At 41.3% G+C, this 72,089-nt stretch overlaps 1 protein-coding gene across 1 annotated transcript; it reads right to left on the bottom strand.

Annotated features, from left to right (window-relative positions):
• Positions 1-23,652: 23,652 nt before the first annotated feature.
• On the bottom strand, positions 23,653-60,604 carry LOC126092860 (facilitated trehalose transporter Tret1-2 homolog). Its single transcript, XM_049908590.1, has 5 exons — positions 60,421-60,604; positions 47,818-48,106; positions 38,768-39,047; positions 29,575-29,868; positions 23,653-24,156 (listed from the first exon to the last, which is right to left on the bottom strand). The coding sequence occupies exons 1-5, from the start codon at positions 60,602-60,604 to the stop codon at positions 23,653-23,655; spliced, it is 1,551 nt and encodes a 516-aa protein (XP_049764547.1).
• Between the last annotated feature and the right edge of the window lie 11,485 nt (positions 60,605-72,089).

Here is a 72,089-nt window from a genome sequence, read left to right as displayed (position 1 = left end):
TGTGAATAGAGATGCTTAGTGAAAACTTGCATTATGATTTGTAATAAGCTTGCCTGGTATTTTATTCCATCCTTTTAAGACATTTTCAGCTATTTAAATATTATTCGTGGTGCAGAGCTGCGCTACGAACGAAAGAGCCGCTTCCGCGGCGCATTCAAACTGCTTTAAATGAAACCAATCATACCGCAAAGAAGCGGACAGGTAATAGTGAAATAAAATTATTTCTTTCAGCTTTCGGGATTTCAAGGCAGAGCAGCAGATTTTATGATGTGTTTTACAGGTGGAAGGGGGTTTACAGTGCAAAAAGATAATTTACCTTCATGACATAAAAGAAATCTTGCTGTGCGTAGTTCTGGACTCGCAAACATTATGGTAAAAACAATTTTTGCTCTGATAATAGTCTCACGTTCTCGTGTTAGTCGTGGTACTTACTGGTGTTTTACTGTTCACAAAAATCCATTGCAAAATTTTGATGTTGAACGAACATTGCGTACTGTAACATCAGTACTGATAACGAAATAATTTTCAGTAACCTTTTCAGTAACTGTAAAGTAAGGAAGATATGTTGAACTTTATAGCAAGTTACAGTAACGAAACAATGTTCCTTTTATAGAAAGCCAGATCCAGAATAATTGTTGAAAATTAATGACCCAAAGAAAGTCACAGCACAGCATCCTTAAAAAGTATATCAGGGCTCTCTTCGTAGCAATATATGTTATCAAAAAATGGTTCAAATGGCTCTGAGCACTATGGGACTTAACATCTATGGTCATCAGTCCCCTGGAAGTACTTAAACCTAACTAACCTAAGGACAGCACACAACACCCAGCAATATATGTTATCTCATCCATTTATCAATATATTAGTTGTTACGTGATCAATAACAAGAAGAGAGCGAAAAATGTTATGTGTCTGAGGGGAGGAGAATGTGTGTTCGGTCAGCGGAACTTTTCTTTTGCGTAGACTAACAGGCGCTTTGTGAAAGCGTCTGAAAATTTTCGGATGCCACCTCTTTGTGATATAAAAATTGTGTTGGGTACTTTAGACTTTTAGCAATACTTCGCAATAATTTGGTGGATTCTAAATATGAACTGCTGAGCGTTGCTCAAGATTTGGAAGTTTCGAAGGAGTGACATACGCGTAGGACTAGGTTCGCAGACAGAATATTTTTCAGTGTGTATATAGCGGTCTTTGCATTTGAACCACTAAGGTCTCTGTCGCTCTTACAATTATTTTGTGGTTTACCACCAGTTGTCTCAAATTTGATTTATTATACAAAGTAAGGAATCTTTAACTTGAGTGACTTGTTTATAAGCAGAAAGGTTGTTGACCTGCCGTCACAAGCGTGTTTAAGAAGCGATTATGTGTGAAAAATTTTAACAATAACGTTTTTTTCGCTTTATTGAGTTTAGATTCCACCCAAAGGGGATGGGCTGGCAGCAGTTTAGTGCGCCACTCTTCAACCTACAAAATTTGTTTTAAAAAATGAAGATAATAAATAATAAAAGCAGGCGATAAAATCGGTGACTGAAATGGTAAAATGGCGGAAAACTGTGGAACTTAAAGACATAAAACAAAGGGTTGGAGATGCTAATAAAATACACAGGAGGCAGAGAGGTAAAATAATAGACAGACAATTAAATAACACGGCGACAGTCTGGTTTCTGTTCGCAAGAGATATAAAAGTCACACGCAGCGACAGCATGGTTTCTGTTTGCAACACTTTGGAAAGACGCACAACACTGAACACTCACTTGAACACTGCACTAAAAAGTTGGCGCAAATTTGACACATCACAGCCGAGGGGAACCTGGACGGATGATGGGAAAGAAAAGGGGCTAAGGAGCCGATGGAGGACTAGGACTCATAGGAGCTGGGGGGGGGGGGCGGCTGACAGACGCGAGAGGGAGTAGGGAAAGGAGGGGAATGCAAAAGGTCTTGGGGGGAGGGGAGAAGGGAGGCAGAGAGAGGATAGATGGGGAAAAAACAGGATGGATGGGGGGGAAGAGGGAGCCCAGGGAAAGGACAGAGGAAAGAAGGGGTAGATGAGGATCGGAGTTGATAGGAGGGATAAATGGAGGGAGGGAGAGCATCATCTAGGAGGAAATAACGTTTCGAGGACACAGATTTTTCTACATTCTTATGCCAAGTGCAAGAACAGTCGCAAGCTCTCGGAATTGCTCTAAGAGTTCCTCATTGATGGAGAAAAGAGGAATTGGTTACTTGCTGTTGGCAGACAAATTAAGACCCTTTTTACGATTAGTTTTACTAAATGTTCTCTCATCCTCTCGTTACTTTCATTCGTTCTAAGGTGATTTCTCCTTTGTTCCAGGTGAGCTCCGCCCGGTGCTAAGAGATTGCACTAGCGTGTCGCCACTGCCCCTGCAGTAGAGCAGTGCACTTTCTTGCCTCCTCATATCAGCGAACTGTGGACACCTTTCGCGGAGTAACGGGCACACAGGAAGCTGACAAAAGCCGTCGCTGCAGAGACACTGACGGAGGTGACGGCCTGTAGAGCAGGAAGGCACCAACAGGTGGGTGTCCAGGGAGCCGCACTTCCAGAGTACCGGGCGGCAACTTCGCTCGCCGTCTCGAGCCCGCACCACAGAGCACATAACAGAGGCAGGGCAGGAAGTGGCAGATTTTCATTTGTCTTGCAGCTGCTGACAGAAGCATGTTACACTGAGAAGACCTCTGTTACGCGGTCATTCTTATTTCTATTATAAACTGCATTATGTGCAGTATTAACGTGTCCTGTTGTGCCGTACACTAGCCGGAAGGACGCTGGGTTCTTCGGTTTGCTCCGAGAGGAGACTGAGCTGTAACATATAACATGATGAAGTAATCTCTTCAGGCCTGAAGATAACGAGCAGGAAACTTGTCGAAACGTCACAGAACGACCCCTTGACTCGGCTTTCAATCCGAGAAAACTTCATCAATTTTGTATGAGACATGATAATCGAAATTCATCGAGCATGCCTGCATTTCCATATAACATATACATTTTAGTTCACTTTATTACAGTGTAGATGTGAAGATTTACTTAAGTTCGTACAATCCATTTCAACAAGAATATTGTGTGGATTTGCAACTGTCTCTGACAAAGTATCGCTTGACGTTGACAAATTAACAGGACTACTCACTTGAAGAACAACAGACGTAATGCTCACAGTAATTCCTGCCTAAGATATTTAATACTCAAGTGGCCTCTGTAAGACGATGCTGTCGTCTTGATGTTGATGTGAACTGGGCAGAGCCTTCCTTTGATCAGCCGTAAGTAGACAACTGACTGCCGCGCGGGATTAGCCGAGGGGTCTCAGGCGTTGCAGTCATGGACTGTGTGGCTGGTCCCGGAGGAGGTCCGAGTCCTCCCTCGGGCATGGGTGTGTGTTTGTCCTTAGGATAATTTAGGTTAAGTAGTGTGTAAGCTTAGGGACTGATGACCTTAGCAGTTACGTCCTATAAGATTTCACACACACAGACAGACCATCGATTGCGGTGGAGGAGCAACACTGTAGGGACCGTGTCTACATCGGCGTTTCTCGGTCGTCGGTGTGACATGCAGCGACTACACTCTTCTGTGGTTTCGGTGCGAGGGGCCAACCTTACTTTTGCACCCTTTCCTTCGGAAGACACGACAGCTGCTGCTGAATCTGAATACCAATATGTTTTTATAGACGCGGGTAGAATGGGGAGATTTAGGACGCAGTTTTTTCAAATTCAGTATTAAGGAAAAAGCTCACTGATGGGGCTCTAAATACCCTGGAAGGTAAACCACATCCTGGACAACAGACTGGAACACCTAACGTTTTCATAGATTATGAGCCATTTCCGTTATTAACCAACTTTATATGACGCAAATGTAAAGTCACTGATAATGAGCCGGCCGAAGTGGCCGCGCGGTTCTGGCGCTGCAGTCTGGAACCGCGAGACCGCTACGGTCGCAGGTTCGAATCCTGCCTCGGGCATGGATGTGTGTGATGTCCTTAGGTTAGTTAGGTTTAACTAGTTCTAAGTTCTAGGGGACTAATGACCTCAGCAGTTGAGTCCCATAGTGCTCAGAGCCATTTTGAACTGATAATGAGACAAATAGAGCTTCAACTACGAACTTACTAGTGCCCGTCAGAAGTGGAGCGCGCATTTCGTATATTGAGCTCCATCTTTCGTATGTTCAGAAGCCTCTCTGAATGTATGCTGGAAACTGTGGCTACAAAGGTACCGTAGAATTATTTCAGAATTCAAAATAATACGTCAATACGTCATCTCTTTGAGGCATACTAGATCACTGACTGTATCAACCAGGTTGCCTCCCTTTGTTGTTTTTTTTTTTTTCAAGAGAAAAATTAAAGGATTGTTTTAGTACAGCGGAAAGTTCTGTTGAGCAGCTGCGAGCAGCTTTAAAAAGAGACTGGTACTAATGTGATGAACAAATTACATGGTTTCTGTTCAACAATGTTTATTCCGAAGAGTCACTTGATAAAATAAATAATAATTAATATAATTTGTTTAGCGCAGTTCCTTAACTGTATTCGTCCATATTTCTTCCGTTAACTTATTCCTCATGCAATCCGGTGACTCGTAAGATAAAGCACTGTGTTATCCCGAACTGAGTGAACCAGGTATTCCATCATTAAATGATTTTTTATGTTAGCAACCGAAATTAACTGTTGCGTTAGACGCACATGGTGCCACGGTAAGCTCTGTAGACGAAAAGCGCAGCCTGATGTAAATAGGGTTGCCAGGTCCAAAAATAGAAAAGTCAAACATGGCTTTACATTTAGCCGCAATTTTGCCCTAAACCCGAACTACGTAGTTTAAAGAGAAGTAGTCAATTGGGTATTTTCCATCGTTTATTAATAATCAGTTACAGTAACTTTGTGTAGTCAGCCTTAAACGTGCTTATATAAAATATTAATTAGTAAATAGATTAAATTAGGCAATTATCACAGCATCTAAGTGCTCAATCTTCTTAATTGTTCAGTCTTATTCTTAACTCAGTTTAATGTCAAAACAAACTAAAATTTCTTCAGTAAACAAAATAAACAATTATCAGCTTTTCAGGGCAATAACATCAAAAGATGTTCAATGATGTTGGTTAATTCATTTAGACGTATAAAAAAATAATAGTAATCTGCAGTTAAGTATTAATATCTCCCATTTTAACTCATTTTATAAGTAACGTTATTTTTCTTGGAAATAATTTTGTTGAATTGCTGACAGAATAATTATAAATTACACAGTACGAACAATAGCATCATCTTTCTGTTTCTAATTTACTGCGCTCCTTTGCCTGTTGGGTGTTTATAAAACAGTACACACTCCACGTTGTAATTATGGCCTGGAACTATGAAATAATATCTTGCCAGTTTCAATAATTCTGCATAAAATTCTTCACGATGCTGCGATTTGAAATAAGATGTCTGGTTTTCATGTGGACATAGCGGCTTGGCATCGGATGATCGGCACATTCCACTTTGCCTAAGTAATTCTGCGCATAGCGTGGTTGTAACATTGTGCGTTAGGCTCGTTTGGTCTATGAAGAAAAGCATAAAACACAGATGTAAGAGTAGCTTGGATTGGTATACATATATGTTTTTATTGTGTGCAAGGTGTACATAAAGTCCGGGAACACTTTCAATTATTTATTGCACAAGAACCAAACGATGTACAGATATCATACTTATGTCATTATGGAGAGAAACCCTGAAGGTTTTTTTTTCATGTATACCACCACAGTGTAGTTTGGTAATTGACCGATAGTCGGCGCTAGTCGCAAACATGGCGAGTTCAGGTGCAGAGCGAGCTTTCTGTGTGTTGGAGTTCGACAGAAACAAGTCTGCAACAGCTGTTCAACGGATATTTAGAACCAAGTACGGTAAGAAGCCACCAACAAGGAAGATCATTTACCATTGGCACAATAAATTCGTTACGATGCGTTGCTTGTGCCGGTAAAGAGAAGCGGACGTCCCAGTGTGAGTGAAGTGAATGTGGAACGCGTACGAGAGACATTCACAAGGACTCCAGAGAAATCGGTGAGTCGTGCAATCCGTGAACTCTAAATGGCTCCAATGACAGTGTGGAAAGTCCTGCGACAGAAGCTGTCGATGAAACCATTCAAATTGGTGTTAGTGCAGAAGCTCAATGACGACGACATAGACAAGCGTTTTGAGTTTTGTTCTCAGTTCCAACAACTGAATGTGAATGGGAATGGCGTTGTTGATCGCTTAATTTTTAGAGACGAAGCAACTTTTCACACTAATGGGAAAGTGAACAAGCATAATTGTGGAATCTGGGGTACAAAGCACCCACACGAATGGATTGAATTTGAGCGTAATTCCCCAAAGGTAAATGTTTTTTGTGCCTAGTCACGTCAAAAACTGTACGGGCCATTCTTCTTCGCCGAGAGCACTGTCAGTTGATATTCCTACTTGGAGATGTTGCAGCAATGGCTGGTGCCTCAAATGCCACTGGACTCTCCGTTCGTCTTTCAGCAGGATGGGGCTCCACCCCATTTTCATCGTGAAATTCAGGGGTACCTGAAATGGCCTCCCCGATCACCAGATGTCTCTCCGTGTGACTTTTGTCTGTGGAGACACATTAAAGATCTGGTGTAGCAGAGCTCCGGGAGAGAGAACGCGAGAAGCGACTGCAACAGTCGACGATGCCATGCTGGGACCGGTATGGCAAGAATTCGACTACCGTGTTGACATCTGCCAGTTCGCTCATGGTTTGCATATCGAATGTTTGAAAGAAAAAAAACTTTCAGAGTTTCTCTTCAAAATGCAATATGTATAACATCTGTACAGTGTTTAGTTCTTGTGCAATAAATAATTGAAAGTGTTCCCAGACCTTAAGTACACCCTGTGTTTTATTACTCCTGATAAATATTGGCAATGGCCTTGACAGTGGTTGTTATCAGATCAGTAATGTGAAGCGCTCTCGGGCTTGGATAACACTTGGATGGGTGACCATCCGGGTCTGTCGGCCACTTTTGGTAAGTGGGAAGCAATCAGCCCTTGTCAGGCCAACAGAGGAGGTGATTGACTTATACGTAGCGGCTCCGGTCACGAAAACAGACGACGGCTGAGAGAGGGGTGTGCTGACCACAGGGCTCTCCACATCTGCACCTGGTGACACCTATCGATTGAGAAGACATGGCGATCGGTCGGACCGTTGGGCCTTCCGAGGCCTGTTCGGAAGGATTTTTATAAATATTCCTCCAGCTCAAAGAAGGGAGGAAAGAAGATCAGGGTTAAACACCCCGTCGACGTCGATGTCATTAGCGACAGAGCACAAGCTCGGAATGTTTCAAGGAACGTCCATACCCTTTCAAAAGAATATACTGGCATACGCCTGGAGCGGTTTAGGGAAATCAAGGAGATTTTAAATCCTGATGGTCGGACTCGGATTTGAACGGCCGTCCTCTCGAATGAGAGTCCAGAGAACTAATCACTGCGTCATGTGTCTCGTCTTCGCACTTTACGTAAGTAGCTCGGAACAGGCCGCAGTTGTTGGTTGTTTACTTCATCCCTAAGAAGCCTAACAAAATCTCGAACGGCAAGCTTATATATACAGTATTTGGCAGGACATGACTGTAAAAACCAACCGTAGATGGAGAAGCTGACAAACACCGAGAATGCAGACAACAGGTGTGACAGTTCCGGGACAGAGGGCCGCCCAGTTTGGCTGCCTGTATTGCGCATCTGATGGTCCACGTGTTTACACGGTTTAGTAGGAATATTGTTTGGTCGTTGCTAATAGTATTACTCTCATGTTACTGAGTTAAGGCACTTACCTTCATGTGGGAGAAATGCGTACTGTTAAACACTGACCAGACCTGTTGTTGCTGTGGTAACCAGCGGTCACCTTCATTAACAACTGGAAAAGCTACCGAAGCAAAACGTATTTAGCTACGAAGTGGTTAGCCCTTATATTAATACACTTGTGATCTAGGGCATTAATCACCATTCATATAACTTCACGTATCACGATCATATGTCTGTGAGATAGCGAGCGCTTCTCTACGTCGGCCAACGACAGCCGTCAGTACCGTATTTCGGAGATGAAGCTGAAGAAAAATGCCGGAACGACTATCGCGCACCATACGGCCTGGCAACCGGGACTGATGGTCTGGGGTGCCATTTCTTTTCATAGCCGGTTCCCTTTGGTTGTCGTCCGAGACATCCTTACACGACGGCGGTAAGTCGACGATATTCTACGCTCCGGGTTTTTTTCTTTTTTTTTTTTTTTTTTTACCCTTCATTCATGGGATTACATTTCAGGAAGATAATGCCCGCTATCGCGGCGATGGTTTCTACTGTTTGTCTTCGTTCTTACCAAACCCTACCTTGACCACCAATGTCGCCGGATATCTCCTCAATTGCAAACGTCTGGAGCAGTATGGGCAACGCCCTCCAACCAGATCGGGATTTTGCCGACCTTAAGTGCCACTTGGACAAAATTTGGCACCATGTACCTCAGGAGGACATCCAGTAATTCTATCAATCAAAGCCAAGCCGAATAACTGTTTGCACAATGACCAAAGGTTGTTTCCTGATGTTGTAGTCATTGTCTGTACATCTAGTTTACACATAGTGATTTCTCTCCCATTAGAATTATATATATATATATTACAGAAGATATCGACGCCGTTCAAGACAGACAATATATAAAACAATTGAAGACGTCGAAATGACAACTTCTGCTGCAGACAAGAAAAAGAATACTCTAAAGTCTGTCGCAGCACACTCTCTACTGGATGGACCAGCAGTCTTCTGTGGATGCCGACTCAACTTCAGCATTGACATCAATGATTCCTTCACACATGGCAACGGATGGTTAACTGTTGCTATAGTACGAGGTGGATCCGGAGTTCCAAATGTATCCGGCCTGGAGAGTTTTGTGGACCGTGATGTCATCGCATATAGAACATACCATGTTACTGAGAACGCAAATAAAGACTTTGGCAAATCTACATATATGTCACCCTCTCCCTTTACTTTGTATACCCGTAATAGACGTAAGCTATCCACTAATGAAACTGTATTTATTTGGATTAAAGGCAAAGGTACTTGTGAATATGTAAAGTTTGTTGGTGATTGTACTTTGTATTTTCATAAATAAAGTGATCTGTAGCGTAGCTGAAAACTGGACAAGGGTACATCTAGAATCTGTCGGCATAGAGTTGGTAACAGCATGTCACGTCAGCTCTCTGAGCGCTTGACCTTTGACCCCGGCCGATAAGGCCGGCTGACGCAATCGTGGCAGCGCGCCCTGTATATATATATATATATATATATATATATATATATATATATATATATATACAGGGCGGTCCATTGACAGTAACCGGGCCAAATATCTCACGAAATAAGCGTCAAACGAAAAAACTACAAAGAACGAAACTTGTCTAGCTTGAAGGGGGAAACCAGATGGCGCTACGGTGGCTAGCTAGATAGCGCTGCCATAGGTCAAACGGATATCAACTGCGTTTTTTAAAAATAGGAACCCCCATTTTTTATTACATATTCGTGTAGTACATAAGGAAGAACGAATGTTTTAGTTGGACCCCTTTTCTCGCTTTGTGATAGATGGCACTGTAATAGTCACAAACACATGGCTCACAATTTTAGACGAACAGTTGGTAACAGGTAGGTTTTTTAAACTAAAATACAGAACGTAGGTACTTTTGAACATTTTATTTCGGTTGTTGCAATGTGATACATGTACTTCTGTGAATTTATTATTTCTGAGAACGCGTGCTGTTACAGCGTGAATACCTGTAAACACCACGTTAATGCAATAAATGCTCAAAATGATGTCCGTCAACCTCAATTCATTTGGCAATACGATTAACGAGATTCCTCTCAACAGCGAGTAGTCCGCCTTCCTTAACGTTCGCACATGCATTGACAATGCGCTGATGCATGTTGTCAGGCGTTGTCGGTGGATCACGATGGCAAATATCCTTCAAATTTCCCCACAGAAAGAAATCCGGGGACGTCAGATCCGGTGAACGTGCGGGCCATGGTATGGTGCTTCGACGACCAATCCATCTGTCATGAAATATGCTATTCAGTACCGCTTCAACCGCACGCGAGCTATGTGCCAGACATCCATTATGTTGGAAGTATATCGACATTCTGTCATGCAGTGAAACATCTTGTAGTAACATCGATAGAACATTACGTAAGAAATCAGCATAGAGTGCACCATTTAGATGCCATCGATAAAATGGGGGCGAATTATCCTTCCTTCCATAATGCCGCACCATACATTAACCCGCCAAGGTCGCTGATGTTCGACTTGTCGCAGCCATCGTAGATTTTCCGTTGCCCAATAGTGCATACTATGCCGGTTTACGTTACCGCTGTTGGTGAATGACGCTTCGTCGCTAAATAGAACACATGCAAAAAATCTGTCATCGTCCCGTAATTTCTCTTGTGCCCAGTGGCAGAACGGTACGCGACGTTCAAAGTCGTTGCCATGCAATTCCTAGTGCATAGGAGTATGGTACAAGTGCAATCGATGTTGCTGGAGCATTCTCAACACCGACGTTTTTGAGATTTCCGATTCTCCCGCAATTTGTCTGCTACTGATGTGCGGATTAGCCGCGACAGCAGCTAAAACACCTACTTTGGAATCATCATTTGTTTCAGATCGTGTTTGACGTTTCACATTTGGCTGAACACCTCCTGTTTCCTTAAATAACGTAACTATCCGGCGAACGGTCCGGACACTTGGATGATGTCGTCCAGGATACCGAAGAGCATATATCGCACACGTGCGTTGGGCATTTTGATCACTATAGCTATACATCAACACGTTATCGCCCTTTCCGCAATTGGTAAACGGTCCATTTTAACACGGGTAATGTATCACGAAGCAAATACCGCCCCACACTGGCGGAATGTTACGTGATACCACGTACTTATACGTTTGTGACTATTACAGCGCCATCTATCACAAAGCGAAAAAAGTGGTCCAACTAAAACATTCATATTTCTTTACGTACTACACGAATATGTAATAAAAAATTGGGGTTCCTATTTAAAAAAGCTCCGTTTGAGCTATGGCAGCGCCATCTAGCGGGCCAACCATAGCGCCATCTGCTTTCCCCCTTAAAGCTAGACGAGTTTCGTTCTTTGTAGTTTTTTCGTTTGATGCTTATTTCGTGAGCTATTTGGCCCGGTCACGATCAATGGACCACCCTGTATTTGGATCGACACTAGCTACACAATTCTGCACATTCTAAGTGTTGTGGCAATAAAATACGGTTCAGTTGTGTCATTCTTTCTAAGGTACTGTCAGCCCTGTCTGATAGGGATTCAACATAACAGCAGTGACTGGATGGTACTGCTCTTGTAATAAAACGTGTACCAAGTGATCATGTTTCTACAGGGGCGTTTGTCGTGGCCAGTGTGACGGCTGTGGCTGTAGGCATCCAGCACGTGGTGTGTTCGGCTTTTCGAGTCTGGCAGGAGTGTATACTAGGCTGGTTTGGGTGGTAGGCTGGTCAGAGAGTGCTTGATGACCTTAGCAAAGTGATTGTAAATTGAGGAGAGAGTCATAGCGGTCTTATAAAGTGAAAAATTATGAAACCTTCACAAATTGTACAAATAGTGTCACGTTTTTTCTCGGAAAATCAGCCAGCATTTAACTATCAGGGTGAAACATGTTAATCTGTTTGTATGGCGTTCAGACATACTGCATTTTACGCGAGCGTGGTAGACAAGAACGCACCTGCCGTAAGATACTGGCAGCACACAGGGTTGCAGCTGAACGTGGAGGGTGAACGGCGTGTGTGATGTTTTTTGTTAGAATAAGATCTCTTAGGTGCTCATGGTAGCATAACCACAAGGCCCATGCCTCTGTAAGGGCACTGAGACGGCAGAAGGAGTGTGTGTGTGTGTGTGTGTGTGTGTGTGTGTGTGTGTGTGTGTGTGGGTGGGTGGGTGGGTGGGGGCGGAGCGGGGAGGGGGGAAGGGGAAACGGTGAGACAGTGTGAGCGCTCGCCATCGGGTGGGATTTTTTCGTTGTGCCTCCAGGTGCTGGCTGGGATACACGCACACAACCCTGACTGTACAGCACCCGCTAGGCATGGTGCTACTCTTTCGAAGCCCTGTCATTCCAGCCGTAAATGATTGCAATAAAAAGCTGTAATTGTTTACAAATGAGATCCCAGCATCCTCCCTTTCTGCGTAACAGCTACATTGCCTCCGTGTGTGTGACTACAAGGGGATCTGGTTGCACAGGTTATCTCCAATTTCGATCTGCTGCATTGCTGTTTTCAACGGATACTGATATGTACATAATGCGACTATTCAGTGGAAAGAATGTACTTGATATAATATGTGGAGCTATACGACCTCTTGATTTTGTAATGTGATTCTGTTACAAACTATGATTGTGCAGTGGTAGGAGTGTACTTAATGTGCTACATAGGATTCGTGAGTGGGCTTGGAAGTGGAATTGATGCACTTTTACATTGGACGAATGTCCACTGTCATCCTTATTCATCAGTAAATGGTTTATATTATTGTAATATAGATTGACTCCTACTTAGCTGCAGAATATTTCATTTAACTTCTGCTTATTGTATTTCATGTTTGTTTCGGCTGGTACGCCATTGTCAAGTGCACTTTTTGATGCTTACTTACATGTAGCCTAAGTATATACTGTATCCTATAAAGTTGTTTTGACATTTTTACTTGTTTCTAGGAGGAGTGACGTTCATAATACATATTGGAGCTGATGTCAGTCTGGTGACAAGTTGTATGAATCATGTGCTTTCGTCTGTTTAGAATACTAGGTTTGACAGATCAAATGACCTTGCTCCTACGAGACTCCAGGTTAACAGAGTAAACCGTATCTCTCTCTGTTGCTGAGAGATATTGGTTGTACCTCACAGATATTAGAATTTAGTTGTTAACTACAGTGAAAGCGGCGAGGTAAAAAAAAAATGAGGGAGTTGTCATGTCACGAACTTGACGCCGACATCTGCCACTTTACATCGCCCAAAACGTTGGGTTCTCCGCATTTACACATCTATGTTTCATCACGGAGCTAATGCCCCGTCATGTCACTCTGACGTGCTCGGTCCAAGTTTCAAGAGTTGGAGATATCTATCGATTTTTGTGGTAGTATCCCAAATAATAGACGATGCTTTCCTTGTGTGGAAATGTTGTTCCATCAAAAATGTCAGCTTGCGTCGCTTAGGAGAGTACTAACTGATCCATCTAAAGTCCAAAAGAATCACATTTCATTCGTAAGAGCAGCCGTTTATTCTTTTCTGTATTTTTCATTGCCCTATAAACCCCACCGCTCTGACATCCAAGCCAAACTGTACCAACGGTCTCGTCCCCGCGGAACACACGGCTACGTGAACGCGTTGCTTGTTGGTGCAGCATCTCATGCCCTATATTTCTTTCACCGGCAATTATTCATTGTTCCCACTTCATCCCTCTTTAAAAATGATTCTGGCTAGAACAGACGGACACAGCGGTGATGGGTGTGTGAGTTTTGTTTGTGTGTTTTTGTGAACGTGTGTATTTGTGTGTCTTTGCTACCTTTTGAAGAAGCTTTGGCCGAAAACTTATGTGAACAGCTGGTCAGCTACTACGCGTGTGTGTAGCAGGCTACCTGTTTTCACAGTATAGTTGTTCCCACATGAAGTTTTTTGCAAACAATCTATTACACTTCAACCGGAACAATAATGTATAAAATTACAATACCATAAGCAAAAAATGGCATTCATTACGCCACATTAACGTTGTCTGCAGCACAAGCAGGGTTCACAATGCTGCAACCAAAGCTTTTGATCACTTACCCAGTGATAAATGCCTGAAAGTCAGCAAAATAAAATTTGAAACTATATTGAAAACATTTCTCTGTAAGAACTACTCCTGTTCCGCAGAAGATCGTCTATTACTGTAATGTGGACATGGTGATGGGTAGGAATTACTGACTAACGTCTTTCTTTCTTTAATTGAAAAACAAAGAAAAACTAATGAATGTTCATCATAGAGGCATATTTACAATAAATAATTAAATGAAAGTAAATAATGATGTTAATACATAATGACTCGTTCCACATAATTAAAATTTATTGTGCAAATTATACAAGGAGCATGAAACTAAGTATTGCTATGTCACGAAGCACTTATACACCTTGAAGACCTCAAAATGAAATTCAAATGATCAAAGTAGACGTACATTGGAATTGTGATATGACTGGTTTTTGCTGAAAAACTGATAATTAATGGCGAGAAATATTACGAGAGAAGAAGAAAAGATGCTGCTATTGAAAAGGTAGGCGTGCATGTTGCACAGGGAGGGCTATCACCGTTAAAAATGACTAGCATACATGTTAAAGTAAAATATCCATTTTGCAAGGTCTAAGCGTTTGAGATCATTCCTTTGATCACATCTGTAGTATAGCAAAATGCTGGAACATGTTTAATAATTTTGTCGTTGTTATACCCTTTAAATTTCTGTAGTTAGTCACACACTGAATGACGCATCATATGTAAGATTTCAAAGTGATAAGACGTGTAAATTACGAAACTAATCCACTGCCAATAAAATAAGTATTCTTTTCTGAGTGAAGGTATACCTCTATGTAGTTCTCTTTCCTTTACATTTCAGTAATCGTTCACTTCGTTGACATGCACAAAATATGAGAGCATGCATTGCTTCTTTCCTCATTGCACACATTATGAGCTAGAAACGAACGCTTAGGTAAGATTTTTTGCAAACTTCAACATCAGAAATGTTGTGCGAATGACATGAAAGCCGATCATGTTACGAGAAAGAAGTAGTACCAGTAAACAAACGTATTGATAGCGGACTTCCAGCTTCGTTTGCTTTCGATACAAATACAATAAAAATGGAATGAAATTGATTACGAAAGCACGCTTTTCACATCACTTCCTTCTCTTCTTTTTTATTCGAAATATAGAACTTTGACCACAAAATTTTTTCTACGCTTACCTTTTCCTTACTGCGCACTGTCTCTTTCGAAATTCTCTCTTCCACAATTGATACACCGCTCCTAACACCGTTTCCACTTCCGGGAGCAGTCTGGATACGCCTCTTGCCTGATCGCGCGAAGCGCCTTCTTCGAATTTTCTTTTAGCTCGTCTGTCGTTGCAAATCCTCGTCCTTTCGACGGGGTTTTCAACAGTTGAAATAAAAAGTATCCATAGGGGCCAGGTTTTGAGAGTACAGAGGTTGACACAGCACAGTGATTTCGTTTTTTGTGGAATAGTCACACACGAACAGGAATAAATGAATGAGTGGGTGCGTTACCATGATGCAAAAACCATGAATCGTCTCACCACACTTCAGGCCGTTTAGTTCTCAAATTTTCTCGCAGGCATCGCAACACATCCCGATAGTACCATCGGTTAACAGTTTGTCCTTGTGGCACGAATTCATGATGAACTAATCCTCGAGAGTCAAAGAAAACTATCAGCATGTGTTTGACATTTGACCTGACCTGACCTGACGAGCTGTTTTTGGTCTTGGAGAAACTTTCCCGACCCAGTACGAAGATTGAACCCCGGTATCAACACTATAATCGTAAACCCACGTATTGTCACTCGTTATTATTCTCTTAAGGAACGTCTCGTTCTCATTTGCACGATCCAAAATCTCTTCAAAGATTGCGAGGCGCAGGTCTCTCTGGTCTGGAGTCATAAGCCGTGGGACGAACTTGGCGGCAGCACGATGCATTCCAAGACGCTGTGTCAGGAATTCATACCGAGTGAGGTGGCGCAGTGGTTAGCATACCCGGACTCGCTTTCGGGAGGTCGACGATTCAGACCCGCGTCCGGTCATCCTGATTTCGGTTTTCTGTGATTTATCGCTTCAGGCAAATGTCTGGATGGTTCCTTTGAAAGGTCACTGCCGACTTCCTTCCCCATCCTTCCCTAATCCGATAGGACCGACGACTTCGCTGTTTGGTCCCCTCACCACACATCAGCCAACCAACAAGCCTTTTATGACATGGTCGAACTGAAATGTTAGATTGTACTGCAATTTCTCGGACAGTCAGTCTTCGATTGGCACGCACAGTTCCGGTAGACGTCGAAGGGTGTCCTGAACGAGGGTCACTTTAACTTCCGTCCGGCAGTTTCTCAACCGTGTGAACCATTCATGACACCAAATACGGTTTAAGTCCTCACCACCGTACGCTACCTGCAACGATTGGTGTATATTTGAAAATGTTTTCTTGAGTTTCATGCAAAATTTAATGCACACGCATTGCTCCTCTAGCTCTGCCATCTCGAAATTCGCAAACTGTGTAACACAACGTTCTACTCAATACAGAACAGAAAATTAACTAATAGACATATAACGATAAAACTTCCGGCAGTTAATACGTTAAACACAAGCGTGTGGAGGGATTCCAACTGCATTTACTCGTACACAACATTGGCGTGAAATTACGAATGTCCCGGAAATTTTTGAACAGATGAAAAACAAGATACATCGACGAGATCAAATATGTCGTATTACTAGAGCAAATAGGCATTCAAGAACAAAAAAAACGTTAGAAACTGCGTTGCTACCACTATGTTATTCATGTAAGCATTGTAATTTTTAGAGCTTGAAATTGTTGTTGCGGCACACGACAGAAATTATGAACAAGAAGCAACCGTAAACAGTAGCCTGCTAATATTTTGGGTCGTTCAAGATATCAGCAGGCTCCGCCCAGTCTGGTTTCAAAACATTGTGCAGCCTAAATCTATAGCGCCATCTCCCTTCTTTTTTTTTTTTACATCCATGAGTGAAAGGTTGTCTATTGTACTTGTGTGTCATGTGATTTTTATTCGTTTTCTTTTGCTGACATTTGAATAAAGCATTCTAATTAATTTCTATGTTTCGAGTCGGTTTGCTCGTTGAGGAACTTACTGGTAAATTTATTCGTATGTGTGTAAGTTTCCATTTCTTCCAAAATGTTCATACTAGGGCCTTTAGGGATTTCTCATAGAATTTTTAAACCATCTTTTATGTGCTTTGCAGTGTGGTTTTGTCTCTTTCGGTATATGTAGAAGCTTGACTGGTTGATTTTATAGCTTCTTTAAATCGAATTGTGAAGCTTCTTCCCAGTTGTCCAAAACAAAAGTAAGTGGAAACGATACATGAAATTTTGTAGTCGTCTGGCTCACACAAAAAGTAAAAACGGTGTGCGCCACATTAACCTTTAAGACAATCTTTTGATTGCTGTTATTCTAGAATTTAAGGACAACAAATGTGCGATATTTGCATTCAACACTCTTTTAGTCAAATTCTGAAGAAAGACTGCTCATATCTCAACTTAAAAAATTTATTACTAAAATGAGACACGCTTTTAGAATTTTTCTACAGTCCTAAATGTCCTAAATCTGGTTATTCGCAACGACAAGGACTATTAACAAATGTTACAAATGGCTCTGAGCACTATGGGACTTAACTGCTGAGGTCATCAGTCCTCTAGAACTTAAAACGACTTAAACCTAACTAACCTAAGGACATCACACAAATCCATGCCCGAGGCAGGATTCGAACCTGCGACCGTAGCGGTAGCGCGGTTCCGAACTGTAGCGCCCAGAACCGCTCGGCCACACGGGCCGGCTGACTATTAACAGCTTAATTAACTAGATACAGTATTTTATACAGTACACAGTATTATATACAACAGCTACAGATCATTGAAAAACTTTTTCACTCGTCCCTCCCCCCTTCCCCCCCCCCCCCCCAACCCCCGCACCACCCCAATATGTCCATCCTCGATCTCTCCCTGCATGTATATATGGCCTAAGCGTATCGCCCCTTCACATAGAAGATGCTGATACAATAGGCTAACAGGAGTAGAGCTAATACACACATAAGGAGACGTTGATAACAGCATAGGTAGTCACTCAGTTCATGGTGGTTATAAATTCAATTAAAATGCTGATACGTGCCACTAGAGTTCTGGTAACAATTTGTTTATGCTGTATGGTGGCCGCCTCCTCAGTGACTTCAGATATTACTTCACATTCTTATTAATGCACAGCTCATGACAATTCTTTTTTTCCCCAAACTTAGTGCCCCTTCGATGTAACTGGTTGATTATAAAAGTCCCATAAAGAAAAGGGACTGACCAGAAGAGTACCAAGCTTTTCTGACGATCGCATGAAAGCCTCATGTATTGTTGGTTTGTTGCTGCCAACCCCTGCAGGCTGTTCACGTAATTAACGCGTGTGACGCAGGTCGACGCTCCTGTGGGTGATAACCCTATCTCAGTGTGGATCGGACAGTAGCAGTGAAGGTGTGCACAACGAATGACGCACATTGCTAAAATTCACATCTGCGATAGAATATCGAGGATGCAAGAAGACGCAAGTACCACAAGTAAAAATAATGAAACAGCTGTATTTGACAATCTGTCTGACAAAATGTTTTATGTATTAACCATGGCGGGCCAACAACGTGAAAAATTATAATTACGGCTCAAAACAAGTGGCCGTGGGATTCTTCTTCCTACAAAATGTCATCCCACAAGGAGTAACGCTCTCAACCAGAGCTCGCCTCCAACCTGGAGGTGAAGGAAGGCAATATTATTGACATGAGCCGAAAAGTATCATTTCCAGCGTAGAAAATGGTTTAAGACACGCTTTTAACATAAGAATTATGGGAATCAGTTATGAAGTGTAAATACTCTTTCACCAACATTTTGTTTTGCAGCGAATATATCACAAATAGTGTAATTAATTAAGGGGCTCCGGAACGCCCTATACTTGCAATGTTAAAATAACGCTTATAAATTACATCTTTCCTCACAAAGTATTTGAGGTAGGAAGTTGAACTTTTTACAGATTATTTATTGGAATATGGGCTACAACTTAACACAGGGATTTTAAAAAATTTTAGTTCAGTTGTTAAAGATGATTTTTTTCAATTGTAATGAAAATTCACAACATTTTTTTGCAATTTTTTATTTATATATTTTATTTTTATTTTTTATTTTTTATTTTATATTTATATATTTTATTTATATATTATTTCTATATTCAAAAATATACAGTTTTTTGGAAAAAAGGCTGTGTTAAATTATGCAGAAGGTACTGTGTAACATTTACTGAAAGTTTGAAACAAATATGTTTGGAAGATCCTTAGAAAACATGTAATTAGTATGAGAAAATAAAAGTTTTGGGAATCGAGCGACAAAGATAGGATTAACTTTTTAGTGCATTCCAGGTCCATAGGATGGATCATCCTCTGCAAACTCCTCCTCCAGCTTCCTCTTGTTCCTCCTCCTGTTTACTCTTGCTTGTATTTCTAGACTCTTTACAGCCCTGTCTGCAGCCCGAAGGCGTTCATTGTCTAAAGCAAGCATCGCTCGTACCATGTTAGAACGTTATTATTTACAGTAATAACACATACCTTTGGCTTTCCAACATTTCTCCTTTTCTTAAAAGCCTTCAGAGGATTTCTAATAACTTTACTTTTACTCATTATTATAATTCAACAAAACAGAGACTCAAGAAACAGAATTAATTACGAATATTTTCGAGATAACGACAGAGTAAATAAACATGAAACAATCGACAATCACACCAGCGATATATATTGAACCATCACAGGTTAGCCACAACACATACTTTATCTCACATCACTAAAATGTACCTGATGAACACGGACGTTAATAATAACACCACTTGACAGCAGTTTAACAGCGCCACAGTGGGTCACGCCCATGTAGAACACATTTCAAAAAAATTTAAAAATAGTTGTAGTCTTCGGAATTGAATAAATTATATATCTATTAAAAGGTAATAGTCTGCAGATTCAGAAAACGCAAAAAAGTAAAAATTGAACTTTTCATGATTTTGAGCCTTTCCGGAGCCCCTTAACGGTTCTGTGAGTGCCAGTTGCCTGTGCACGAGATTAATCCAGTACCAGTATACATATCTCACTATGCTAACTATACCACAGTTCAATTACAGTGGACAGAGCATTTATCTATCTATATACTGTAAGCTTCCCATAAAAAATATCTAGAAACGAAATACTGATTATTCTTTTTTCAAAAGTTTTCTCATCCTGTAACGTGTGCTCTACGTAGATACCGTATTCAACTGCTAAACAATACTGGCTGTTTGTTGGCCCTCTGTTGTGCTTATGAACAGTGCCATGAAATAAAACTTCATACTTTGTCATATACTAAATTTGAAAGAACTAAAATTCATATATTTAAATGCCAAAAGTAAGTAATTGTGTACTCAGTGAAAACTATTGAACTGAAACTCAGTAGAGAAGTATATTATGAAACTTACATGACATGACGTGCAGTTTCTGACTTGAAATGCCCACAAAAATAAAATATCGCTCCACTCAGAAGAAAAATAACTTCTGTGATTACCCACAGTGTTTACTGTAAGTTAATCTGCTTGCTCAGCACAACACTCGATAATTCTGACTACTAACTGTTTCCTCATAATACTGCAAGGTGAGATCTGCCCTTACGTAAGAGTAACTTACCTTATGCTCACAAGGAAACCTCCCCGTCGCATCCTCCTCAGATTTAGAGGTAAGAGGGCCCAGTGGACAGCCTATCAAAAACTAAATACAAATCGATCATGAAAACAGGATGAAGGTGTGTGAACTGTGCCTAAAAAAGCAAGATAGGAACTGTGAACGGTCCATGTTGTGGCGTAGCAAAACAGCCACGCCACTTTGAGGTAGCCGAAAGGCACGCGTACACACACGCCGGCTGGCGTGAATTCTGGAACAGGATACCTAATTAATGCTATAAGAAAAGTATGCAGCTCCTTGAATACTTAACTTTAATGCATCCTTGTGGTACATCGCTATTGACGATACAAATGAGACTATCTCCAGATACGGTTAATTACAATCACTGTAAGGCTAATGGCGCCTTGCTAGGTCGTAGCCATGGACTTAGCTGAAGGCTATTCTAACTGTATCTCGACAACTGAGAGAAAGGCTTCGTCAGTGTAGTCGCTAGCAAAGTCGTCGTACAACTGGGGCGAGTGCTAGTCCGTCTTTCTAGACCTGCCATGTGGTGGCGCTAGGTCTGCAAGTACTGACAGTGGCGACACGCGGGTCCGACACGTACTAATGGACCGCGGCCGATTTAAGCTACCACCTAGCAAGTGTGGTGTCTGGCGGTGACACCACAGTCCAAGCTTTAGAAGTGCAGAAGAGAAGCGAAGGCGTCAAGGTAAAGTGGTCCCCGTGCTGGACTGCAACGCTGGCGAGCCGTTTTCAAAGCTACCCTCTGCCTTTTCTTTTTCTTTATTTAATTTCTTTTTCGCTGTTCGCTGTATTCAAATTTGTGTCAGTGTAGCGTTGTAACGTCCATTTGCGACAGCTAGGTGTAAGGAAGAGACCGATAATGAAAGTTGACTCTGCACAACTACTCTATTAGCAGCCAAAAGGAAGTGGCTTTCGAATGGAAACCGCAAACCTTTGATGACAAGGCGACAAGTCAATCGAATCCTCCACCGGAAAACACGTCTGCTGTGTCACACACGTATGTCGTATGACAGGGCCTAATTTGTACGCCTGGTGAGTGAGTGAGGTATATCTCCTTGCCCGTTTTAGGTGTTCGTGTGAATGTGAATGTGGTTTCTTCCAAGGAAATGATGAAAACATAGTAGTTCGTCGCATAAGCTGCAACTAATGAACGCAATAGTTTCGCAATCACACAGTTTCTCTGTTCAAATGGTTCAAATGGCTCTGAGCACTATGGGACTCAACTGCTGTGGTCATAAGTCCCCTATAACTTAGAACTACTTATACCTAACTAACCTAAGGACATCACACACATCCATGCCCGAGGCAGGATTCGAACCTGCGACCGTAGCGGTCGTGCGGTTCCAGACTGTAGCGCCTTTAACCGCTCGGCCACTCCGGCCGGCAGTTTCTCTGTGTTCTGTCAAAACATATGTTTTTAATATTTTTGGAGTTGCATTCCGTTTTGGAAGTTTTGACTCTTGAATTCCTTTGTTGTGACATAGTTCACGTCCGTTTATGTGTTGTTTTTATTTCTGTGAGACGTCTAAGTGGTCTCTCGCTAGCTCCCACTGTTCATCAGATTTACTTGTGACGGTAATGCTTCTTACCATTTGATTTATATTCTATAACTAATTTATGGTATGAGAACTATCAAGACTAGAGAAAGAGAACAAACATTTCAGTGACTGAACCGACTGAAAAAATAAAATAAAATAAAAATAAATGGCACTGGGAATTTATAACCCGGCTCGCCCGTTTTACCTATGAACACCGTGACCGTGACCACTTAACTATGACATCATGGCTCTTATACACTTCTCAATTTTTTACTTCTTAAGCTTGGATCACTCACTGTTTCTATTTTGCTTTTTTTCTTAATTCAGGACAACCTCTTCTTGTTTTCATGCTTGATCTGTGTTCAGTTTCTGACGGGCTATCCATTGAGCCATCTTACCGCTAAATCTGGGTGGAAGGGGGGGGGGGAGGTTCCCTTTTCAGCATATTGTTTTGTGTCTGGGGTACTGACGTTCTTGAAAGCAGATAGAAATCACCAGATGCAGCAGGCAAAGAAAAAAAAATCGGCTCACTGCAAAATTTGTGTATACCTGTCAGAAACAATCTGTGGCTGCGTTCGGCGTAAGGTGCAATGCACACAAAACAAAATATTGAAAACTTTAGTAAGAAAGATGGAGGAGAGTTTTACTTTAAAAAAAGTCGTTGTTGAAAAATTAACCTCTAATTATTGTCAAAAATATTCTACAACATTAGGAAACGCTAAAAATTATAAAATTCTCTTATTACTAAAAAATTACAGTCATTTAAATTAATTGCACTAATTGTGATGTAACGGTAACAAAGGGCTCAAACAATACTATTAGTTAGCTAAAGGACAAAGATTTCCTTCAATTAATAGTTCTGACAAACATTTCATTCTTGCAGACGCATTGCTTACTTGAAAAATTCCTTCAAGGAATCTTCTCTGTCAGAAGTATCAACAACGAATGCTTACAAACAAATTTTAATCTCCATAGTTAACTATTCTAGATAACCTTTCTCAGATTCAAAGTTATCAATTCTCCTTCTCTAAAAACTCAACTGTTCTTTACTATGCCCCGGTTAAGAATCTCCCAACGCTGCACATCTTACAGGCGAGCAAGCGAACCACAGATAAACTTAAACACAGAGTCAAGGACCTTATTCACTACTTGTCCAGCATGGTCATTTATGTTTGTCCCAGTACAGTAAAGGTGAATTATTTACAGTGGCAGGAAATATATGAAAAACTTGCGATACTAAAGCTTTTTCAAGTATAAAACAATCTGAGTATGCATACTGCAGTTCTCTACTCACCATAAGTCTTAAGCATATTTTCAGATTTTCAGTGGTGGACAGTTAGATGCAGACTTTGAAGAGGTATCTGGGGAGCAGAACTTGGGACGATATCTTATGCTGCGACAATTTCGTGTTTATATCAATATGTCAAATCATTAGTGAAGAAGCATATTTCAGCTCATAAGGCAATGCAATAGTATTTTGAAAGCAATGCTCCCCTACATTTTAAAACTGCGCAGAGGCGATTAAACATTATGTAAATGGGGGGGGGGGCACATTCATAAACATATATGATGCATTAAGAGGACTTCATTGGGAGCTGCTAACAATGACGTCCTTTGAACCGTTGAGTTCCTTTAAGATGTCCTCTAGAGGTCGTCCCTTGGTTTCTGGCAGCAACCACCATCCAATGACAGCGCAGGTCAGACAGACAGCTGCGAAGAACCAGAAGCTGCCATAAGCTCCCATTGCCTCTGACATGGCTGGATAAAGTTTGGTCATGATGGTCGCAGCGCCAATGATCACTGTGTATGTAGCTATGGCGGCCAGACCTCTGATCCTCGGAGCCACAATCTCCGAGAGCACCACATATGGCAGTGAGTTCAGCCCAAACGCCAGCATCAGCACGTATATCGAGAGACATGTGGCGGGCAGCCAGCCGACGGAAGACAGGTCCGTCTGCGTCTCTTGCTTGAGGTACATGTAGACCCCCATGACTGTGACGGAAGTCCCGACAACCCCATTAGAGAGGAACAGGAGGGGTCGTCGACCTAGGCGGTCCATCGCCACCACGGAAGCTGCAGTGCCAACTACCTGTTCCAACAAAAACAACAAGTAAAAAGTAAAGATTTACAAACATTTGTACAATATTTGTTTCCGAAATATTAGGGTACTGAGGGTGTGACTGTCTAGGTTATTTTAGAAATTGTGTATTAACATACAGGGTTAATAAAATAAGTACACCAAACAACATATTTGTTGAAAATATTTTTTATGTGCAGTGTTGGATGTTTATCAATGTTAAAAACTGCGTTACCAATACAAATCTGTACCAGTTATTTTGTTTTTGACTACCGATTTTCGTCTGTTTCATGCTATACATGAGACCTGTGCACAAAAGGGAACAAACTGTACATGAAGTTTATACAATGACTAAAGCTCAGAAAAAAATTATTCCTACCTAGAATATATATATATATATGTATATATATATATATATATATATATATATATGTGTGTGTGTGTGTGTGTGTGTGATGTTACAAAAAGGTACGGCCAAACTTTCAGGAAACATTCCTCACACACAAAGAAAGAAAATATGTTATGTGGACATGTGTCCGGAAACGCTTACTTTCCATGTTAGAGCTCATTTTATTACTTCTCTTCAAATCACATTAATCATGGAATGGAAACACATAGCAACAGAACGTACCAGCGTGACTTCAAACACTTTGTTACAGGAAATATTCAAAATGTCCTCCGTTAGCGAGGATACATGTACCCTGGAGAATGGCTTATTGTATCACAGCCGTCCACAATACGAACACGAAGAGTCTCTACAGTTGGTACCGGGGTTGCGTAGACAAGAGATTTCAAATGCCCCCATAAATGAAAGTCAAGAGGGTTGAGGTCAGGAGAGCGTGGAGGCCATGGAATTGGTCCGCCTCTACCAATCCATCGGTCACCGAATCTGTTGTTGAGAAACGTACGAACACTTAGACTGAAATGTGCAGGAGCTCCATTGTGCATGAACCACATGTTGTGTCGTACCTGTAAAGGCACATGTTCTAGCAGCACAAGTAGAGTATCCTGTATGAAATCATGATAACGTGCTACATTGAGCGTAGGTGGAAGAACATGGGGCCCAATCAAGACATCACCAACAATGCCTGCCCAAACGTTCACAGAAAATCTGTGTTGATGACGTGATTGCACAATTGCGTGCGGATTCTCGTCAGCCCACGCATGTTGACTGTGAAAATTTATAATTTGATCACGTTGGAATGAAGCCTCATCCGTAAAGAGAACATTTGCAATGAAATGTCTCAGAATATGAACATTAAAGTGTGTGACACAGCCGATAGTACGTAGTTTATTGCTGCTGTTGACGAAATGTCTTATCTTACAGGCACAAAAATTATGACACAGTTAATATCCAAAATCCATTCACATTATGATTACAGCATTGAACTATATACAACTAAAAAAATAAATTAAAATGTGCAGTCCGTCCTTATATGTAACTCGTACAATTTTAATTCACTATTAACTGATGACAGTGGCTGTATAACCAGGTCAGTCAATATGTCTTAAGAAATTATGATTATGAGACAGGTATGTGCTTTCTCACGTGCAAGGCCATAACATCTGTTACTCTATTGAGGCACAATGATCAATTTAACTATTGGCATATTCTGTTGTATATACAGAATACAACTTCATAGTCTGTTGGATACATTCGTTCACTAATTGCTCTTTATAATTACAGAATTCAAAAATATAAAAATAAAATTAGTCATTACCATGTTTTAAATGAGTATCAAGCTCTAACTACGTATACTGTACGAGTACATGGTCCATTGATTGTAATTCTATAGTTTAATTTTTAATTACATGGGGGAACATATAGCGCTACATGTTCTAACATTATGTCTGGGTGGAGAGTAATGTACACTTGTATGACACTTTCACTTCCCTTTAAACTCCTTATACAGGGTGATTTTTTCCACCATGTACCATCTCTAGGGATCGATCGAAGAGAGGATACGGAAGAAAAAGTTCTAATGCATTTATACCCGGAAAATCAAAGTATTCTAGTAGTTATGATAAAATATCAATGAAGTTAATTAAAGAGTGTTCATATGAGTTAAGGTATATATTATGCTGTTTGTGTAATCAATCTCTTATCAGTGGAACATTTTCAGACTGGCTAAAACGTACTGAAGTTATGCCTCTTTACAAGAACGGGGAAGAACAGATACCGTCGAACAATCCACCAATTTCACTTTTGTCGCCTTTTTCAAAATTATTTGGAAAGGTTTGGTTCAAGCGTCTTCTTAAGCATCTGACTGCAAATACTATATTGTCCAAGTAACAGTTTTGGTTCCTTAAGGATTCCGATGCTATGAACCCTACTTGCATGCACAGTGAGAATGTACTTAATTCATTAGATAATAAATTAGAGGCTACTGACATTTCCTGTGAAGCAACAAAAGCCTTTGACTGTGAATCACAGCATTCTATTAAGTAAATTAAAGTATTACCGTGTCACTGGCAGTGATGCAGAATGTTTCAGGTCTCATCTAACTAAAAGGAAACAAAAGATGTCGTTCCAAAATACTTATGGAATGAGCAATCAGTCTTCATCTATTTGTAAGTTAATTACATATGGTGTTCTGAAGGTTCCATCTTGATCCGCTGCCTTTTCTTGTGTACATTAATGACCTCTTGTCTGTTACAATGCGAGATGATAAGTTTGTTTCGTTTGCAGATGATACAAACATTACAATAAATACCAAGTCATGTACAGATTTAGAAATGGATAGTAATCAACTTTCACTGACATTAATAAATGGATTAAAGCTAATTCACTGTAATTAAACTTTGAAAAAAAAAGCACTACACACAGTTCATAACCTGTAAGAGATATGCTTCCATAATGTGTACAACATAAGAAGATATGCAGATAGAAGAGGTTGACACTGTTAAATTTCTGGAACTACAACTCAACAACAAAATTAGCTGGAAAGGCGTACCACAGAACTATTGAAGAGCCTTAACAAGTCTGTATTTGCAATGTGAATGATGTCAGTTGTAGGAAATGTAGATATAAAAAAAATCTTCCATACTTGGCTTACTTTCAATTTATTACGTCGTATGGGATCGTATTCTGGGGTAAATCGTCAAACCGAGCAAAACTTTTTAGAGTGTAAAAGCGAGTAATAAGAATCATTTGAGGCGTAAATTCGGGAATATCGTGTAGAAACCTGTTCAAGGAATTTGGTATTCTAACCATTGCTTCTTAGTATATTTATTCCTTAATGAAATTTGTTGCACCTATCACGTCTCTATTTACAGCCAATAATTCAATTCTTAGTATCAATACCAGGAACAAGAACAGTCTACATAAAGAACTAAAATGACTTACCTTCGTCCAAAAGAGGGATCCAGTATTCTGGAACACATATTTTCAGTAAATTGCCAGAAACCATTAAAAACTTGGGTTCAGATAAAGCGCAGTTTAAACAGAGTTTGCCGGCCCGTGTGGCAGTGCGGTTCTAGGCGCTTCAGTCTGGAACCGCGTGACCGCTACGGTCGCAGGTTCGAATCCTGCCTCGGGCTTGGATGTGTGTGATGTCCTTAGGTTAGTTAGGTTTAAGTAGTTCGAAGTTCTAGGGGACTGATGACCATGTATGTTAAGTCCCATAGTGCTCAGAGCCATTTGTTTAAACAGAGTTTGAAAGACTTTTGGTAATAAACTCTTTCTACTCTACAATCGAATTGCTTAATAGGGACCATTCAGTAGAAATGTGTTTTAGATTCCAGTTTTGACAGCACTTAGTCACAGCTGTCAGGATTAGGTATTTTGTGTATGATAAATTTATCAAAAGTGCATAACTGTTTCATTCTGAGAGTGTATTAATTCTACAAGTATTACCAGTTCCATTTTACTGTACTGTATTCACAATTCTGACAATCTCCTAACAAGCGATCAGGGAAGTGAGTATTATATTAAAATGTTCTATGGTTTTTATGTTATACTTTCTGACATTTTCCACACTCACGAGAAGCACCTCATTTTTAGGTCTATGGTATAAAAACTGAACCTAATCTAATCTAATGTGAAAGTAGAGTGGAGTGGTTAAGTATGAAATGGATATGGGGAACTGGCATCCCATCCAGGAAAATACTTGTACGCTGTAGAAGGGAGAATAGTAGCAGCACTCCAGTAGCGCAACTGGGATAGTTGACAAAATTTCGTCCCCAGGGTCTAACTTCAGTACCTTCTCTGGTATTGGCAATTGCAAAGAATAGGGTGCCATTCCTGTACAGATATTCAGATTCTTCAGTGGAAGTTTCAAGCCGGCCGGAGAGGCCGAGCGGTTCTAGGCGCTTCAGTCTGGAACCGCGCGACCGCTACGGCCGCAGGTTCGAATGCTGCCTCGGGCATGGGTGTGTGTGATGTCCTTAGGTTAGTTAGGTTTAAGTAGTTCTAAGTCCTAGGTTCAGGAGTGGAATTAAAATACAAGGTGAAAGGATATCAATGATACGATTCGCTGATGACATTGCTATCCTGAGTGAAAGTGAAGAAGAATTAAATGATCTGCTGAACGGAATGAACAGTCTAATGAGTACACAGTATGGTTTGAGAGTAAATCGGAGAAAGACGAAGGTAATGAGAAGTAGTAGAAATGATAACAGCGAGAAACTTAACATCAGGATTGATGGTCACGAAGTCAATTAAGTTAAGGAATTCTGCTACCTAGGCAGTAAAACAACCATTGACGGACGGAGCAAGGAGGACATCAAAAGCAGACTCGCTATGGCAAAAAAGGCAGCATTTCTGGCCAAGAGAAGTCTACTAATATCAAATACCGGCCTTAATTTGAGGAAGACATTTCTGAGGATGTACGTCTGGAGTACAGCATTGTATGGTAGTGAAACATGGAATTTGGGAAAACTGAAACAGAAGAGAAGCGAAGCATTTGAGATGTGGTGCTATAGACGAATGTTGAAAATTAGGTGGACTGATAAGGTAAGGAATGAGGAGGTTCTGTGCAGAATCGGAGAGGAAAGGAATATGTGGAAAACACTGATAAGGAGAAGGGACAGGATGATAGGACATCTGCTAAGACATGAGGGAATGACTTCCATGGTACTGGAGGGAGCTGTAGAGGGCAAAAACTGTAGAGGAAGACAGAGATTGGAATACGTCAAGCAAGTAATTGAGGACGTAGGTTGCAAGTGCTACTCTGAGATGAAGAGGTTAGCACAGGAAAGGAATTCGTGGAGGGCCGCATCAAACCAGTCAGTAGACTGATGACAAAAAAAAAGTCTTAGGGAACTGATGACCTTAGATGGTAAGTCCCATAGTGCTCAGAGCCATTGGAAGTTTCACCTGCAATTTTCGAGCCGTCATAAAGGAGGACGGTGGACAAACCCCATACTAGCATTCATTAATAGGTGTCCAGATACATTTGATCAGTAATTGTATTGAGGAACATAACGCACCTGCAGAGCGCCTAGAACGATTGTTGCCACCTCGGAAGGTACTGATCCTCCAGCCTCGTCGAACATCATGACGGCGTAGTTGAGTACAGCATAGGAGCCGCAGAACTGCAAGTTGGCTGCAAGGACGACGACGTTAGCGAAGCCCTTTAGTGAGGCCCTGGAGCAGATCTCCCTGAGTGAGACGCGTCCAGCGCTGCCCTCCTTTGTGCCGTCTGCAGCCAGAGATGACCGTATGCGCTCCACCTCGCGCTCCACCTGCTCGTCGGAGATCCCACGGCGCAGCCACCTCAGTGCCTGTGACAAAGGGCATGCACCCATCTCACTGAAAGTCCCAACAAACTGTCCCACTGACAGTAGTGTGTGACATGTTTTACACTGTCCTTTTCACATGCGATATCGTGAAATCCATTGATCAACGCCGTCAGGCATATGCAGTATTTCTTGACGTACGAAGAGTAGCTTGATCTGTACCACGTCAACGTTTATTAGCAGAAGTGCGATCATACGGCTTATCTAATAAAATTTGGATTGGGGGCTTGAGACTGTGGGGACATTCTTGAATAAATGATTTACAGATATCTTGCCGTATGGTATTCAGATTCATCACCGCTGTTCCACTAGATGGATAACGTTATCGTTTGTGGATACGCGCAGGACTTTGTACGGGAATTTGTTGCTTTGTTTCACTTGACTCATGTCATTGTAAATAAACATTCCCTACTGACGAGAATTGGTATGTTTAATTGTTTAGCATGAGTAATGGCATTGCAAATAAACATTGTCTTGCTTTTTATGGTTATATTAACAGTTAAGGTGTTTTCTACGTGTTAACATAAGAGTGATTTCTGTGACTTTGGCTTAGCGTGTGCTGTACACACATACCCAATTTTTGACTCTACCCACTGCACGCAAATGTCGCGCAATGGTGCCACCACAGTTCATCACATTTGCCAGTTCTGGAGGACACTGACGTGGATCGCTGTAGATTAATGCGTTCAAACTACCTTCATCAAACTCTGAAGGTATTCCTGAACGTGGAAAGTTACTAATGTCTTATTTTCTTGCCGTTCACTGTCCAATGGTATTATCCTCATACACGACGCAAATGTTCCTGGCAGCCTCCGCTTCTGTCACCCCTCTACAGAACTCAAATAGAAGAATTTGTCGGAAAGGTTTCTATTTCTCCACTTAGTATTCCATTTCTAGCGTCCAGAGCTCTATTCACTATCCCCAAATGACAAAATGACAATACGTAAACCCACATAACAATAGTGAACTACACATTAAACGTAACAATCGACAAATAAACCCATAGCAATCGGAATGGCAACAGGCAAAACAAAAACGCTGCGAACTTGTGCACCAACCTCATACAAGGTGATTTTTTTCATCGTTTACAAACTCTAGGAATTGATCGATGAGAGGATACGGAACAAAATGGTCTAACGAACTTACGTCCGGAAATGGATGGTTTTTATGCGAGAGACCATTTATTCAGTCATACATTTTTACAGGGAATGCAGTCTAATACGCGCTGTACCATGCAGCCATAGTTGCAGTTGTGTTGAAAAATTTTTTCCATGTGCTTCGACGCATGCATGTACGCGCTGTGGCATGTTGTTCTGCCTCACACGTTCACATCGGACAGGCAACATGAATATTCTGCTCCAGTGTCTCCACATCTGGAATCGGCTCTGCATACACGATACTTTTGAGATGATCCCATAACCAGAGATCACACGGGTTGAGATGCGGTAAACGAGTAAGCCATTCAAGTGGACCCCCTCGTCCGTTCCATCAACCACGGAAGACACGATTGAGATGCGTTCGGACGTTGACGACGAATACGACTGGAACACCATCATGTAGCAGCCCCATAACCCTTCGAATCATCAATGGCACATCTTCCAGCAGGAAATGCAAATTCATCCGCAAGAAACGCCGATATTTCCGGCCTGATAGGCGACGTCGAAGGAAGACAGGTTCCAAAATACGGTCGCCAATTATCCTGGCCCACACATTCCAGCTGCACCGATGCTGATGATTCGCCATCATCATACCATGGGGGTTCTACATACTATCCCACTCTTGACTGTTATGAAACTTGAATATCCCACTCTGCATAAAGGTGATCTTATTTGTGAATAGGACGGAAGACACAAATCATGGTTGTCTGATGAAGAAACCAGTGACAAAACTGCTCCCGATGTGGTAAGTCAGTTGCTAGTTAGCCCTGCACACACTCTGAGTGATAAGGGTAGTAACAGTTGTCATGGAGAATGTTCCACACGGTCGTCTGGCTTAACCTTGTACTGACGGGCCAACTGCCTGGTACTGACACGGCAGTCGCCTTCCACACTGTTAATCACATTTTCCTCCAAGTGTGATGTCCGAACATTTCTGGTACGCCCTTCACGATTTCCTGCTTCCTGAAACGATCCTGTCTCAGCCAAGCTGTGAAACACTGTTGCAGACATTGAATGCAATGGTTGTTGTCGGCAGGGATAGGTCTCCCGATACAACCTTGCTGCCTGCCGCCCGTTGCCATTTGCTCTTCCGTAAGTACACACCAAGTCGGCAAGCTCTCGATTCGAATACGGAACCATTGGGTACAACGCTGCATCAGATCCACTACGAAGGTGAGTTAGTAAAAGAAATTGATCGGACACAACATTACCAGTGCATTCAAGTTCTAAGGCCTCCGATTTTTTTTATAATTAACTACTCACCCGAAATCGATGAAACTGGCGTTACTTCTCGACGTAATCGCCCTGCAGATGTACACATTTTTCACAACGCTGACGCCATGGTTCCATGGCAGCGGCGAAGGCTTCTTTAGGAGTCTGTTTTGACCACTGGAAAATCGCTGAGGCAATAGCAGCACGGCTGGTGAATGTGCGGCCACGGAGAGTGTCTTTCATTGTTGGAAAAAGCCAAAAGTCACTAGGAGTCAGGTCAGGTGAGTAGGGAGCATGAGGAATCACTTCAAAGTTGTTATCACGAAGAAACTGTTGCGTAACGTTAGCTCGATGAGAGGGTGCGTTGTCTTGGTGAAACAGCACACGCGCAACCCTTCCCGGACGTTTTTGTTACAGTGCAGGAAGGACTTGTTTCTAAAACATTTTCGTAAGATGCACCTGTTACCGTAGTGCCCTTTGGAACGCAATGGGTAAGGATTAAGCCCTCGCTGTCCCAGAATATGGACACCATCATTTTTTCAGCACTGGCGGTTACCCGAAATTTTTTTGGTGGTGGTGAATCTGTGTGCTTCCATTGAGCTGACTGGCGCTTTGTTTCTGGATTGAAAAATGGCATCCATGTCTCATGCATTGTCACAACCGACGAAAAGAAAGTCCCATTCATGCTGTCGTTGCGCGTCAACATTGCTTGGCAACATACCATGTGGCCGTCCGTCAGCATTCGTGGCACCCACCTGGATGACACTTTTCGCATTTTCAGGTCGTCATGCAGGATTGTGTGCACAGAACCCACAGAAATGCCAACTCTGGAGGCGATCTGTTCAACAGTCATTCGGCGATCTCCCAAAACAATTCTCTCCACTTTCTCGATCATGTCGTCAGACCAGCTTGTGCGATCCCGAGGTTGTTTCAGTTTGTTGTCACACGATTAAACTGTCACACCCATGAACGCACTTTCGACACATCCATAACTCCATCACCACATGTCTCCTTCAACTTTCGATGAATTTCGATTGGTTTCACACCACGCAAATTCAGAAAACGAATGATTGCACGCTGTTCAAGTAAGGAAAATGTCGCCATTTTAAGTATTTAAAACAGTTCTCATTCTCACCGCTAGCGGTAAAATTTCATCTGCCGTACGGTGCTGCCATCTCTGGGACGTATTGACAATGAACGCGGCCTCATTTGAAAACAATGCGCTTGTTTCTATCTGTTTCCAGTCCGGAGAAAAAAAAATCGGAGGCCTTAGAACTTGAATGCACCTCGTACTGTGTCAGGAAAAGCATTACGACATGACGTCCACCAGTTGGGGTACTCAAGGATGTATGCCCACTGGTTTCCTCACTACCTGACAGAAGGCCATAAAGAGCAACCAAAGACGATCTGTACGGAATTGCTTGCGGGTTACGAGGCTGATCGTGTCAGTGTTATGCTGAACATCGTCACAGGCGATGAAACTTGGCTTCGTCACTTCGAACCGAAAATGAAACGTCAATACGCGTTGTGGCGCCACACCACCTCTCGTCTGAAGAAAAAGTTCAAAGCCGCACACTCGGCAGGTGTAGTCATGGGGACGGTATTCTGTGACTCTGAAGGGGTTATTCTGTTTGATGTCCTCCCTCATGGTGCCACGATCAGCTCAAGGTTATTGTGTTACCCTCAGGAAATTAAAGAAGCACCACAAAAGGACAAAAGAACTTCGCCTTCTTGGACTGTTCTTCCTTATTCACCCTACAGCCCACATCTTGCACCTCTAGACTTTTATCTGTTTGGTCCAGTGAAGATGCACTTTGTGGGCAGCAGTACGTGGACGATGGCGAAGTTATTGATGCAGCACGATTTTCGCTCTGGCGTCTACCAGTACAATGGTACCATGTGGGCATATAAGTACTCCTAGTCATGTGGCATAAGGACGTCTCATTGAAAGGAGATTGTGTTGAAAAGTAGGATTTTTTAGTCAGAAGAATGAGAAATACTACTGTGTACCGGAATTCTTTCAGAAAAAAGTGCTGAATTTCTTACTAAACGCCCCTCGTGCGAAGGATCTGTGATTGGATGTCAGGCGAAATAAATTCTTAAATAAATTTTAGCATGTGCACAGTTGTGAAAGGGCTATTAAACAACACCGTCGGCGGAAAGTACTGTACAGGTTGACGGTGGTTCGACAACAAGCTGGGGAGCGGAACTCCGCAGGAGGAAATGATAACTGGTCGTGCGAGTCCGTTTGCGTGGAAGCAGGTCGTCCGAAACCGCGTCGAGACGTGTACGGAGGTGAACTCCATTCACGGCAGGCGCAACCGGATAACGACGCAACACAAGCAAACGGCACACGGTGGCTGAACTCAGCATTAGAACTGGACCGGCCGCGGTGACCGAGCGGTTCTAGGGGCTTCAGTCCGGAACCGCGCGACTACTACGGTCGCAGGTTCGAATACTGCCTCGGGCATGGATGTGTGTGATGACCTTAGGTTAGTTAGGTTTAAGTAGTTTCTAAGTTCTAGGGGACTGATGACCTCAGAAGTTAAGTCCCATAGTGCTCAGAGCCATTTGAACTGGACCGGCCGACTTAACTGCCTTCCGCAGGTAAACACTACTGCCCACACCACGCTTCGCATGCGCCCCACATTGCATTTGGCCTCACTGGTCCGCTGCGCTACTTACTCCAGCTCATCTGCATTCATCGCGATGTCTTCTGGTGGGGATCTAAATCTACAACTACATCTACATGATTACTCTGCAGTTCACAATTAAGTTCCTGACGGAGGGTTCAAATTGAGAATCTTTCGAAAACTGGTCATTAATTGTACGATTTATCGTAATATAATGAGAGGAAACGTCACATTGGTGGTTAAAGAATTTTCGAATTTTAACTTCGACGTTATGAAATTATGGGGTTGTAATGCACATTGAGGATCCATCAAAAACGATTTGTTCTTGGTACAGTTTGTTGTAATTAAGTTTCTATTAATAACGTACTTACGATTAAAGCTTTCAGGAGACAGTAAGATGCAAACTACGGTCGTTGCAGTGCAGTGTGTAGATATCTAGTATTCTAAGGAGTCACATGATGTGCTTGTTGGCTCGTGTCTCACAATAGGTTTTTTAATAGGTTCTAATAGGTTGTTATTAATTTACTAGAAGTATGTTCTATAACATTTGATGTTACGTAAATATAAGTGCGCGCTGCCTGCGCAGTGAATTTGTTCTATTGGCTTTATCTACAAGACAACTTGCACTAACTGCAGTAAGATATTTTTCATTTTCTTGTTTCAAGTCTTGTATTACACGTTTTAAGTACTCTGCCACTGAACAGGAACAATGATGAAGTGAGGATGATATTAGGGTTTTAGTAAAAAGAGGCAACGAGGAAATAACTTTTATCTTAAGTGGAGAGCTGTTATACATCTGCATCGAACTATTTGTGCTGGAACTTTTTGACGGAACATCATGCTTTCATTTTTGCCTTGTAACAAGTACGTGAATATTGAAGTTTTTATTAATGTGTACTACAGACAAACAAACATGACTTGAATATGTACGAGACTGGAAATGTGCGTTTTATAAGAGCAAATGCAGAGGTTTTGTGTCCGTCTATACATAACCAACTGCGTGATTTGCGGTCCAGATAGAACGCGCTGCAGTCGCATATCTCACGTTAAGACACACGAAACATCATATCCACAAGTCGCATCGTTTCTGAACATTCATCAGCACGGCGGACTCGGAACGCTTAACGTTCACGTTTGAATGACTGTGTACCGACGGCTTAAGAGGGAGTTAGCCACGGTCCGCCACCAAATCTGTTCCCTCGTGCTGCTGTTTCCTTACATCCTGTAGGAAAGGCTCTGGCGGTAATATTCAGAAACCACAGGTTGAAGCATCAGTGACAATTGAAGTTCGAGTCAGGTCTCACATGCCATCTGGTTAAACCGTCTGATTAAGACAGGAAATTCTATTTTAAGTCCCTGTTTCCCACAAATTTTCATGTGTGGAAAAAATTTCGAGATTTATTTTGGAAAGCATGCAAAAGTGTATTTAAAAAGCAATATTTAGTGAAACAGTAACATAACTTGTACCAATAAATGTTTTTCTGGCATTGTTTTTGTAAGAACACTCCCAGACCTGCCAATGTTTCACAATTTCTAAACGTGTAAAGGAATTGAGGATACGTCCTATTCTCCTTCTCTCTCCTCTCTCTGTGCATCTGCTCCTCTCCCCTCCCATTGTTTATCTTCTCCTATTCACCCTTTCTCCGTCCAATATCTCCCCCTCCCTCTATCCACCTTCTTCGTTCCCTCTCTATGTCCGTCTCCTCTCTCTGTTCATTTTCTCTTCCACCTGTCGCTGACCTCGAGCTTTGTTTTTTGTTATAGCCAAAGAAAATTTGATTGGAAATGGAGTTCGCTTAAAATATATTGGTGAATTGGTTGGAAAGATTGGTATACAAGTTATGAGATACTCGTCCTGCTGCTGGATCTGTGAGGACAGTAGCTTCTGTGAGAATATTTCGCATAGTTTTAATCCGCAAAATTTCAGACGTTTCAGATTCCATAGTAGTATTCTGATGATAAGCTGATAAGCCACAAATGCAACTTTCCTGTTTCGTGTCAAAACAGACACAGAGAAGAAGGAAACAAACCAGCACACAGTCGAGTATACAATTTTTTTTTAATCCTAGATTACTAAACCCGCGATTACACTTAGTAAAATTGCGGTTATACCACATCACAGTTCCTTTTAATTTGGTAGTCCGTATGGGGCGTAAAACAGGACATTTTGCACTTATTTTGTACGTGAAATTCTAGTGCATAAATTTTTAATGTGATCTCTGATGGTTTAGTAATAAAGTAACATACACTCCTATTGAAATTGACTGCGAGAAAGAAAACGAATCTGTACACTTTTATAGCACAGCGTAGCACATAATTTTCTTCCTAGCAGTCAATTTTAGCAGAAAACATGCACATAGTTGTTTAAAAAATTCATAGCCTTTGTCCATCTGAATATTTACTGGCGAATCGTGTAAAAATTTGAAGTAAGGCGATCAAGAACTTACCGAGATTTTTGCTTATGACTTTTCCCTTTATATAGGTTGTAACACGTATAAGAGCAGATAGGAGTGTTTCTACTGGTGGTTGAGGATGGTGAACTGAACAAGATTATATCAGTATTTATGTCATTTGCAGACTAATGATTATGCTATTACAAGTTAAATGTTTTTAGCTTGGGTAGTAGCTCCACGTACATGTGGTAAGAGCAAACAAAAATGCTAATACCCCCTGGGCAGCAGTTCAGGCCTTATAGTGTGGACGCATGGATGCAAACCAGATCGTCTATACTCCCAGGTGTAGTTCAAATGGCTCTGAGCACCATGGGACTTAACATCTGAGGTCATCAGTCCGCTAGAACTTAGAAATACTTAAACCTAACTAACCTAAGGACATCACACACAACCATGCCCGAGGCAGGATTCGAACCTGCGACCGTAGCAGCAGCGTGGTTCCGGACTGAGGCGCCTAGAACAGCTCGGCCACAACGGCCGGCAGGTGTAGTTCACTTGAAGTCCAGGTACGTCACGCAAAAAACATCAGGTCGTCAAGTTTGTGAGGTGTTTGTGGGAAGACAGAGAAAAAACAACAACATCCCATGTATGCACATATTAAGATACAACATGTAAAAATGTCTGTAATTGTACTTGTTTCACCCATTTCCCATGTACATCCAAATGTTTGAGTACCGTGTAAAAATACGAGAGCTGACCAGAAACTAAGATCCGATCGGTCGTGATATGAACACCACAGTGAAAACCCGATGAAGCTTTGCACATACGTGTTGGGTAGTGTCTCTAGTATGACCGGCGATCGCAAAAGACGGTCTCTTCAGTTGTGAGCGCACTGTGAGCGAGTAGAGGTGCCTAGAACAACGATGTCTCCCGCGAAGTAGGAGGGTCTGCTGAGAGGCTTCGCCTTAATGAATGCAGCCCACCTAACACAACTGCCACACACTACCTTCTTCATGCCAATTCTCAGCCGCACTCTGCAGGGGCAGTGAAGACGTTCCTGCAGCCTTTTCGATGGGAAGTGTTCGTTCACCCACAACACAGCCCTAATTGGCTCGCACTGAGTATCATCTCTGTTCACATGAAACGTTGGATACGAAGACATCACTTGGAGAGAATTATTGGAAAGCACAGGCGGCTGCCTTCTATGACAATGGTGTTGGAAATATGGTATAACGCTCCGACAAATGTCTAAGTCGGAGCGGCGACTATGTAGAGAAGTATCTGGAAAGTGTAGCTAACTTTTTCAAATAAATTGTTTCTGATTTTGACTGTGGTTTCCATTTAGCGACTGATCGAAACATACTTTCTAGACAACCCTCGTATGAAGTACATTGGTCAAGCAATTTTCGAGATTTTTGGTGAGAACGGTAAACAACGACTTGTCTTTATATTGTGAAATAGATCAAGGCAATCCTCGAGCAGCTATTACCTTTCTTGCCTGCTCGTACCGATGAACAGCTGCCAGCCTGTATGGCGTCTCAGGTATGAAGGCGAAACTGATGATGAAGATGACTGCAGGAGCGACGTTCACGTACAAGACGACGTAGTAAGGCAGGAAGGCGCCGATCACGTACGCGAACAGGATGCCGCTGTTGCACAGCAGGGGCAGCATGCAGCCCACGCTGCCCCGCACCTCGTCGCTGGCCGTCTCGCTGACGTACAGTGTCGTCAGCATCAGAGTGCCAGCACACTGCACACCTGCCAGCACCCTGCAAGCCGAGGAGGTCAGGGAGATGCGAAGTACTTTCGATACGGACTTGAAGACAAAACTTCACAAGGATACCTGGGAAGCTGTGCCATAGACTTCGTGAAGCTATACCTGGCTGTGACTTAGGATCTTCTATCCCTGCTACACTACTGGTCATTAAAATTGCTACACCAAGAAGAAATGCAGCTGATAAACGGGTATTCATTGGACAAATATATTATACTAGAACTGACAAGTGATTACATTTTCATGCAATTTGGGTGCATAGATCCTGAGAAATCAGTACCCATAACAACCACCTTCGGCCGTAATAACGTCCTTGATACGCCTGGGCATTCAGTCAAACGGAGCTTGGATGGCATGTACTGGTACAGCTGCCCATACAGCTTCAACACGATACCACAGTTCATCAAGAGTAGTGATGGCGTACAGTGACGAACCAGTTGCTCGGCAACCATTGGCCAGACGTTTCCAATTGGTGAGAGATCTGGAGAATGTGCTGGCCAGGACAGCAGTCGAACATTTTCTGTATCCAGAAAGGCCCATATTGGACCTGCAACATGCGGTCGTGCATTACCCTGCCGAAATGTAGGGTTTCGCAGGGATCGAATAAAGGGTAGAGCCACATCTGAAATGTAGCGTCTACTGTTCATAGTGCCGTCAATGCGAACAACAGGTGACCGAGACGTGTAACCAATGGCACCCGATACCATCACGCCAGGTGATACGCCAGTATGGCGATGACGAATACACGCTTCCAATGTGCGTTCACCGCGATGTCGCCAAACACGGATGCGACCATCATGATGCTGTAAACATAACTTGGATTCATCTGAACAAATGACGTTTAGCCGTTCGTGCACCCAGGTCCGTCGTTGAGTACACCATCGCAGGCGCTCCTGTCTATGATGCAGAGTCAAGGGTAACCGTACCCATGGTCTCCGATCTGATAGTCCATGCTGCTGCAAACGTCGTCGAACTGTTCGTGTAGATGGCTGTTGTCTTGCAGACGTCCTCAAGTGTTGACTCAGGGATTCAGACGTGGCTGCACGATCCGTTACAGCCATGCGGATGAGATGCCTGTCATCTCGACTGCTAGTGATACGAGGCTGTTGAGATCCATCACGGCGTTCCGTATTACCCTGCTGAACCCACAGATTCCATATTCTGCTAACAGTCATTGGATCTCGATCAACGCGAGCAGCAATGTCGCGATACGATAAACCGCAATCTCGATAGGCTACAATCCGACCTTTAGCAAAGCGATGGTACGCATTTGTCCTCCTTACACGTAGCATCACAACAACGTTTCACCAGGCAACGCCGGTCATCTGCTGTTTGTGTATGAGAAATCGGTTGGAAACTTTCCTCATGTCAGCACGTTGTAGGTGTCGCCACCGGCACCAACCTTTTATGAATGCTCTGAAAAGCTAATCATTAGCATATCACAGCATCTTCTTCCTGTCGGTTAAATTTCGCGTCTTTAGAACGTCATCTTCGTGGTGTAGCAATTTTAATGGCCAGTAGTGTATTTCTATGGATACTTCACTTGGTGTCTACTGTAATCTGGTATGACTATGGACAATTTAATAAGCACAGAATGCGATCGAAGAAAAACCAAAGAAAGAAGAAATTAATGAGAAGTAGCCGAAACGAGATTAGCGGTAAAGTTAACATAAAAATTTTGTACCACGCAGAAAACGAATTAAAGGACGTTTGCTTCCTTGGAAGCAAAATTATGTATGCCATGGTGACAAAAGTCATGAAATACCTGCCAGTATCATGCCTGATCTACTTTTGTCCGGCGTAGTGCAGTAAATCGATGCGGCATGGGCTTAACAAGTTGTTGGAAGTCTCCTGCAGAAATAATGAGCCACGCTGTCTGTAAAGCCAACCGTAATTGCGAAAGCATTTATGTGGTGCAGTCTGGTTGGCCAAATAATTTGCTCGAATTGTCCAGAATATTCTTCAAACCATTTGCGAACAGTTGTGACCCAGTGACATGGCACCATAAAAACCCCATCGCTGTAAATGGTCTCCAAGTAGTCGAACATAGCTATTTCCAGTCACTTCAGTTGGACCAGAGGACCCAGTCCATTCCATGCAAACACAGGTCACTCCATTATGGAGCCACCACCACCTTGCACAGTGCCTTGTTGACAACTTTGGTCCATGGTCTCTAGGAGCGTACGCTACACAACCCTACCATCAGCTCTTACCAGCTGAAATTGGAACTCATCTGACCAAACCACGGTTTTCCAGTCGTCTAGGGTCCATCCGGTATGGTCACGAGACCAGGAGAGATGCTGCAACTAGCAAAGACACTAGTAGGGTATCCTAGTAGCCGAACATATATACACTCCTGGAAATTGAAATAAGAACACCGTGAATTCATTGTCCCAGGAAGGGGAAACTTTATTGACAAATTCCTGGGGTCAGATACATCACATGATCACACTGACAGAACCACAGGCACATAGACACAGGCAACAGAGCATGCACAATGTCGGCACTAGTACAGTGTATATCCACCTTTCGCAGCAATGCAGGCTGCTATTCTCCCATGGAGACGATCGTAGAGATGCTGGATGTAGTCCTGTGGAACGGCTTGCCATTCCATTTCCACCTGGCGCCTCAGTTGGACCAGCGTTCGTGCTGGACGTGCAGACCGCGTGAGACGACGCTTCATCCAGTCCCAAACATGCTCAATGGAGGACAGATCCGGAGATCTTGCTGGCCAGGGTAGTTGACTTACACCTTCTAGAGCACGTTGGGTGGCACGGGATACATGCGGACGTGCATTGTCCTGTTGGAACAGCAAGTTCCCTTGCCGGTCTAGGAATGGTAGAACGATGGGTTCGATGACGGTTTGGATGTACCGTGCACTATTCAGTGTCCCCTCGACGATCACCAGTGGTGTACGGCCAGTGTAGGAGATCGCTCCCCACACCATGATGCCGGGTGTTGGCCCTGTGTGCCTCGGTCGTATGCAGTCCTGATTGTGGCGCTCACCTGCACGGCGCCAAACACGCATACGACCATCATTGGCACCAAGGCAGAAGCGACTCTCATCGCTGAAGACGACACGTCTCCATTCGTCCCTCCATTCACGCCTGTCGCGACACCACTGGAGGCGGGCTGCACGATGTTGGGGCGTGAGCGGAAGACGGCCTAACGGTGTGCGGGACCGTAGCCCAGCTTCATGGAGAGGGTCGAATGGTCCTTGCCGATACCCCAGGAGCAACAGTGTCCCTAATTTGCTGGGAAGTGGCGGTGCGGCGCCTACGGCACTGCGTAGGATCCTACGGTCTTGGCGTGCATCCGTGCGTCGCTGCGGTCCGGTCCCAGGTCGACGGGCACGTGCACCTTCCGCCGACCACTGGCGACAACATCGATGTACTGTGGAGACCTCACGCCCCACGTGTTGAGCAATTCGGCGGTACGTCCACCCGGCCTCCCGCATGCCACTATACGCCCTCGCTCAAAGTCCGTCAACTGCACATACGGTTCACGTCCACGCTGTCGCGGCATGCTACCAGTGTTAAAGACTGCGATGGAGCTCCGTATGCCACTGCAAACTGGCTGACACTGACGGCGGCGGTGCACAAATGCTGCGCAGCTAGCGCCATTCGACGGCCAACACCGCGGTTCCTGGTGTGTCCGCTGTGCCGTGCGTGTGATCATTGCTTGTACAGTCCTCTCGCAGTGTCCGGAGCAAGTATGGTGGGTCTGACACACCGGTGTCAATGTGTTCTTTTTTCCATTTCCAGGAGTGTATTTCCAGTCACTTCAGTTGGACCGGAGGACCCAGTCCATTCCATGTAAACGCAGTTCACTCCTTTATGGAGCTACCACCAACTTGTACGGTGCCTTGTTGACAACTTTTTTCCACGGCAGCTAGGATCGTACGCTACACAACCCTACGATCAGCTTTTACCAGCTGAAATCGAAACTCATCTGACCAAGCCACGGTTCTCCAGTCGTCTGGGGTGCAACTGATATGGTGACATGACCAGAAGAGATTCTGCAGCTAGCAAAGAAACTCGAATGAGTCATCTGCTGCCATAACCCATTAACGCCGAATTTTGCCCCACTGTCCTAACGGGCATATTCATCTTACGTCCTACATTGATTTCTATGGTTATTTCGCGCAATGTTACTTTTCTATTTGCACTCATAACTCTACGCAGTCGTTGGTCACTGCGTTCTCCGCAGTGAGAGGCAATTCCTAAAGTTTGGTATTCTTGGTACACTCTTGCATTGCAGATCTCGGAATATTGAATATCCTAACGATTTACGAAACGGAATGTAAACGGTACGACCGCCATCTGTAAACGTGCACATCGTGATGCCATTACTTTTGTCATCTCAGTGTATGATGAACGAAGCAGGACTGCCTCACTTCGCTAAAAGCATCAAACATAGGTTTCAATTTCAGAATGAAGTCTCTGAGAATGTGAAGAAGTGAATCATGGAATGTGAGAATTAATTACTTGTTCCATAGTTCATATTCACTTTAAAAGTTGTTATGTTAAACCTGCCAATAGAACAAACATAAAACCCATGAGAAAAAAATGTTATGGAACATATTTATAAGGCTACTTGTGAGCTGTTAAGGATTTTCGTCTGAAAAGACTGATATTCCTCTTCAAGAATTCGGCTGTAATATACAAGGAGTTGCTAAAGATGAGTATCCTTAATCTTCTTTTGAAGAAACTTCATTTTTCTGCCAGCCATTTTATTTCTCAGGGTAAATTATAAAGAAGTTACACAACTGCATATTTCACCATTTTCTGTAACAAAGTTTTCTGTAATGCAAATAATTCTTCCTTGTAATACTTTACTTGTGTATCCATGTTACTGTCGGAGTAATGGAGTGCTGATAAGACAATTTCATAAGTGACCATATGCACTATTGTGGTGTGATTAATATTCCCAGCTGCTTACTTTCTCTTGTGATGAACATTTTTTTATGTAAGTGAGTAATTATCCCAGAATATTATCGCAAATGGCATCAGTGAATGAAAATATACAAAACGTTAACTTCCTGATTGCTGTATCTCCAGTTGACAATAACTCTTATGGCAAAAATATACGAATCTAAACGTCCTAGGAAATCCACTACATGGCTTTTTAAGTTTCAGTTTTCCTCAATATGCATACTAAAAAATGTAGAACCATTATTTATACTTATGGTAAGTTCGTAAGTGGTGGGAGATTATTGACTGTGCAAAGCTCAACGAACTATTCCATTAAATTTCGGGCGTGCAGCCAAATAAGTTCCACTCTATCTAATAGTTCCGCCCTATACCGCTCGGCCATCTTCAGAAGGAGCCGAAAGACTTTCAGCTCACTCTGGGGATGGCCGAACGGTACTCAACCGAAATAACAGAAGTAGAATTTAAATGGCTGCACACACGATATTTAATGGAACAGTCATTGCAACGCAAAAGCTAGTAGACGAACATGGTGTGTTTTTTCATAGTTTAAACTTGGGAAAGGATAGCATTGTGTTGGAGGCTTATTCTTACGTAAAGATGCTGAAAATTACGTGGACTGATAAGAAATGAGGTCCTCCACGAAAACGGCGAGGAAAGGAGTATGAAGAAAACGATGACTAGAAGAACAGACACAGTATATTAAACAGAGCCATAGAAGGTAGAAACTGTTCTGGAACAAAGAGATTGGATTTCTTTTTTCGTCATTCTTGATGCGCCCCCCACGAATTCCTCTCCAGTGCCAGCATTTTCTTCTCAGAGTACCAATTATAGCCTATGTCCTCAATTACATAGGTGTCCAAAATTAAAGCAACAAACCGCTATTTCCCCTATTGGGTCTAATTCACGGTGTAATCATGCAAACTGTCAACAGATGTCCGTATAAGTGTGTCCTGCTCGGACAATCATGTCAGCGATGACGTCAGGGAACCTATCAAACGGGTAGTGTGTGCCTGGTAGTCCGACATTCACAATCGCTGTGTACACAGTCAGAGATGGTAGTGTATGGCACAAAGAAGACGCCAGAGAAGACGCCTATTGCTGCCAGAGGTGGTAACAACCCATGTAGAACACATTAAAAAGTTACCGGAATGTGTCTGAAAATACGTTAATTTGGAAAGAACGAAGAATATTTTTGTCTATCGTTATGCATGTTGCAGTTGTTTATGTTCTGTGTTATTTACAATGTTTCTACGTTACTATCGCTTACACTGTTTTGTGGAAAAATAAATGCAAACTCGCAAACTTTTCTTTTGTTTCTTTAATTTTAGACACCAGTGTATTTGCCAGATGTATTCCAGTATGTGTCTTCCTCTACAGTTTTTACTCCATAGCTCTCTCTAGTACCATGGAAGTTATTCCCTGATGTGTTAACGGATGTCTTATCATTCTGTCCCTTCCTCTTGTCGGTGTTTCCCATATATTCTTTTCCTTGGCTATTCTGCAGAGAACCACCTCATTCCTTACCTTATCAGTCCACCTAATTTTCCAGCATTTTTTCTGTAATATCACATCTCAAATGCTTCTATTTTCTTTTGTTCCGGTTTACCAACAATCCATGTTTCACAAACATACAATGTTGTGCTGCAAGCGTACACACTCAGAAATTTCTTTCTCAAATGAAGGCCTATCTTTGATACTAGTAGACTTGTCTTAGTGAGTGCCAATCCTAGTCTGCGTTTTATGTCCTCATTGCTCTGTCCATCGTGGGTTATTTTGTTGCCTAGATAGCAGAATTCCTTAACTTGATCTAGTTGGTAATCACTAAACCTGATGTTAAGTTTCTCCCTGTTCTCATTTCTGCTACTTTTCATTACTTTGGTTTTCTTCAATTTACTCTCATCTATACTCTGTTTATTCCATTCAGCAGATCTTTTAATTCTTCTTCGCTTTCACTGAGGATAGCAATCTCATCCGCGAATCTTATCATTGATTTCCTTTCACCTTCAAGTTTAATTCCACCCTTGCACGTTTTCTTTATTTCCCTCACTGCTTCTTTGATGTGTAGATGTGCCAGTAGGGGCGAAAGATTACATCATTTTCTTGCATTATTTTTAATCGAGCACTTAGTTCTTGGTCTCTCACTCGTATTGTTCCGTCTTGGTTCTTGTAAATATTGTGTATTACCCATCATTTCCTATAGCTTGCCATTATTTTTCTCAGAATTTTGACTTTTATTGATGCTGAGTCTGTTCCTCTGACAATCATTCCTCTGACGTTTCTTTACATTTTTCATGCAAACATTTCACCGTAGCTTTCCTGCACTTCCTAGCTATCTAATTCGTAGCAGACTTGTATTGCTGAATTTCCCTTTATATTTTTGTACTTCCTTCTTTCGTCGACCAACTGAATTATTTCTTCTGTTACCCGTGGTTTCTTCGCAGTTACCTTCCTTGTACCTACATGTTCTTTCCAACTTCTGTGACTGCCATTTCAGAGATGTTCATTACTCTCCAAGTGAAATGCCTATTGCGCTGTTTGTTATCGCAGTGTCTATAGCCTGAGAGAAATTCAAGCGCATCTCATCCTCCCTTAATATTTCCGTATCCCACTTCTTTGCACATTGGTTCTTTATGATCAGTCTCTTAAACATTAGCCTACTCTTCATTACCAGATTGTGATCTGAGCTATATCTGCTCCTGGCTAAGCCTTACAATCCAATATCCGACTTGGGATTCTCTGGCTGATCATTATGAAATCTGACTGGAATCTTCCCGTATCCCCCGACCTTTCCTAATTTCTTGTGATTATTGGACAGAGTATACGCTCTTATTAGCTAAAATTTATTGCAGAACTCAGTCTTTCTCCTCTCTTATTTATGCTACCAAGCCTATATTATCCCATAACCCTTTCTTCTTCCCCTACAACCACATTCCAATCTCTATGACTATTCATTCCTATTTCCTCTTGGGACGTCGGCATGTACATATGAACTATTATTGTTGGTGTTGGTTTACTGTCGCTTCTGATGTGGACAACTTTATCACTGAACTGTTCACAGTAAGTCAGTCTCAGCCCTCCCTTCCTATTCATATCGAATCCTACTTCCGTTATACCATTATCTACTGTTCTTTATATTATGCTAGTTCTGTCTGCCCAGAATTCCTTGACTAATTTCCATTTCACTTCACTGATCGCCACTATACCTAGTTTGAGCAACTGCGTTTCCCTATTGAAATTTCCTAGCTTCCCTGTCACGTTCAACCTTTTAACATTCCATGTCCGAGTTTGTAAAACCTTAACCTTTCGTTGCTTATTCACTGTTTTTCTCGTGATCATCTCCTTCTTGGCTATCCTCTGCAGGAAATCCAAATGCGGGACTTCTCCCGAATATTTTGCTAATGGAAAAATCATCATAACGGCTTTATAGGCAGTTTCATCCTAAGGGCAAGAGAGTGTCCTGAAACTTTGCCCACTCCTCCATCATCTTTGACAAAGCGTTTGGCAGTACGAGGTTGTCTTCTTATGCCGGAAGTCTTCGGCTGTCATTACTGATGGTTTTTATTCGATATTTGAGCAGTAGAGAGGTTCGAACCGAGGACCCAGAACGTTTAGGTGATTAGTCAAAGACGCTGCCCCTAGACCACAGGTGGAATATGTACACAAGATTATTGGGTGTGTACGTGCTGTTCTGAGACGAAAAGAGTGGCACAGAGAGAAAGTCGTGGCTGGCTGCAGCCGCATCTAAAGAAAACATTGATGATCTTCCCATTCCCAAAAGAAGTAGGCTGTCGTAATATAGTGACTGCAGTGTCGAAAGACTATCACTCTTACCTTGCAATGTAGAGAGCTTCGATCGAAACCGAGAACATCTGGATGATCAGGCTAGCCAGCAGCGGAGTTATTACGACGTATCCGAGCGTTTTACGACCCATATGTGCGCTGGCAACCGCAAACAGGGGAATGACGACAAGTGAGCTGAGTAGCAGGAGAGACGCCACCCAGGATGCCTCGTCCGCCGTCAAAGGCCGGTCTCTGAGGCCGCTCTCTGCAGACACCAGCTGCGGCAGCGCCATCGCCGGCCACACCATGGTTGAGCCCATGGCGAACGTGTTCAGGTTGACTGAGCAGGCACATCATACAGTCAACAGACACTTTGTTGAAATTGAAAGTAAAATCATCGACATTACAAGTGCAAGAGGAATTCTAATGTTAGAAGCAGAGGAGAGAGAGCGGATAACTGAGAAGTGTGCACTTAAGGCTCAACAAAGACGAAGAACTGTCTGTTGACGTGACAGAAGAAGAAATGAGAACCAATGTGGTGGGCATGAGGGATCCAGTATTAGGATGGCTTGGAGAAAATTAAAGCAGCATCTTAGGCTGTGGAGTGGAAGTGGCTGGAGGTTGTCAAGATGTAACTATGAGTTAGCTGTGACACCATTTATTCGCATCTCTGTTATTGAACAAACGCACTTACTAACTATTATTAAAATTAAATGGGAGAGTTAAGATAGGAAAGAGAAGGCACTATTGACAGCAGCTGCGTCGGGGCCAGTAAGACGAAAGCTCTAGTTCTGGCTCACTTGGCTCAGTCCTGGCGTCCTTTCCTCCTACTATAGTCAAAATTTCAAGGCTAACTTATTTATTTTCATTTAAAAACGCCTGTTTTATTATAAATTACTTATAAAAATTAAGAAAAATAAATATCTTTTTATCACGTTCAGTTATTTTAATTTTTTCTCACAAAAGGTGAACTTAAGACAAAAATAAAATATTTCTTGCTTTTATAAAAGGTGCACATAAGAAAAAATCTTTCGTTAGTTGGTTTAATTCCGGAAAGTTATTTACAGAATATTTCTTTTTTGTTTCTAGCACACATTTTATTTTCAGCATCCATATATAGCGGAAAAAACATTAGATTTGATTAAAAGTAGCTAGAATTTAAAAAGGGATAAAAAATAGGAAAATTACAAAGTAGTCAAAAATGGGTAGCTGAAAGTAGAGTGAAGTGATCATGTTACCTATATGAATGGGATGAACCAAATAATTTTAATTGTACAAAAATGAGTGAAAATGAGTGTAATTTTGTATACTGCAAAAAACTGGATATATTTTCGAAGTAGAGCTAGAATATCCAGAAGAATTACGTAATTTATATGAAGATTTACCATTCGATTCTGAAAATGTAATATTATCTGGAACTAAAGAAAATAAGTTATGGACTACTTTGAATGACAAATGTAATTATGTAGTTCACCATAGAAATCTTAAACAGTATCTGTCTCTAGGAATGAAAATAACAAAAATACATAAACTCTTAAAATATATAGATTTGAATACTCAAATGAGGATGCAATCGAAGTATTATTTTGAATAAGATTTCTACAAATTGAGTAATTCTGTGTTTGGGAAGACAATAGAAAATATAAGAAACAGAGTGGATATAAAATTAGTGTCAGATGGACAAAAGTGCGATAAATTAATAGCTAAGCCAAACTGTACAGAAAGAACGATGTTTAATGAAGATCTTATTGCCAGTCATACCAATAAGAAAAAAACCACATTTAATAAACTGATCTACGTTGGTATGAGTGTAATAGAATAATGAAACAGGAATATGGAGAAAATATTGAGTTATATTATCAAAATATGGAGAGTTATATCTACAATATAAAAACTTAAGATTTCTATGAAGACATGAAATCGACGATTGATTATTTTGATACAAGTGGTTATCCAACAGATAATATTTATGGTATTTCACAAGTAAACAAGAAAGTTTAAGGAAAAATGAAAGATGAATGCAATGGAAAAGTAATGGAAGAATAATGTGGCTTCAGAGCAAAAACGTATGTTTATAAAGTTGATGATAAAACAATGAAACAATGTAAAGGTGTTAATGAATCTGTTGTTAAAAATAGAATAAGCTTAGAAGATTACAAAGATTGCTTGTGTAACACTAGAGAACAATAAGCAACTACAAATTTGATTATTTGATTTGAAGTGAAAAAGATGAAATTTAGTCAAATCAAATAAAAGGACTTAAGCAGACATGATGACAAGATATATGTTTTGGAAAATAAAATGGATACATTACCAAACAGGCATTACACATTTGAGAAAATCTAATAATTGTTTTTATATAAATGGAGACTCTAATGAAGAAGCTCAACAATGCAAATGTCTCGAAACAGATTAAAAAAATAAGTGAGTTAGAGATAAATGATTTGTGTAACATTAGCGGTTGTGAATATTTGCTAGTCTCTGTGGCCGAGCAGTTCTAGGCCCTTCATTCTAGACCCACGCTACTGCTACAGTCGCAAGTTCGAATCCTGCCTCAGGCATGGATGTGTGAGATGTCATTAGATTAGTTAGGTTTAAGTAGTTCTACGTCTAGGGGACTGATGACCTCAGATGTTAAGTCCCATAGTGCTTAGAGCTATTTGCACCATTCGTGAATATTTTAATGCTAGATATGGAGAAAAAAGTTGTGTGGAGATTAATAATGAGTTTAAGATTATCTTATCAGTAGGTATTCTAAGTTACTGAATGGGATTTTGAAATAGCTGAAGAAGGGCAGATGGAATAGAGATATAAAGAAATGAAGAAACTTAAAAATAAAAATAATGAATTTCATGATCTATAATTCACTCTCTGAATCTGATAAAAGTTTTATATTTTCCTATTAAAATTTATAATCTGTAAATGGACAATACCAAACAGCTAAAGGGGTGTAGTAATTTTATGGATAATTTTTCTAACAAAATACAGTGAACTGATAGGCCAGTAAATTAAAAAAAAATTCATTTTGCATTAACCATAATTCACTTACTTTTTTCCTTAAATGCACCTTTTATAAAAAAAGTTTACTTTTTTTCCTTACATTTACTTTTTGTGAGAAAAGAAAACTTTTTTATAATAAGTGAGTATCAAAATAAAAATATTTATTTTTGTTAATTTTTCTAAGTAATTTATAATAAAATAGGCATTTTTAAAATGAAAATAAGTGAGTTAACGCTGAAATTTGTAGTATACGAGGAGGAAAGTACCGTTTTTGGATAACTGACCCAAATGAAACAACCAGCCCTTTCCTCCTACTGGGATTTTCATGCAAAACCAGCGGCGACAGCTGAAAAGTGTGGCAGACTGTGATCCGAACTCGGTATCTTCTGCTTACTAGGCAGTTTCGTTAACCACTGAACGTCTTAGACACAGTGTTTATCACAACTGCACAGATTATCTCCATACATCTCTCGTTCGTCCCACATTCCCACCTAACCCCACCTGTCCCCTGTCACTGTGCTTGTCCTTCATGCCCGCTACTTTGACATGCAGGAGGTCGAACGTAACTGTGCATGTACACTGAAGGTGGTGGATTCATTGCCCAATCAACTGTACGAATAATGTGTCCGAATTAACAGACACCACAGGGAATTTGCAGCTGTGATACATATTGTGTAAATTGAAGTTTGGGAAGGGGTAAAAAGGAAATGAAATGAAAGGGACTGTTGATGACTGAAAGAACAGACATCACAAATTCATATAATTGATCGTCTCACTGGGCAATGTGTATGTACAACTACATTGGACCCCTCGAAGTAGCGAGCATGGAATACATGGACGCTTATAGTGGATAAATGGGGCTAGGTGGGAGTGTAGGTTGACTGAAAGGTGTGCTGAGATGCTCTGCCCAACTGCGATGACCATTATATCTGCATGGTGTAGTGGTTGACAGTGGTTAATACAGGTGGCTAGTAAGCAGGAGATCCCAGGTCAGATCCCAGTCAGGCACACATTTTCACTCCATGCTGCTGATTCCGTCTAAAGATCCCAATGCATGTGACATCAATGGACCCTTCCCTTTACTTTCTCCCCCATCCACGTTCAGTTTACGTACTTTACACAGTATGTATCACAGCTGCAGATTCCATGTGGTGTCTATTCTTTCTGCATGAAAGAAATATTAGAAAATCTTATAATCCAAATTTAAGTTCTGGCTGAAAATACTACAAACCATAAATTACAGAATAAATTAACATGTGAACACTAAACGCCACATGTGAGGCACAATATAGACTATTGAAACTAAAATTTAAAATACACAGAATACATCAAGAAGCATAAACATATGGTAAACACACAATCCTGGGTTAAGACAATATTCTTGCAAGACAGAAAATATTCCCCTCTGCACTCTAGGTGTCATTTGACCAAACAGAATAGTATCAAATAGTAAGCTCATACAACAAACCAACACAGCTGAACACTAAACAGGAATTGTAGTGTGTTACTTGATCGAAGTTTGACACCTTCAGAAAGAATATTTTACCAAGCACTTGGTCAAAAAGTATTGCATAAATGGCATCAAGGAACTGTTAGTTGCACACTGCAAGACATAAGAGCTTCACATGGGGGTGTCCTTGAGCAGTCTTGTGTACAAGGCACACAGCACTAGATACTGTCTCATCTGTGCACTCCAGACGTAGCCTCCTTGAGCATCAGAACAAAACTGGCCAGCCTGTTCTCCAAGGGCTTAACGTCAGGAGTATGCATAATTGGCATCAAGGAACAGACAAGCTTTCAGCATGCTGGATTAGTTTGGCTCAGCAACTTCTGTTAATCAGTAGAACGAAAAACCAGTCCGAGTTGCAAATTTGTATTTTTTATTCATTTGGTGACTAGTTTTTGGCTCAGAACTGGTCATCAAATGAATAAAAGTAAAAATTTGCAACTTGTACTGGTTTTCCATTCTAATAATTACAGATTGCAAGACATGAGAGCTTCACGTAAGAGCTTCCTTTAGCAGCTTTATGTAGGAGGCAACCAGTACTAGGCACTTCCACAACTGCGCATTCTAGGAGTAGCCTCACCAGGCATCACAACAGAACAATCTAGCTATTTAATATAGATGTTCATTCACAGCACCCATGAGCCGCCCAACCTGCCCCCCCCCCCTCCAGTTTCACTGAGCTGGTCCCAAACCCATCTGACTGTGGGCACAATGCGGCTGTTTTGTGGACCCTAACTGTGCCCAGTTGTGTGGCAGTTATCAACATGCCAAAATCAGAAGGGAAATGGGTGAAGTGTAGGATGGCAGGTAGCAGTTTGGGCTAGCAGGTAGCATTGCGCCAATGGAGCCGATGCTCCCAGAGCACGCACCCTACCACTATAAAATCGTAAACACAAAGGCGAACCTGTTGGGGCAGACCTGCTCTGCAGAGCGGGTTGGCCAACTGGTAGACCTGTGAATGGGTGTCTTCAGTGCTTGGTGCCACACTCTCTCACATCATCAGCTATTAATCCTTAACCGACTCCACAGGCACATGCTTCAAACTGAGGATATTCCATCGATCCCCAACAAAATGACTTCCACACACAGTGGACACTAGCTAATTGATTCAGATTGGTGCTTGCGCATCTCTGCTCTAGAAACCACGCCTTTCTGGCAGGATGAGGAAACTGCTGCAACCATTGTGCCACCCACTTAGCAGGCCAAAGATTTATGTGTACCATGAAATCATGACAATATCTACTTTGCCCTACTTCATGCTTTGAAGAAGGAACGTCTGACTCCAAACCAAAGATGCATCGGAGTTCTGTTTCTCCTCTTAGGGATACATGCATTTTATAAAAGTCCCAGAGGAAAGCACAATAAATATAAAAACCAAAATTACGCGTCAGCCATGCCATAACCAAGGTTATGTGAGAAATATAACACTTCCTTGCTGTTGTGATCTCCTTTAAAGGAACATTTCCAGGAGCAACAAATTTAAGATTTTGGTAAGACCCAAAAACTGTGGTAAGTGCTTTCCAATCAGCTTTGCTCCCGTACTAACAATTCTGACAAAATTTCTCAGGTGAATTTGTGCCCCTATGCTAAGCTATTCGATCATGTCCTTTATTACAGAGTTTAGCTTTCTGCCTATTGGCTACTTGAATGTTTTTCCTGGTCTGCCCTACTTCTCATGAATGTGTTCAGGAGTTGTCCTGTTGGATAGTAATTCATCAGTGGATTGTAGGCTAGACAGGGGGAATTTTGGCTGAAAGACAAACATAAATTTTGCTGGAGTATCCTTACATGCCTCTTGTGTGCCATGTTTGAACTATTGAAGACATACATCAACCACTCCAAGATCTCATCCCACCAGTTATGGTCGTCATGATGGTACACGATTAACGCAGCCCAAAGTTTCTGATTAATGCTCTTAGCAGAAAAAGGTTTCAGATAATACGGAATGCAGACAGCTCTCCATGCTTCCATCCCACATTCTGTTTCGAGTCATGCATTCATATCGCTTCAAGAACTTGTTGACAATGCGTTTTTTTCAGCAGAATGTGCCATATGTATATTTACGTTTATAGTGAGACTAAACATTTTAGTATTCTGTAGCAGATTGTTAGCGTATCGCCTATTGGAAACATAAAACAATATTTTGCCTACTCTGTTGAAAAATCCAATGTTAGCAAGTCCGTAAAAAAATTGCGAGCAGCAGGAATGCATTACTGGAAACAGACTGTTGGATAGAAGCATGAAGAGCTCTGCATTTTGCAGCGTTTCCAGTAGGTTCTACAATCACAATCTTGTGTCACACATGGTGCGGTGTCCTGAAAAGCATATCTCAAAAAATACTATAGCTTGCTGGTGTATGGTTCAGATAGCTGGACAAGTGCTAGATGTTTAGAGACCATCCCAAAAACTCTCTCTGCTGCTAAAGTAGCTGAAACTGGCTACATCACAAAGATGTTTGACAATTCTGTGACTGTAGATTTACTTCCTCCAGTGACACAGAATTGTTGTTCTAAATTGAATTTATATTTTCTTGCCATTGTGATGAAATAGTGTGAACGATTCTTACCTAACGTATGACAGTGAAGTAAAAATTAAAAATTTTGGACTGCTGGAAGGCAATTAAGCATATAAATGACCTTTACAATTCAACATATAAATGACCGTTGCTCCTGTCTTTCGCTGCACGAACCGTTTGCCTCTCTCTTTGACAGCTGCAGCAACAGAAATGAGACAGTACATGAAATGTATTCACAACTGCGATTATGGACTTCTATAGTTGGCATCATGGAATGACGACGATGAAAGCTTGTGCCGGGCTGGAGCTCGGACACGAATTTCTCTTTTCTTGCGAGCGGTCATCTTACCTTACGACTAGCCGATCACGACTCATGGCCACATTCAAACTTCCGTATGTCGTCAACCATGTGTTTACAACCTCTACGTGTACATCAGTTATGTATATTCCCATACAAGGAAGACGTTATACTTGAAAGTCGCTTGCCCGGTGTCGGCTGATAAATATGATATTGCAGTCCGAAGGAACTTTGCACCGCAATTCGGAATGTCACAGGCACTGCAGTATCGCATCACAACGAGAGAGTATTCGCATCAGCGTCGTCTTACTAGATGTGTGCCCTGTCACCAATTTCTTGAAGTTAATACAGCTATCGGCATAGATTCGAAACTCGCTGGAGTGCTGGTTTACTTCATGCCAGTTTTTTCTTCCTTCCGTAACGCAGCTGATAACTATCACAACGAAAGTCAGTAACAAAATCATAAGAACGTCTTTAAAGTCCATGCTGCATTTGTTTCAGAATAAACAAACAGCATTTCATAATCAGCAGCCTTCTGCTACAGTGTCACAACTTCCAAAAATTATTACTATATTTCTATTATTAATTCGTTAATATCACCTCTTTGTCGGTCACAGTGCAGCTGGAACAATAGAAGCATTTTATCTTCACGACACAGAATACAGGATTATAAAGAGATGCCCTAGCACCCAGAGTCATGCATGAGGTGGTAATTAATTTTGATAGCGTAGTAGTTTCCAAAGACATAAATTTGGGATCTGTAGGGATTGGTCAAGCAATGTTTCTGATGCGAAAATACTGCAAGAACTCCATATTTTGCACAAGGGTGTGAGATTATATAAGTAGTTTTCGAATTCTCAAGGTAAATTTTGGCACCAGGCGTAGATATGCGAGACTTCTAGGTGGCAGCTACCGGTATTGATAGCTGATCGGAAATTGTGATTTCAGGATTGAACTATGTGGAGATTTAGAAGCTTGTGTTATGTATAGAATCCAACCTTTGACTAGCATCTTGGAACTGTGTCTTTGTTGAGCTTTTTGATGAAATTGCGGGGCTTTAGTTGCGGATTATGTGGAGACTAGCAGTGATCCATGTTTCCAGTTCAGCAAGAAGAATTTTGAACACATCTGAAGGCAATCAGACCGTTACAAAGATGAAGGTGGTATAAAACTTATGACTTGGTGATCCTCACCTCGCGGGTCAAGGCAGGGTTACTGAGCTTTAGCTTAACAATTTCGTTAATACCAAAGTGAAGGGAGTTTGTTTTTGGGCCCACCCATAAATTTTTCTCACAATGGCGTAGTTGCGTCGAGTAGTGACATAGAATGCCGCGTCATACCAGGACTGTGATGTTGACAGTAGTGGGTGATGGAAACTCTCCTTCAAGACCTCGAGTTACCAAAGTAAGGGACTGAAATGACTCGAAGAGACTCTCAGTGGCATATACTTAAAATTTGTTCACCACGTAGGAGCGATTGTAACACGGAAATTCTTTTGAATGCAATGAATTTTGTTTGATCCCGAATTTTTCAAATTATTTCATCAGATTAATTTAATGTAAAACAGTAACATTACCGCATTTCAATTTATTAACAGTTTTACGTTAATCCACGGTGATCTCAAGAAAGAGGTGTGTAGTCTCCATGTCTATTTGTCGTTCAGGTTCTCCTCTATTTAAGTGGCACAATTTTTTTTTTAGCTAAGCAAAAACGGATGAACTATAGTATCAGCAGACAAGTTCATGGGCACGAGGCCTATCTTAGTAGTGTTATTAAACATTTTCAGCAGTCTCATGAAATTAAACTACAATTACCGTTGTTCAGTGAATCAAATTTTGCTGCAGAATTTAATGTAGTGGTGTGTTATATCAATTACACCACATATATTAATTACACATCATTGTTTGATAGGAATAGGCTTCGTTTGTGTGAAACAACCGGGAACTAAACTATGAGCAAAATCCGTCAAATATGAGGCTCTACATAGGAGCTCTGTCTCATGCTCACCTTCCTCTTACTTTGGTTTCTCTGTGTCTTTAGCTGCCTGAAAATTTAAAATCTCATCCAGCAAGCACTTTTCACGTTTATGGATAAAGCATCACTAGCAGTCATAATCATTGCAGTACATTATGCTTTTTGTTACTTTGGTTTTTGTAGACTGAATGACGGTTTTGCTTAAGGATGACATCTGTGAGGAATTGTTTGATCATCAGAAAATCTTCGTAAGTGAGCACAAATTATATTCTGGGACAAAAGGAAGCCAGTGAGCACAGTGTATGTATAGTGCAACTATTCTTAAAGATAGAAAAATGATAAATGACTTTTCCAATGACGTGGAATGCATCACTATTCAAATGACTTGAGAGACGTTTTTGCTAGAAGAGGGCCAAGTTCTTCTACCCCACATCCAAAACTGGATTTAAAGGGTGCCCTCCATTATGAAACTTCTGCTAGTGTTTCACAATTCCATCCTCATTTACTTTTATGTTTGCCATTGTTAAGTTTTGGGAATGAAAACATGGCACAAGTGGGCTGTAATCTGTATTATTTGTTCAATTATCCAGTTTTAATGGTGAAGTGGAAAGCTTAAAAGATGTGTGTGAAAAGTACCCATTGCTAAAATTGGCTAATCGCACAGATAATAAACATATTACAGCCTACTTGTATCATATTCCTATTCTCGAAACACACTGAGGCTCTTGACTTCTACAAAAATAAAAAAAAAATAAATAAAAAATAAAAAAATAAACAAAAGTTGTTACGTACATATGTACTTCGATCAGAATTAAGTATAGCATTATCTCTTTTATAACAACTTGTCAGTTTTCCTGTACAAGAAAATCCTGTAAACGTCAGCTGCAAAGGAAGAAAGCTGCAATTCGCATGAAAATGCTGTGAGATGAAGCGCCTCTTTGGATGCACTTGAAGAACTTTCCTTGTGTCCTGACCACACGTTTTTATTTTCAAAAACATCTTGCGCGTTTCGACTGCCGTTATTTTCAAAGGCAATGTTATGTCAATCAAAATAATTGCTCATTACATACATTGTCATCATTCTCAACTACTTCGCGTTTGGCTCGTGATTGGGAATGTTGACATGATACAGTGTTTAATGAGCAATTTTATATGACTGACATAACACTACCTTTGAAAAGATGGCAAGTCGAAACGCGTAAGGTGCCTTTAGAAATAAAAGAAGTGTGGTGAAGACATAAGAAGAGTTATTAAAGGAAGAAAGCGCGACTGACCTGAGATAAAACAACACTCAAGAGATTATCGGAACGGTGAACAATTGGAAATACGAAGAGGCCAGTATTTTGGTGACGGTGCTCAAGAAAGGTAATATTTCAAGAAGTTTTGAATGAGATGCATCTTACACGGCAGTATAACTGGAACCTTCAGCAACTGATTTATATGGCAAGGGTAATTTATACCCCCTGAGGCAATAAATTCTTCATTATTCTTTCGTTATGATGACATGTGGACACGACAACTGTCTTCTGTTTGCTTTCTACAGCATTAATGACACCTTACTAATGAAGCTCATGTATATGAGATGCAGGAAAGTGTATAACTTCCGTTTGTCAGCAGTTAGTAAACTGAGAAATAACCAGAAGCCCTGTTTTTGATTATTTCTGCAGAATCCACGTACCTGCCTTTTCGCTTTTTTTCCCGTGAACGTTCGCTGATGTAAAGGGAGTACATAAAGTCCGGGAACACTTTGAGTTATTTACTGCACAAGAACTAAACATTGTACTGATGTCATACATATTGCATTTTGAAGAGAAACTCTGAAAGTATTCTTGACAAACATTCGATATAGGAACCATGAGTGACTTGGCAGACGTCAATACGGTAATGTGAATTCTTGCCATACCCGTCCCAGCATGGCATCGTCGACTGTGGCAGTCGCTTCCCGTATTCTCTCCCGGAGCTCTACTACATCACGTGGTAGAGGCGGTACATACACCAGACCTTTAATGTGTCCCCACAGAAAAAAGTCGCACTGAGTAGGATCTGACGATCGGGGAGGCCATTTCATGAAACAGCTGTCCCCCTTCTCTAGGACGGCCGATCCATCGATGTGACAGCTTCGTGTTCAGATTCCTACGAACTTCACGATGAAAATGTGGTGGAGTCCCAGCCTGCTGAAAGATGAACGGAGATTCCGATTACATTTGAGGCATCAGCCATTGCTGCAACATGTCCAAGTAGGAATATCCAGTGACAGTGCTCTCAGCGAAGAACAATGGTGGCTGCTTTGTACCCCAGATTCCACAATTATGCCTGTTCACTTTCCCATTAGTGTGAAAAGTGGCTTCGTTGCTAAAAATTAAGCGATCAACAATGCCATCCCCATCCTCATTCAATTGTTACAAGTGCGAAGAGAATTAAAAACGCTTGTCTTTGTCGTCGTCATTGAGCTTCTGCACTAGCTTCAACTTGGATGGTTTCATAGACAGCTTCCGTCACAGTACTTTCCACAGTGTCACTGGAGCCATTTCGAGTTCACGGGATGCACGACGAACCGATTTCTTTGGACTCCTTATGAATGTCCCTCAGAATGTCTCTCATAAGCGCTCCACATTCACTTCACTCACACTAGAATGCCCATTTCTCTTTTCCGGGCACAAGCAACCCGTCGTAGCGAATTTGTTGTGCCAGAGGTAAATGACCTTCCTTGTTGGTGGATTCTTACGGTACTTGGTTCTAAACATCTGTTGAACAGCTGTAGCACACTTGTTTTTGTCGAACTCCAACACAAAGAAAGCTCGCTGCACACCTGAACTCGCCATGTTTGCGACTAGCGCTTACTATCGGCAGATTACCAAACTACAGTGTGGCGGTATACATGAAAAAAAAGTTTCAGTGTTCGTCTTCAAAATGACGTATGTATGATATCTGTACAATGTTTGGTTCTTGCGCAATAAATAATTGAAAGTGTTCCTGGACTTTATGTCTGTGACATAAGAAAAACACCGTCTGTGAAAGAGTGTCTAGAGATTAACTGGGTATGAATGTAGCTGCAGATATAGTTACAGAAATTTGTGTTTTCAGTACTGCGGTATCCGTTTACACATTTTGCTCAGTGACTGCCAATAATTCCTGTACGACAGACCGATGGGGAACTTCTGGGGAGCTTCCATAGATCGTTTTCATAACGTAGTTCACAAGCTCCACAGGAACTTACGAAAAACGTAAGTTCTATTATCCTTATTTTGTGTGAGTCTGAACAGCACCCCCCCCCCCCCCCCCGCCACACACACAAATACACACACACACACGCACACACACATCACACAAGTTGAAATAACGATTTATTTTTCGCCTTACCGACAACAGCAGCAAGTAGCTGGGACCATGCAGCTGGCTTCTTTTCAGCCAACTGCACCTCTTCAACCATTTTCCCATTGGTGGTAGGTTTGGTTTGCGGCCATATCCCCGCAGTGTTCTTGAAGACACCTGCCACACTATAATCGTCAGCCACGCTGCACCGTTTGCTTGTGACGGCCTTCATTCCTGTACTTAACTGCCAGGAGACGTCGTTGCTTAAGTACCTACGAATAATCCGCGAGATTATCCACGCGTGTCTGCGCTGGCGCCCAGATTTGCAAGGAACACGAGCACAGACTGGGAACATAATAACGTCTGCGCCACAGCTAAAACACGCTAGCGGCGCAGCCTATGTGAGTAACACGAATGCCATTCCTTATTGATTTACTCTATTTTCCCCCCTCATTCATAGTGCGCCATTTGACTCATAAATACAGCAAGTCAATCATTGGAGATATAATCCCTGGAGAGCACGGCTCAATTTCCCAACTACAATTATTACGTGAGTGAAGGACATAAGAGTGTGATCATTAAGTACAGCGCTGGACAACGTAGTTTCTGTGAAAGGAACATGTGCACACTATAGATGAGAAAAAGTGACCGGTTAAAACCATTACCGGTATTTTAGTTCTGAATGAAGGATATTTTTCCGTATTTGTTTGGTTTTAGTTATAACAGCTAATTTTTGTTTTTTAAAAATGGCTCTGAGCACTATGCAACTTAACTTCTGAGATCATTAATCGCCTCGAACTTAGAACTAATTAAACCTAACCAACCTAAGGACATCACACACATCCATGACCGAGGCAGGATTCAAACCTGTGACCGTAACAGTCGCTCGGTTCCAGACTGTAGCGCCTAGAATCACTCGGCCACCCAGGCAGCTTTTATTTTTTTTATTTTTTTAAAAACTAATAACCGATTAAAGTCACCGAAATATCATTTAGCCGAAGCAGAAATGCTAAAATTTTTCGTTTTCAAATAAACCTTTTTTTATTAAAGGAGTAATTTTTATTCGTAAAATTTGAATTGGTTCGAAATATTGCGTTATTACAGAAAGTGGGAAAAGCAGTCAGTGCAGTTTTAATAAAAATGGCGACAGAAACGAGCAACAAACAGATAGTATACGAAGTCGTACAGCATTGCTGAGAAAATAATGTCCCTGTTGCCGTGCCGTGTGACGTGGCTTAAGGCACACGTGTATTTGACGTGTGCAAAATTTGCCTCCATCTGGTCTGTAAGGATTTTTCTCACTGTCGTCGTCCGATATTCGTTGTATTGCTGAAAGACACCAGCTCGAGCCTGGAAATATTTTAAAAAATTGTCGTAGCACCGAAGTAAGAGCTTGATTTGCTTTAAAAGCTTAAATATTTGTCTGCCGTTTCTACGAAATTATAAAAGAGCAATAAAATTATTGTAAGAGTAATAAATTGAAAACTCAACAACTCTTATAGTATACAATAAAAATAGAACGTAGCCGATCTGCTGGCTGTGTCTATAAAAAAGAAAAAAAAAGTGTGACATCTTATGGGACTTAACTGCTAAGGTCATCAGTCCCTAAGCTTACACACTACTTAACCTAAATTATCCTAAGGACAAACACACATACCCATGCCCGAGGGAGGACTTGAACCTCCGGCGAGACCAGCTGCACAGTCCATGACTGCAACGCCTGAGACCGCTCGGCTAATCCCGCGTGGCGGCTGTGTCTATATAATACGCCTTTATCTGCTTGCAGCCCTCGAAAACGGACGGATTAACACGAAAATCAGAGTTCTTCAGCCTCAGTTTTTACTCTTTAGCATTAACTATTCGCAGTGCCGAAATAGTGGTACGATCCCACATTACAACGTGACTTTTGAGCATAGTTTCAAAAACTTTGAATCAATAGGGGAATACTGGTGTTTTTTGTAGTATTCAACCACTTAACACTTTTCGAGAAAAGCAGCGGACGTTGGAAGGAGTAAATATTCTTTTATTTGTCTATTTAATTTAATATTTTCATTTTGTATATCTTGATACTGAGGGAGTCAAAGTTCTATAATTTTTGTTCGCTTTCTACGTTCATTACAGGAAATAATAGGAATAAACAACCAAAAATCGGTTATTTCAAACCAGTTATTTTGAGCGGTTTTAACAGTCAGTTTAAAATGGCGTGAAAAAAAACGATATTACTTAAAACAGGTTGTTTCAGCGAGAACCGCCATCCCTAGTACACGTAGAGGACATTCACAGGTGATTGACTGCAGTGTGTGTGGAGAGTGTGCACCATGAAGAAAAGTGGTGTTGCAACACGACAATGCTCGTCCCCATACTAGTCGGAAAACCACGGCTGTCGTTGCTGAAACTAGGTTTCCAGGTATATCCATTTCCACATTTTTTTGCTGATTTGGTCCCTGTAACTTCTGTGGCTCCCCCTCAAACCCCTTTCCTGCGGTCTGACACACCCACAGCAGGACACCTGTTCGCAGTTACTGGAAGTCTCCGAAATAATGTCCGCACGTCATAGCCCCGAACAGGTGGTAATCTGAAGGAGTTAAGTCGGGAAAATAAGGTAGGTGAGGCAGTGTCTGGAGTCCTATCTCAGCGATGGCAGCCGTGATTTCCCCATTACTATTTGGTCGAATACTTTTCGTGACTGGGCGCACCCTCCACACACTGCCACGAATCGTTTGTGAATATCCGCATTGTGTACACCCTGCTTCCACAGAAACCACGTGTGCCAGTACTGTCCTTGATAATCACACCCCATCTTGTCCTCTCACGGAATGACAGCAGTTGTAAAACTGCGCTGTACGGTGCAGGGATTACACTTCTAGTGAGCCAAAGTACTACATGCCATTGTAATGGTGAATCAAATGGCGCTCCATGAACGATGGGAAGTAATACCCTCTCATGCGTCGCTTTCTCAAATATGGACACTTATATTTCGTTTCACTGGAGTTACTAATAAATGTTTCGTGAAGAGGTAGTAATTTTCGTTCTCACTGTCCTCATATAGAGACACCTTCATATTGCTTGGTCTATGAAAATAAATTTTTCGGTAAATTGAATTCTTTATAACATACGTCTTAGGACACCAAAAAATGAATCAGAAATTGTTTTTTTTTTTCAATTTGAGCTTGATAATTCGTGCATGACAGGAATAAAGTGTAAATCAATATGGAACGCCCCTCGTAGATTTGTTGCTCTCCGCTGTTTCTTATCGTGTAGTGTGTCGTATGGCAATTACGTGGTACAAATAAAGCGAAGGCAGCAAAGACAGGCCACTCAGGATATCGTCAGAATGAGTAAAAAAGGCTAACAAAGCCACTTCAGTTCATGGAGCCTCAAATTAAGGTAAACACTCTTCCTCAATAAGTATCCTTCACACTTAATATGGAACAAAACATAGACACTATCCTAACACGGGGTGTTCAGAAAGTCTCTCCGCAGTGTCGTGTGATTGTTAGCCATCGATCCGTATGATTGTTCGCTTGCCTGGGCTACTGCCCTTCAAGAGGATTCTCTCAACATTCCACTGTTTCGTTTATCTCAGCCAGCGTCGGTAGTATCGTTGATGTGTGTCGTTACGTGTTAACGTGAACGTTTAAGTTTAGTTCCTTTGTTCGTTTGTTTCGTTTTGTCACTGTTAAAATGCTAACCATTGAAGAACGTGTGTTTTTACTCTAACAAGGGTTCAAAGCTGTCTGTTAATAGACAGTTTCCGTTAGTCAAACATTTAATTCAGTTTTCCCGGAGACTACACTCCCACATAGCGATACTGTGCGAAATTTGATTAACAAATTTCGAAGTACGGGCTCGGTGACAGATGCACCGAGAAGAGGTCGTCCTATCGTTTTGTCTGTGGATAAACTACTCAATATTTCCGATAAAATGTCCATGAGTCCGAACAAGTCAGTAATAAAACCCGCCCAGGAAATTGATGTTAGTGTCGCAACGGCCCACACAGCTGTAAGGAAAAAATTAGAACTTTTCCCATACGAAGTGGCAGTCGTGCAAGAACTGAAAAATACTGATCATAGCAAGAGACTGCATTACTGTCAATGGTTCGAAAATTTCGTTCAACAAAATGGGATATTCTCAGTGAAACGTTTTTCACTGATGAAGTGTGGTTTCATCTATCCAGGTACATGAACTCGCAAAATTCTCATATGTGGAGTACTGTAAATCCATTGTGTATTCATGAGGAACCACTTCATTCTGTGAAAATAGGAGTTTGGATTGCAATTTTTAGACGTCGGATTGGAAATCCCATATTTTTCAACGCACAATGATACTGCAGTGATATTCTGTACCCATTGATAGGAGAAATTGTATTAAGTGAAATACTGAACGGTTATTTTCAACAAGATGGTGCAACCGCGCATACAGCTCGCGTTTCAATGTCACTGCTTGCTGATGTTTTTGGCGATCGCATAATTTCACAGGGACTTTGGCCTCCACGATCGCCTAACCTAACACCACCTGACTTTTTCTTCTGGGGTGCAGCGAAAGCAACTGTCTATAAAAACCGTCCAAATTCCATCGATGAATTGAAAATTGCAATATCCACTTTCACTGCTTATGTTACAGCTTGTGTTTGGAAACATGATTAGACGAATTTAATTGTGTATTCAACAACAGGGGGGCACTTTCAACATTTAATGTGAAAATTTGTAAGTAAAAATTAATAATTAATAAATTAATAACTTGAATTTCATTGAGTTTCATTTCGGTTTATTCACTACGGCATACGGCACGCGCGGCTAACAGTCATACGGCACTATGGAGAGACTTTTCGAACACCCCGTACTATTCAACAACGCCACCAGCGTTGATAACGAATGCGGGTCTGTGATGTCTGGACAAAGTCCAGAGTGTAGGGACACCACCGTCCAGATACTCCAGTCACATCAAATCGTGCATGTCCGCTGTGTTCAGACTTCTTTCCCAAAGATTTGTGCCTTGTTTTAAATACTCTTCGTGTATATTGCTATATATACATGAAGGTGTGGTAAAGTGGCCTGGATGGGAAAAAGAGGCCACTGCTAAATTTTTGCACTGAACAATGCTGCCGTCTGCTCAGAACTGGTCATACTAGTTCTGATACTCACCATCATTGTTATCAGTGAGATGGACAGAAGAAGTTAATTTTTTAATGAAAACTTCTCCGATTGTCAGTTGTCTGTTGTACGGTAGTTATTTACACTATTGTTGCTACCTCACGTAAACGAAGAATAATATTTTTTCATAGCCATTTGGAAACAATATGTTTTGGCTCACAAAAGTAGTTCCTTGTTGTTTCTTTTGGTTTGATAGTTTCATAAGTAAACCATTAATGGCGATGTGGCATCCGATCGGGAAACGTTGTCTCCACTTTTCGCGTATTCATTTTTCCTGAACATTTCACGTTTATCTGTTCTCCCCAACAAGGATTAGTCACATGCATATATAAATATGATACTATACCCTGGCTTATAAATCCTTTTACATACAAAGCTATCTTCTGTCAAAAAGTCCCATTGTGACGATAACGGATTCATAAATTCTGTTTTATCTGGACTAACACAAACGTCCGACTGAAAACTGTCAACTTCTGGCACTTGGTATTCTTTCAGACACTAGGCAAGATACACAGAAATCAGAGCAACAAAAGTAATACCCTGTAGCGATGAAAAATGCGATTGAGGCTGTAAAGAATGATACTATGACTTTTTCCACAGCAGTAAAGCAGTTTCAAGTTCCACGGAATATGATGAAAAGAATAATTCCAGACAATGCAAAGCTGGAGTAGCTGATGAAAACATTATGGAAAGCTCATCCACAGTGTTCATTATAAAGTAAGAACAAGGAATCTTTGATTCTTCTTTTAAAATAGAAAACCGGTTTTATGGACTTCCAGTGAACGGTCCAGGGGGATTAGCACGCCAGTTGGCAGAGTGGAACAAAACATCGTTTCATTTGAAGAAACAACAGGAAGGACAACACCCTACTATTAGTCTTATGAAGCATACCTTCACGGCTAGAGGACAAGCTTGTTACATGATCAACACGGACAAGTTCTATAGTTTCTCTTAAAGCAGTGCAAGAAAAACAGTTGCATTCTGCTCATCATATGTGGACGATAACGCTGACAGATCGGTTCAAGAAGAGCAAAGTATTTATACTTAGAGCAAGATAACAAGCTAGTGACGTCACTTAAGTCGAAAAAGGGTTGCTTGTCCACTTTCGTAGTATGTATTAGAGCACTAAAGGCGCCTGGTCCATCAGAATCGTGTGCACTCGGCTGCGATATGCGACAGAGAGAGAGAGAGAGAGAGAGAGCAAGCGAATACATTTCGTGTACCCTAGCGGAATTTGTAGAAGATGAGCGATGCTGAGTGAGCGCATGTCAGCGGCCACCTTCACATAGCCTGCGAATATGCAGAGCGTGCAAATCCGACGCGATTCTCTAACCACCAGAGCTGGGCAAACTTTATTCGAATGACGAATAACGAATACATATAAAAATTATTAATCGTTATTCCAGAATAAAAAAAAAATTATTTCCCAGTATTATCCATTTGCGCGAATAAAAACATTCATTCATCATCTGTGAAAAAGCCGTATGAAAAATAGCTATGAAATTCATTGGCATTTGTTGCTCCAGTTCTTTGTAATTTATTTAATAAACGTTCTTTTTATTGTTTTCAAGTTAGTTTTCAGAACAACTGTCTTTTTCAAACAATTCACTGGAAAGCTAATTTCAATTTCGGAGCTTTGAGATTGTGAGACAATAAAGGAAATACGTTCAACACATGTGTCTCCTGAAATCATCTTTATTTAGGATAACAATATAAGACTTTCACATCACAATCTTCTTTAGCAAAAATTGAGTAATCATTATTTCTACTATAGGTTTGGCAAATAACTTCTAAGTGGCTCCACCTTAGTTTCAGCTCCCAGATAATGATCAAAATAAATTTTATAGTTACGTCATAACATCATTTGAAACTCAAGGCTCGATTTCTTAAACATTTCTGCTGTCGTGGACAGCAATATAGGTGAATAATTTGTTTCTAAATCAGAGGTATGGCATTACCGGAATAACTGCAGTTGGTGTAGAGAGGAGGACAAAGTCTTCCAATCCTCTCTTGACACTTTCTCGATAAAAAGCTGTCAGTGTGCTGCAGTAACATGAAGTCTTTGATGTTCTTAAACCCAGTGTCTCTTCTGAAATTTTTCAGTCTCAAGGCTCGATGTAACCGCATAAGCGCATGTGAGATCTAAACCTATTCCATTTTCTAACGGAAAACACAGTTATAGTTAATCCTAAAACACATTCGAATGACTCTGGACGTCCATCACTATTCCACAGGCGTTTAGGAGGTTTTAGATTTAAGGTTTTTAGACGCTAGTCATTAACAACCACTGGGTTCTTACTTTGTTCGCTCACTTTATAGCACTACAAACACGGACAAACTGCGTAGTGATATCGAGACATCCATATCCGACAGCGTTACCAATCTTGGTTCAATGGAGGAAGGTGCTGAAGGTCAAGGAGTTCTGCATTCTTATCTTTGGCTGCTTACGTAGAGGGCTACCGCATGTTAACGTAGGGAGAGGGGGGGGGGGGGGGAAATGCTGACAAGTGCGGAGTTAGCTGAATCGGGCAGCATCGGTTTTTAACTGCAAAGGCCGTCCGCCTACGAAACATTTTTGTGATACATTTATTACCTTGTAATGCAAGAAACGTTGTGCTCAAGTTAAAGATTGTGTGAGCACACCAGTGCTTTACTAGGCATTGTGCGTGTCCTTGTCTTCCTCCTGCACCTGAACCAATGAATACAGTCACTTAATGGGGAACCTTCAGTTCAACACGTTCTCAACGAAACACTGTGCAACTGGACTTGGCATTTTTCTCGTTGTTGTAGGCGGAAGAAGCGACAAGTAACACAGAAAAACATAGGACCAATAGTGTATCGTCCCCGAAACCTTGAGCTCTGTAGTCTGAAACAAACTGACTTCCGTTTTTATTAACTTCCAGTGCAGCTCCTCCTGGCGCTTATCATGTGTGCTTTCGTCGGCTAGCTTCTGTAGTTTTACGAGCTGCTGTAACTTTCCTTGTCACCAGTGTGACGACTGAGTGACAGAGGCGCATTTCGGTACAACGAGAAGCAGTACTCAGTCCAGGGAACGAACACCAGTTACAGAATATTGCGGAAAAAAACTGTGGTGGCATGCTACGTTATTTTCATTTTAGGTACGAACAATGAACAACAAACAATTATCTGTTTTCGCACAAACAAATAATCCCGTGAATACGTTATTAGCGAGCAGATTGAACGATCGATTTATTCGGATAATTATCCACATAGAAATTTATTCAAATAATATCCAGGTCTGGTTATCACTATATCTTGCGTTTCTTTTCTCTTTACAATCAGTGCAGTTAACATTATCAACTGTAACAAGTCCTGTTAGTTCACTTACCCGATTTATTCACGAGAGCCCACAGTATTTCTAGATTGAAGTTTTTTTTGTTAATTATATACAAAGTTCACAACTCGGATCAATCGTCACGCTCCCAGACGTAAACCTGTTTCATTTGATCTGTCGAAAATAAGTCTCACGGTCAATTTGATTTTTGCTCCAGACTGAGTGCGAGTATTAACTCATCAGCTGTTCTTTCACACAGATTTACAATTCCACACCTAAATCAGTTTCCTTCAATAACACTCAGTATTCCATTATCAATTTAATTTTCCTTGTACGTAATTATACTCAGTCGCTGTGGCAAAATCTGGTAAATATCAGGTATACAACATTCGCGTTGTCCATACGCGACATGGAAAATTTGCAACTAAAACGAAATTCTAAGTCTAAATGGATTCGGTCTCTTAGCCAGGCCCATTAGTGCCGCTACCTTGGGACGAAGACTGATTAGCCTTAAAATAAAAAAATAGGCTAGACACGTTTCCATAGATGAATGGCAGAGCCACTCAGTGAATGCGCTCCCTGTCATACCAAGTGCGGAAACTGCTGGCTGCGTCCTTTCTCAACGTGTGTAGGGTGAATGATAGCCAGTGAGCACTGCTCACACGGTTCCGAAACGCCGGTGCAGTGTTCTAGTACGTACCTCCTCACTTGCCACTTTACCTGGTTAGGTTGGGGAAAATAGCCGCCTTTTATGGCTTCAGTAAATTGCGTGTGAAGTCCATTCATTGTACATATTTTTACTTGTAAATATTCAGAGTGAGACCCTATAATATGTAGATTCAAAATACGTAAGCAGCAAGCCTTTGGCAGTAAACATAGGTTGATGAAATTTCAGTTCCCTCAGAGCGACAACTTTACCCCACCTTCCACGTATATAGTGGTGGAATTATTTATTTCATCACCTTCTGCAATGTAATACTTTTGTCTGAACCGTTGAATATTTTAGGTAAATTGGCTTAATTTTGCTCTGTTTCTATAGGATGCAAATATAGACAATAATTTATATCGATTTTATTTTATTCTCTTGATTTATTTTTATAAAATCCGTTTTTATTTGCATTTTAACACTTTCTTAAGGAACTGGGTAAAAGTGTATATATCATATGATCCGCTTTTTCTTGTGAACTTGGGGGGGTTAATTCCGGAGCAAACACTGAGTATTAACGTTACGACTTAACACAGACAGGTTTTAGTGTTTTCAAATACACAATTACCTGATCTGAATTCACTGCTGGGATTTGGTCGGTCCTTGATACATAACAGACGAGCGTAGGAGGTTTAACCCATCGATTTAGGATATTTAATCACCAAGATCCCGATTAACAGTATAATTACTGTGTAAACATTGTGTTTCTACCAATAATCTCTACCTTATGAATGTTATGTAATGTATATGATCTTGAAGCAACAATGCACCAAACTTATAGAACCTGGCTAATTGGTGGCAACATCTGAAAGTGTCACATTCTATTCTAATTAGCCGAAAATAAAATCTTGTGTTAACGAGTTGCTCATTTACAGTTACCAACCGAAATACTTGAGACAAAGTTTATTTTATCATGTGTACAATTATTATTCATCCCTGTGTCCTATGTATGTAACTATGTGTACTAATTTACGATCCAGTGAGCCTGCAGCGTTGAAGATATCTCTTAGAGACATTATCTAATAAACTCCAAACACCTGCTGCTAAATTACCAAAATATACTGATGCAGGAATATACAAAATAAAATGCCAGGATTGCAATAAATCTTACACAGCACAGACAGGGCGCAATATCAGTGGAAGATATCGAGAGCATACGAAAATTAGAGAAAATAAACCACATGAATTCTTCAATCGCTTAAAGAACGACAACACAACGCAGAACAAATGGAGTTAGCAATGAGAATTTTACTCATATTACCTAAAGGTTGAATACTGAACACACTTGAAGAAATAGAAATCTACAGACACACGGTACAACACCCTGATGGCATTTTAAATAAAAAAATGGATTTAAAGCATAAAGATTTTATACAAAATTTTATTGAATTCCTAACCAAAGGTAACGGACAGACACAAACAACTACCCACAGACACTTTGTTTGCAAAGATCATACGTACAGCAAGAAATGATAACAGCAACACATCATAGCAATTGTAACCATATAAAATTTTTAGCCGACTGTCACAACTGTCAACATATCAAATCTAACGATAAAACGTCAAATTATAAAAATTACGAGAAAGGGCTATTAACAACAGCAGCAAACCACAGAACAACTTATAGCGTAAGAGACCTAAACCTGCGCCACATTGTAACACAACGCAGAGTTACAGCGACTACTGATGCTACATGGACATAAGGTCAAAATCTGTACATCTAAAAATGCGGTAACCAACATTATAATAAAATGAAATACAAATATTATTAACTTTCGCATATGGTCTGAAGATGGCAAACTAGGCGAAATGGGTCCATCACAATATAAAACACTGAAATACTGTAGCAGCAATTTGGATTTTACTGCACAATGTCTCTCTGAGATACGCACTAATTTCCGGAATAGCTTTGAAATGTTGTGAACTATCGTTATCCAGAAACTATAAAGGAACGATTGAAACTTACTTTTCATGTAAATGTAGGAATTTCCGTTGAAACTGATAAAAAGGTCTGTTTAATTAAACGTTTGAAAAGTGACAGAAATACTGTACCTAATTTATTTATTGTTTAATTAACGAAACTGTAAAAAGCATTGTTTGTATAGCACATTATGTGTAATTTCATGTGATTAAAAACTATATCTGGTCAATATGCTTATACGAATGGAATAACAGCAGTTGTAACACTTCCATCTGCATGTTAAACTAACAAGATGCCATGATTTTTAATCGTAACTTGAAAAAATTGAACTAACAACAACGTTTGCTATTGTCATGAAAAGTATATAAACAATTGAGTTTTGGGAGGTAGGGCTCACTGTGGATCGAAAATTTTGTGGCGCAACGTGTGTGCCACTGTATATAACAAATCTGCAATGAGAAGTATTAAGGCATACCTATTACTTATTTCTCATTACACTCTGATTGAATCCAAAAAGTGAACAGAGTACTCGGCAACAACTACAGGACAACGAGCAGATCTCAGGTATTTACGTTACTGAGTTACACCACCCACATAGATCCTTGTTATTTCATCGAGCTACTGCAAGCACTAACTTCAAGT

The sequence above is a fragment of the Schistocerca cancellata genome, chromosome 7, assembly GCF_023864275.1.
Source record: "Schistocerca cancellata isolate TAMUIC-IGC-003103 chromosome 7, iqSchCanc2.1, whole genome shotgun sequence".
Lineage (NCBI taxonomy): Eukaryota > Metazoa > Arthropoda > Insecta > Orthoptera > Acrididae > Schistocerca > Schistocerca cancellata.
This window is presented reverse-complemented; position numbering and strand designations above follow the sequence as displayed.

Coding starts and splice junctions, on each gene's coding strand:
- LOC126092860 (XM_049908590.1), bottom strand. CDS start 60,604: ATGAAGGCCGTCACAAGCAAACGGTGCAGCGTGGCTGACGATTATAGT. Junction 39,048..47,817: donor GAAGCTCTCTACATTGCAAG/GTAAGAGTGATA, acceptor CTCGGCTTGCAG/GGTGCTGGCAGGTGTGCAGT. Junction 24,157..29,574: donor TCGTTCTAGGCGCTCTGCAG/GTGCGTTATGTT, acceptor TTGTTGGAACAG/GTAGTTGGCACTGCAGCTTC.